The sequence below is a fragment of the Balearica regulorum genome, chromosome 6 (genome assembly GCF_011004875.1).
Source record: "Balearica regulorum gibbericeps isolate bBalReg1 chromosome 6, bBalReg1.pri, whole genome shotgun sequence".
Lineage (NCBI taxonomy): Eukaryota > Metazoa > Chordata > Aves > Gruiformes > Gruidae > Balearica > Balearica regulorum.
The window spans coordinates 18,298,551-18,370,639 of record NC_046189.1 but is presented as its reverse complement, the minus strand read 5'-3'; the positions used below and the strand labels follow the sequence as shown (position 1 = coordinate 18,370,639).

The following is a 72,089-nucleotide window of genomic DNA, read 5'->3' as shown; positions in this document are numbered from 1 at the left end:
TTTTATTCATACTGTGGATGAATCACTGGCTGATGTTTGTGGCGGTTATTCATGACATGTCTGGTGGTGTTATGACCTTCCCTCTTTTATTGGTTTATTTGATGTTTGTGGTATTTTATATAATTGATTTATGCCTGGTGATATGTTTGGGAGCTTTCTAGTAATATACAATAGTGATTGTATGTCTGTAAGTGATGTTACATATTGCTGTTTGTGAGCTTTCTTGGCCAGGTCACCATTGTAAATAAAACTTGTTCTCAATAGATTTTTATGTGGTTAAAGATTTTGACTACTTGAGTGACTGACGGATTGACCGGAAAACGCTAGCTAGCAGGACATCAAGGTATAGAAAAATGTGTCATTCGTACTTCTGATTCAAAACCCCCACCATTTTCAATCTTTTGAAGTGAAATAGGTATCGTAGCAGTAAATGGTCACCTACCTTTCTTCTTAGTTGTTCTGATGTGTGTAGGTGCCCACAGCATTTCATAGCCTTCTTCCTCTGGCTTACGGTAATGTTGCAGCATTTGGCTTGTTCCTAAGTAATTATCCTCCGCATGCTTCCTCTGGTACTCTAATGAGTTTTTTACTGAAAACTCTACCAGAAAGTATACTGGAATTGTCTTTTCCCCTTCCTTCCTTCCTTCCTTCCTTCCTTCCTTCCTTCCTTCCTTCCTTCCTTCCTTCCTTCCTTCCTTCCTTCCTTCCTTCCTTCCTTCCTTCCTTCCTTCCTTCCTTCCTTCCTTTCTTTCTTTCTTTCTTTCTTTCTTTCTTTCTTTCTTTCTTTCTTTCTTTCTTGTCTGTCTGTTGTTCTTGTCGTTGTTCTGTCTTGTTCTGTCTGCTATCTTGTTCTGTCATGTTTCTAAGACAGAAATAACACATGAGAATGAATAGTCCAACTACTACAGTGATGACTTTTCAAAGAGAAAGTTTGAATTCCCTCTATAATATACAGACTGCACAAATTAATCAACAACATTTTTATAATATGGGCCATGCTTTCAGTTTCTGTAACAAAACCTCTAGAAATTCCAATTAATAGCACATATAAACTATTTTGCACTGTCCAGACAGAGAAAAGACTGTCAGTTTTTAGTTCATTACTATCCATGAACTTGTGCTAATGAACACATGCAACTTCTATCCAGATGTAGAAGAGTTCAGAGAAGATGACAAATTACACAGATCTCTCTTGGTTACGCAGCAACCTGTTAGCAGTACCTCTGCTGTAAACTCTCATCTCATTAGCATTTCCTGAGTCTGATTAACAGATGTTTGACAGTCTTGGTCCAGACATAGTTTGATTCTATTTAAAAAGACCCTGGCTTGATATCTCATCCAAAAGTAACGCTCACTGTTGCACATTCATTGCCTCTCTGACTGAATGGAAGCTCAGCACACGGTGCAGGTACAAATTAGATTACTAGCTTTAGCTTTTCAAGGGAAAAGAGGAAAGGGAAGTGAGGGATCTCATCTGACCAGCTGTGACCTTCTTTGCCTTAAGAAACCTGATGAGATCAAAGCACATCATAATCTTAAAAGTAATGCCATTTAACAGTAGCTGCTTTTCTCCATTTCCAGACATCTTGGGTCATGCCAAACACCATGGCTGAAATGATGACACTTACTGTCAACAAAAGAGACAACCCCGCTAATTTCTCCCAGTTCCGTCCCCCACCCCACCTTATTCTGTAACCTCGTTCAGTTCACAAATGGAATAGAAATGATCCAATTTTTCTTGCCAAGTTAGTTTTCTGCTAGTTCAGTGTTTTGAATGGGCTTACAGGGTGGTCAGAAACTGTCAGAGGCAGCACTAGAAGGGGACTACGGCTTCCCCTATGGCTCTCTGCAGCAACGATGAGCTAGAAAAGCTCAGGCATAACCTTGGGTGCACTGACTGTAAAATATGGGAGGAGAAAAGAAAGTCAAAACTCAGAGACTTTCCAAAACTTGATTTCAACCTGTATGTCAAAGAATATACACAGAGGAAAGATCAGCACAAGTTCTTATCCAATTTCTGTCTAGTTGTAGCTTCCAAGATAGCATTTTTAAACTTTCTATATTGCAATCATTTGATAGGAATTTGGGGAACTAGTCTTGCTTCTGCTTTTTCTGCCAGAAATGGGAAGTGGCTTGAATTTAGGATTTCACGGATCCTAACAGATTTGATTAGATTTTACTTTGGTTCTGAAACAGCAAAGCAACAAAAGAGTGAAGACTAGTGGGTTAGTTAGTTTCTTTATACATGATTAAGGCATAGAATAACAAATTAACTGAATTCAGAAGCTTTCTTAATGTCTGTGTGAATTGAAAAGATTATAACCAGTTGGGATTGTAACAGAAGAAAACCCACAAGGAAATCAACTTTAGAAACTTTGCCTTTCACATGATCTATCTGAAAGTTAACAGGGAAAATGAAATATCTGGAGAAACTTTATCATGACATTTTTTTTTTTTTTTCTTCCCTCAAGCTCTGATATAAAGCTTCAAGCAAAGATAAATCAATTCATTTCCCACCCAACTTTGGAAAACCTCTAACAACTCATGCTGGTGCTGGCCGTTTCCATTCCTGGCATACACAAGCTTCCCTCTTCCTCCACACAAATGCAAGATTCTAGCCAGAGCCTGCATTTTTGCTAAAATTCTGATGTGCAAAATGACGCCGGTCTACCTTTACACACTGTTCCATCTCACCTCTGAAGGTGTGTTTTCTTTGCTTACGGTATATGTATGACCATTTCAGATGCTGTGAAGCAGAAGTATCACAGGGGATTGTTCCTGCAAAGGCAGGAGCTGGGCTAAGCTCACTGTACTTTGCTTTTGTTTATCTTCCTTTCCCCTTCATGAATAATGTTATGTTTGCGTTTGCCTTTTTAAGAAAGTGTCCCTGAAAGCAGCATTCCAGCACTTAAGGGATGCTATGGTAGTGGGAGGGCAAGCTGGCAAGAAGGATTGAACCATACAAGCATGCCTGAACATTTGACAACCCGAGTTAGGAAAACTGGCATATACAGCATCCTTAATAATAGTGACCTGCAAGCACTATTTCTCTGTACTATACAGCCTTAGAGGTAGTCACAGCACTGGACAATTCTAACTAGTAAATATGCCAACACAAGCTCCAGAAGGACCACTTTCTGAAAGAACTCATGTAATGTATACCTCTGGCATGCTTGTAAGCAGAAAGCAACATGAAAAACTCAAAAATGCCCCATCTTTGATCTGAAGTATATATATTTTAATAGTAGACAAGTAAACAAAGAGTTACCAAGCCAGATTGGATCAATTATCCTTCAAGCTCAGAATTCTGCCTTCACCAGTGGCCTGTGTTAGGTGCTTCAAAGAAAACAGCTGGCTAATTACGCAATGTCCTCCATGGCAAAAAGGGATGAGAGGACTGTTTCTTATCCCTGTGATCAGCTAACACCCTGGAGTATGAATTTGATGGCCCCTCCTAGTACATAAAATTACAAATGATATTATTGGTCATAAAATTAAGAAGTCCCTTTAAAAATCCCATTACAGTATTTAACTCTTTGACCTCTGTAGGTTAACTGCTATTCATGCTGTGAAAAGAACTATTTAATGTTTATTTTTTAAATAATACACTAAGTTTCTTAAAGCCATTAAGGCTAACGATGGAAATACATTCTATGTAACACCTATCAATGATACTCTTAAGTTCCTGATGCCTTGAAGTCTTGAAAAATATTTAGTGTTATTAAAAAAAACTTTAAATGAGAAGTTACATAAACAAGCTACTTACAGAACTAAGCACTACAGCAAAGATGAAGTTAATGTGTTGGGGCAAATCACGAGTTGATAAGTTTTGGTCTAATTCATGATAGCTTACCTTTAAAGTGTGCTTACTCCCACATAAGTCAAATTTCTTTTCCTTTTTGCCTTTATTTTTAGTGCATGTATTTTAGGCATTGAAAGCAGGCAGATGAGAGAGCTCTCTAGGGCTGGAAAGAGCACACAGAACATCTTGTACAGCTCAGCTTAGCTCTGCTAAGCCACTGTGCCTACATGCCATCCTACCCTGCAGTACCCAGGTACGCTTATTAGCAAGTCTATCTATCTAGTTCAAACAATAATAATTATACAAACACTAGTGATGATTTTGGAATACAAACAAATGCCCATTGAATACTGCACTGAGACAGTCAAACTACCACTGACACTAGGGGTTTTTTGCTAAAGCTTTAACTCTTTGAATCACAAAGCTTTCCTGAAAATTGTTTAATAAGCTTCTTTTACCAAAAGAGAAAACATGAGGAGAGAAGGAATAACACATCTTTAATTAGAAAAATTCAAATCAGCTCTTAATTTAATTCACCATACCAGCAGCCATGATTAGATCTGCATCATGATATATCTCCAATACTATCAATTTTCATAAATGCAAACTTTCCTGAATATGGTTCTGATGTATCCTGACATTTTAAAATATGTCCTATTGTCCTTTTCTGTGCAGCAGACCAAGCACAGAGTGTTCAGTCCTATATCACTGTCACAGTGGTATTAGACCAGATGGCTGCTTCCTCGCAGAATCAAGAATTAGAGATAATTTATGCTGTTCACTGTTATTAGAATGTAAAAATATAAAGAGCTTGCAGCACGCATACATGAAAAGCTGCTCAGATCCATCAGTGACACCCTGGTGAAAAGGCATTCACACTGTTACTGCACTCTTAAAGGTAAAGTCTTGGTGAAGCTATGGACTTCTGCAAAGCCTATTGACTGCTCCACATAGGACACAGCACAGGGGACTATCTGAGCTAGGTTACAGTGCTGCTTTGGTGAGGAAAGAATATTCTGAGTTGGGAAAAAAGTCCAAAAGCTCCTTTCTTTCTTCTTTTTTTTTGTAAAATAATAATACCACATGATCATTCCCATTAATATGTGACAGTTATTTTTGTGTCATGAAGAATGAAGTTAAAAATGGAAGCATTCTTCATTCAGTCTGTTAATGAGTAGAGGAGAATATTTCTCAGTAAGACCTCATACCAAAGGGCATGAGAGTTACAGAAATTTGCTCCCGTGCCAGTCAGGGCAGCGAGTTTCGCTTATCAGGGCATCATTGCAATCTGTAAATGTACTTGCTCTACCTGTATGTATATATGCACTGCAGTGTGTGTCAAAATACTGAAGAGAAAGGATGTCAGCCTACCCATTTATTGATTCTGAGCTCATTATAGGTAAGAATCTTGTCTGTATTTCAAACAGCTGAATCATTTGATAAAATAAATATTATTAATGCAGCTGAATCATTTTGCCAGACTTATCAACCTATTCAAGAATTAAGATGTCTCAGGTTCCTACAACAAGGGAGAGAAACGAAGGGGAAGAGAACTTAGCCAGCTTGTCTGTGTTGCTGCAATAAATTGTATAAAAACAGAAGTAAAAAGGATGTTAGGACAACCAAATGCCAAACATTGTATGTGGGCAGCAGTAGTTTGTTGCCTTATCTTTTCGGTTCAGGAAGTTTAACACAGTATTCCCTATGGATGATGTCAGAGTTGTAGTCAGATTAAGGACAAACACACTCTCAGCAGTATTTAAGAATATTACAAGAGGAGAAATTTTACTGGCATTCACTGAAATGACATGCTTATTCTATGTGATCTTGGAAAAAGTGTATCACTGAGAGAATAATTTGGTTTACTTTAAGTTAATCTTTAAATTATACTAAGAAACATTACTAGGGACAGATTTGCTTTCATCTCTCTGTGAGCATATAATTTGTATTTATGGCATACAATGAAAGTATTGTGACTTTGAATGACTGACTAGCACCTTATGAAAGTCATTACTTTTGTATCAAGAACAATATCTGTAACATAACGTGCTCTTAAACTGATCAGGACAGCAGGTAGCAGCTAAGTGGATCACTTATCTTTATTTTGCAATTTAACCTATGTTGTGACAGGGAACAAAAAAATTAGATAATTTATAAGTTTCTGTCAGTGTTACATACTTTGGGGTAAGCTTATAACTAGTTGGTATAACTGAAAAGTAAGGAGATCTGGCTGCCAAATGAAACAGAAGAAGAAAGATTACTTTAGAGCATAATGAATTACTAGCTGACTGTTAGAACCAGATCACAAAGATTTCTTGCATTTTTGCTTCCTGACCAGTGTTGTCGATGACTGGATTTTTCTTCTGTAAAAATCCTAGTACTAGTTTTATTAGAATAAAGTCTACCAGAATAGAAGATAGTTGTTATGCAGGAGCAGTAACTCGCATAATATGAGATGGCATTTCTTTCCAGCTCTTGCTGCTCCGCTGGTTCTAATAGCAACCTGGAGCTCAATTTCCTCCTCAAGAACATTGCATTTCATGTGGAATGTCAATTATTAAAATGCAGTGTCCCGTGTCTTACTTTTCACTAGATGAATTCATTTGCAAATTTTCTAATTTATGTAAATGATCCTTAACCTGTAACTGCCTGGTATGTATTTCTCAGTGCCTCTTTTCAATTCAGAATTATATACAAAGAATATGGCACCAACAGCATGTATGTTAATTACCTTGTGCCACTATTCCAAAACCCAAAGATTTAATTTCAATGTAACCCAGAAAGAGTATCCAATGCTTCTTCCCACTGTTGCATTTTCAATAACATTAGACCACTCAAGATAGGTAAATGATCTTTAAAAGATGACCTAAAATACCTCTAGTCATTATCATTGGTGGTAAGTATAGTTTTAGTACAATATTTTTGTGAGAAGACATGAGGTGAAATTCCCTGGCTTTTTAATTTGATTTTCAGATTTCAATTTTTTCAGGTGGTCAGTGTGACAATGGGCCAAATCACAGCTCCAGGGAATTTCCTTCAGGTAGTCAGTGGTCCAGCCGCAACTCATTCTTTTACTGGCGATCTATGCATGGTTGCCACTCTGGATTTGTCACTCTGTGTCTGGTTCCATCATGAGCACAACCACCGTGCACCCACAAATGTTTGTTTCACTCTCCCAATGATCTCAGGAAGTTCAAACTTCTCCTGTCTGTTTGCAGTTCTTATGAATGAAGAAACATTCAGAAAAACTGAGCCGAAGATACTAATTTTTTGCCTGACTGCTTCAATGATCTCAGGCACTGCTGATGCTTTAGAACCTGTTGATTAACCTGGTCCAAGTTGGGGATTTTAACAAAACCTAAAATGAGGCAATTTTCCTCTGTGTTGTTACTGTTCAGTAACTTCCCGCAGTCCAAGTAAAATGATCCAGAGTCCCTGTGGTGTAATTTCAGGCACAACTCCATTGATTTCATTGACCTGTGAATGGCAGAGAGGACTGTTGCCCAAGGTCTCATCTTGACAAACCAGCTATAGCTTGCTTTCTCTTGATTATTATCTGATTTACATGTCCTTGTTTTAGATGCCCCCCACAAGGGGTAGGTGAACAAAGCTCTGTTTCACAGCCAGCTACAGAGATCATTCCTGGCCAGCATGGAGGTCCCTTGACCAGGGTTCGGCTTTGTGCCTGGGCTGCCCAGCACGTGTCCTTTGCAGTGCTCCTGCCCAACAGGCCACCCCTGGTGCCCTTGCAGGAAACTGTTGTTCTCTTCAACTTAGCCCAGGTTTTGCTTCCCCAGGGTGCAAGGGAGGGGAAGAGGGATGAGGTGCTGCCAGCTGAGAGGCCAACATGCTGTCAGGCCAACCCCAGCATGCTCTTCCAGAGCTGGAGCGGTCTTGTGTCTCAGTGTTTAGATTGGCTTTAGAAAGTGCAAAGCCGAGAAATGTTTGGCTGCTTTATCCCTGTTTCAGCATTCAGATTGCTAAGAGAAAATCTCAAACGGCTACTTGCTGTGTGTTCTGCAGACATTTTAGCACACAATCATCATCTCCAGTATCACCCACTCACACTACCCTGAGCTCTCAGGTATTTGATTTCATTTCTGCTAGGATAGCAGCAGGGAAGACTAACCAATACAGTTGTAATTTTGGAATTAAAAAGTCTTTCACTGTATTTTGTTGCACTGGTTACCTGCAAAAATTCAAATATCTGAGATTCAAAGTAGTCTTTAAGCGACTGCTTAGTTTTCTCCACAAAGGACATACTTTACAGGACAATGTCTCTTTAAATCTACCCTGAAGATATTCCTCCTGGCCCAGAAGATGCCAAAATGACTTGATGATTTATTTATGTGGAGCTTGGCAGACCATAGTCCAGATTGTGGCTGAGGCTGAATTTTATGAGCATTCCCCCTAGTGAGTACATTTAAAAATTTAAAAAAAAACGGAAAAAAAAAAAAGGTTCTGTATAGAGCTTGGCATGAGATTCAAGAAAATATTATCAGGAAGAAGAATGACTAGGAAAAGAGTTTTAGGACAGAATGTAAATATTAATTTATTAATATTTTGTGTTTAGATAATTATAATTGTCTCTTGATCTTCAGAAAATTAGAAAAGTGAAGGAGGCATTTCTCATCTCAGCAGAGCTAATGTTTGGTCTGGAATTTTTTTAGCCATATACAACTTGGCATTTTGTGCTGTGAACTGGCATTTTTGTCCGCAGAAAGATAGATGTCTCATTGTCATTCCAGACCATACAAACAGCATGTTGGTGCAATGATGTAAGAAAGCAATTTTCTGCCCTATTTTATTGATTTATAGTATTTTAGTAAAGTGATAAAAACTTAATGCTAGGGATAAAAAGGAGACCCATCTGATGTAGAGGCAGTAGAAAAGAATAGAGAATGAGGAGGATCCAGCATTAATACTTATTTGCCATGTTTTCTCAGGCCTCTCCTGTACTAGACCATTAACTAAGTTATAAAACCGTGTCTAAACTCTTTGACTAAGGTATTTTCTAGGCATTAATCCCTTGTTTCAAGGCACAGCTTGGTGCAGGGCTCTGGCTTTTTGAAGCACATACACATACAAGCACAGGCAAATCCTAAAGGCCACAGCAACAAGGACAAACGTCAATAGTCCTGGCTCCTTCAGGCTGGGGGATCAGCGCTGGGGAGACAGATTCAGGGGCACTTTTGCAGAGTAGGAATCAGGAAGCCACAAGCAAGAATGTGACTCTACAGCATTTCATCTGCTTCACAGCAGTTCCTCAGGTGGCCTCTCCAAGGGGTGTTACACTACCCTGTGCTAAGTTCACGTTCGTGCTTGCTGCAGGGGAGTTCCTGAAGCAGAAAAGTCCTGAGGCAGAAACTCCTACATCCTTTGGGGAACCTCTTGTTGGGAACTCCCTCATGCTTTTGGCTCAGCATAGGGGGCTCTTGCTACAACTATGCAAGGAGCATAGCTTTGATCCCTTTCGCCTTTCCTAACACCAGCAAACAGGCTCCCTCAAGTCCAGATCTGTAAAAACTGAGCTTATTTCAATTTATAGGCAGGCCAAATTGTGTTGGAAATCAATTCAGCTGAAACTATATTACACACTGTTCTTGGATGTTGTATACAAGTGAATGTATGTGGGATGTCAGTAAATGAAAACTGGAACATGCTATGAAGCAACATTTTCACTTACAATGGCATCCTCTGCTTTTCTCCAGGCAATATAGGGAATATTCCTGAAGTTCCCCTCAAAGGGAGCTTCAAAGGAAATTCAAAGGCATTTGGGACATTCCTTATGCTGTTGATAAATCAAGGTCAACAGGAAAAATATTCAGAGTGGCTACACCCATGCTTTTTTGGTTTTGTTTGGGCTTTGTAGTTATATTGGAGGATTCCTCACACTGCAAACATAACGAGAGAACAGTATTTTACAGCCAAGCACCAAACTAACCTTATGAAGTCAGAACTATTCTAATTCACCAAGTGAAGTATTTATTTGCCCTAGGAAAGAGCCTGGGCATGAACTAAGCTCTGTACAGTATGGGTATCTTCAGGACCAGCAGTCCCGTGTGAAAGAAAGGGAATGTCAGTATGACAGCCTAGTGCAGCCCCATCGCACAGTATTATAGCTCCTACAAGGAAAATGCTTCCTACATCTTAGTCCTGCTTGGAAACCCTAACCTGATGCACCAAAACCACCGCTCCACTTCTAAAGAAAGGTATTTCTAAAGGATACACTTGGAGTGCTGAGAGTATATGTCTATTGCTGAAATAATTTCAGAGGATTGAAAATTACGTCAGAACTTGTGGTCAAAAAGTCACTGCATGGAGCACGCACAGCTGGTAATGCTGCCAGGGGAGCAGATTTAAAAGCCAGAAGGAAGTGGGAAATGGCATCTTTGACTTTATGTAGTAAACTGCCCAGGCCTTTACCTTTGGAGAACTGCATTGTGTAAATTCAGCCACTGACACCCGGTGAGGAACAATGGAAACAAACCCAGCGTTAATTTAACTTCAGCCTGACCATTTTATTTCATTCTGTTATATATTGAAACTAGTCCTTGTACTTGACTCAATTTTGTGTTTTTAATGACCTGTCAAAAGCTCAGTCAGGGCTTATTGTATTTATATTTTTAATTAGTTTAGTAAGGAGCTGGACTGCTTATATTTGATTTTTTTAATTAACTGTGAAAATTTCTGCACCAGGATGATATTGTTCACATTGATATGTGTGCTTATGTTATGTTGGGTTTGCTGTGTGATATATTGGAGACAGAAGAAGTGTCACAGGAAAGGCATGCCTACATAGTGCTTCACAGACTGCTGGAGCACTGATGGGAGCTGGTTATGTATCATGCAATTAATTCTTTATATTCTAACATGCAACTCGGGCCAGAATTAAATAAAATCATGTCAGGTCAGGTCATGTCCCTAGCATTTTTTACCTCTGTGCTACACTGTAGATGTGTAGAGTTTATTGCTTATGCAAAAAAGTCACACCTTGTCATCTTTGCTGACTCGCGTTCTCTGGTGACAGAACAAATACTAGATTGACTGTGGCTTCTGGCTGTCTTTTGATTGCTATGGGATGCCTCAGCCATGGCCTTCTTGAAATCCTGCTCTAGATCTTTCACTATTTCACCAAACTTGTGTCTGTCTTGCTCAAAATTCATAACTCCTAAGAGTGGGAGTGAATTGAGGGTGGTTAATTCATTTCACAAGTCCCTAAACAGCAAGTGGGTGGGAATGAAGTCTATTCAATGTAATATTATGCTCAATTTCAATTTCAGTGAGGGTGCTAAAAACAGAGGTACAGCTGTTCATACAGGCAAATTTAACCTCTGTCCCTGTAATCAGTTTTCTTCTGATAACATTAAAATAGGAGTTGCTTATAGAAAGCAATGCATTGCATGGGCAGGTTTGGATCCACATTCCCTGCTGAGATACCATCAATGTTCTAACTCACTTGCAATTGTTACAAGAAGGGAGAAGAGAAAAATTACCACACAACTTTGATTTGCACAGGTGACCCGAGCTAATTACACAGTTACCAAACAATAGCACAGGAGGATTAACACAACTTACTCTGTAATTACCATTGCTTCCAGTGAAGTTACTGTGTGGTTAACCATGTAATAACATGCATTATTTCACAGTAACTATGCAAGGACTCAAGACAACAGAGTATGCTGCACAAACAGAGCAAATCATTGGTAAGCTAAAGAGGTCTGAGTGTTTCAAGAAGTGACATGAGTTTTATTAGATGGATGATTTTCAGGTTTTTATTAATAGCCTCAGAGGTTTGGAGCAGAGCCATAACACTGCTGGAGGAGCTAAAGAAGAAGCTCTCGAGTCTATGCAAGGAGCTCCCAAGTGCAGAGGCATCGGCTCTCATGGGTACATTTATATCCCTTTTAACTAGTCCCACTGCACGAGGCGATGCAGAAAGCAGATTGTCTTTGTGTTCCCTCAGAGCAAGCATTAAATTTTCTTTGGCCTGTAAACAGCCAGACACTAGAGGAAGATTTTTAAACCCTTGTCTTGTGTGTGCAGCTAGTAGGACCAGCTTCAGATCTACTTTAAATATGCCATCTTGCCTACAAAATACAGACCTTGTACTCTGCTTAAAAACCCACTGACTCGTGCCCCAGACACCAAGGACATGAACACAAAGTGCCAAAGAAAATGAGAGAGATTACTCAGCCAATCAAGCATAGACCATGGAAGACTTGTAGTCCAGCACACTGATGCTGTGTTTTTAAACTGACTTGGACAAAGAAACCATTAAGAAATACAAAATAAGGAGATATTGCTCTATAGTTAATGTAACAGAGAACAATGTTTTGATTAATGCCTTCCCATTAGTGTATGGACAAGCTAGATTGTGTTACAGGATTATGGGCTGAGTTGGTAAAGCAGAAGAAAAACCATGCTCAAAACTGCAGTAACAACAATTATGGTTCATGGGTGACACCACTAGAGACAGCTGAGAGGCAATATTATGAACTAGAGCTTTCTAAACAATTATTAATACCTTATTGTTCATATATATATTTGAAATTAATCTCTTCTCATGCTTCTATTTGTGTTGAATTTCCACACTGAAGAAATGGCATGTTTACTTGTTAAAACATTCATAGAAATAACCCACATGAAGAAACTGAGTTTCGGATACTGAGTGTTCAGAACCAGCTCCTCACAGGCTGTGGGGCAGGAAGGTACTCCAGTAATTGGACAGAATTTCAGTTAGCAATTAAATTTGTGAAAATCTCAAGAAATTTGGCAACAACCTGCATACTGCAAAATACGGCATTTTAACAAAAGAAGTGTAGAGAGAAGATTTTTGGAGGTGTTCAACTACCACCAAACATGACCCAACATAATGACCCAGGAGGTCCCTGAGTATCATATGTCCCAATTGTCCTGAATTATAAGCTCTGTAACAGCACACAACGCTGTATTTTAAAATACTTCTGTTAATCTTCTGTGAGGGAAGCGTCTGCCAGAGCATCTAAATCAAATGATTCTAAATCTTGCCTGATTAGACCTAAATGCACCTACAACCTACCTCCCCCTATGTTTCTCTGTTGCTGTTTAAATCTGTATACATTTTTCTTGTTGCTGAAAAGATACAGTAACGCTTCATGATGCTCTCTTTCTGTTCTAATGCTGCATGGCAGTTGCTTTCTTTAGGCCCCAGCTCTTACCTACATCTGTGCTTACTGAAGTGAGACTTTAATTTGCTACACCATGCCAAGGTATTAATAGACAATTATTTATTGCAAATCTAAACCATTTATACTGTTTACTGGCTGACACAATGTAAAATTTTGATCCAAATGTTAATGTGTCCATGACATTGCATAATTCTGTTCCACGCCAAGGTTTTTTCTTTTCTAAATGAATCGAACTTGCAAATTGAGGAAATAGAGTTTTTAATGGATGAATGATTTACAGTCTCAAACTTATAAGACTGCTTACTTGTACAAATATGGGAAAATTGACTAATTAAAATAGCACAGCAAATTAGAAAAATTTAGGATTTTACTGGAGGCAAAATTAGAGGGAGAAAAATGGAAATAAGTTGCAAACTACTGAAAAGGTAACTGAATAAATCTTATGTTAGTCATTTTAGGGTAATTATATTTTTTTAGTGGGCATCTTTGAAACCAGACAGTCTTATAACTATCTAGTTGAGTAGAACACAGATGAAAATTACCTATTCATAAAGAACTGTATGGATAGAAAAGCACTTCAAAGTCTCCAAATGTTTGGTGAAATTACCTTTACAAATATTTTTTGCAGTAGAAAAAGGAGCTTTATAGGTAGGCAATTTTCATTATATAGAACATAATTTCAAGTGTTTACCTCCTCAGGTTTAGATATCATGCCTTTAATGCAATCTAGACATGGAGTCTTCTTTGATACCTGTAGGAATCTTCAAAATACAGATGTCTGAATTAAAGCAGTATTTTTCTAGAGCTCATTCCTTGGCTTTTTCTACTGAACTGTGCTATTAAGTTACTCTTTTTCCAGCTTTGCAAGCAGAGATACTTGATAAAGAGTTATGATAAAGAGTTATAAGGCAGTTCTAATTAAGTCTCACATAACTATATTCAAGTAGTAATACCCAGAACCTGTGGTCAACCTACAAAAGACATTTAAAGCCTTCTTAATATTTCAGCTTATATGGGCAAGATTACACTGGAAACAACTCTAGCAGACAGACTAAGCCTAATTTAGTACCAGAATACATTTGACAAAGAAAAAAAAAAAAAACAAAACATTTCATTCACCTTGGAAAGGTGCACGTATTAAAGACTTAATTGGGAACTGCAGAACAGCTCCACTTTCCCCCTTTGTTTTTGTTTCTTTGAGAAAAGCACATAAAAGGCCCCAGATATCATTCTGGGATATTAGAAACACCAATAATGACGCTACATGAGTACTGGTTTTATTAACATGGCACAGATTTGTGGCTAACAAGCTGTGACCCCATGGAAGCAATGGTAACAGGTAGAGGTAGGGACATGCATTTCTGTACATAACAGCAGAATAAAACTAGTCAGTGTGACTTTGCACGCTGGAAAATGGGCACTCTGCACAGATCTGAGATCCCTGAAATAAGTGGAAACAGGAACATACCTGTCAGTCATAGGCCAGCATTGATACAGATTTTTTTGAGGAACATTGATAGTGATTTTTTTTGCATCTAAAGTGCAAAAATCATGCTGAAGTGGAAAAGCTGCTAAATTACTTCCCTTTTTATTACTAATTTAAGAAGAAATAATATATAATTGCGATTCGACGCCTGAATGGCGTCATGACATTGCATGTGGTGATGTCAATAGGTTAGCTTTCTAGGCAAGGCATTGCAGTAGCAGCTAGGTTGCTCAGATACCAGTTGCTTCTTTGGAGTTTTTTAGAAAACACATATAAGAACAGTTATTTTGAGGCCTCTTTTACAGTATTTTGTAAAATATGACTGTGATACACAGGAACTAATGTGCAGCCAATGATTCCAGTGACAAAGATAATGTCATTGTGAAACTGAAAGAAATGAACAAGCAGGATTTTGATTGCCATCCCTCCCTCCAAGTGCAAGAAACAGAGCTGTCCCAAACAGTTCCTGTTCCTGCTATGATTTAGGCAACATTTTGTTTAACCTGCATTCACATTGAGATGCCTTTCAGAGCTACCAGGATACACGTTGTAGACGCATATTAATGACAGGATGCAGTTTTTATTATTATTGTTCTGTAATGCAGAATATGTCTAACTACTGTTTTGTTTATTAGTCATAATACACAATGAGAGAAGACACCAGAATGGCTCTTCTGGAGACTTCACATGCTAGGCTGCAAATGTGTATTAACACTAGTACACATTTCTGTGTTATGGTTTCATAAAATGTATTTGCATAATATGAAATCATAATCCCAAATGTGCAGTAAAAAGCCTATGAAAAATAGTTACTTCTCATATACTACACAATGGTTGATTTTAATCTTCACTGTCTCAGATGTGGGACTGGTTATTAGGGTTTTTTTTATAATGGGAAAAAAGCCTAGCCTATCCTACAGAATTAAGTCCTGCAAAATGAACCAATCAAACAAGAACCTTCTGCAAAATGGAAAAGGCGGGTTGTGGGTAATTTGCATGCACACTTCATTTAATATACTTCCAGGCTGAGATGTTACTTCCAATATCATACCAGAGACTGAAATAAACAGGAAATGCCGGCAGGTCTGGCTGCACGGCACTCCAGGGGCCTATGCATGCAAAAATGTGCAATGGGAGTGGAGCAGAAATGAGCCCAGAGTAGAAGTCACTAGTGCTAGGAAGCCATCCTTCAGGCTCAGAGGGAACCTTTGCAAGAATGTGATACTTTCAAATTCCACTGTCCAATGAATCCCACGACAATTTTCTCCCACTTTGATTGCAGAGATGGGTAAGTCTGTTTTAGTGTTGCTTCCATTTAACTGCAGCCACTTGCAGGAAAAGATCGACTAGCTCGTCGTGACTCTCAGGTGTCGTAACAAAGGCTGTACATATGCCACAGCTACAGTTTCTGTGAGGGGAAACAATGATTTCTACTCTTTTTCTTTATAAAGAAGCATAGTATTTTTAACCTTGACTGGCTACTGTGCTATTTATTTAGACAATTTTACTTTTGAGCTGCTTTTGCTACATATACATTATCAAATGATTAATGGTTAATTAGCATTTTGCTAATGGAAAATAAATTTAATAGGAATGAATGTGTGCCATTACATTTCCCCTTTTAGCTCAAATGATCACATTTGCATTTTTATCAATAAAAATCTATGAGTTTTCTTTTTGCTATGCCAAATGAACAGTCTTAATTATATTTAAGGCTCCAGTCCTTCAACAGATATTGTTTGGTACCCTGCTGCCCCCACACCTGTCCATTGCACCTTGCCAGCTCTGAAGTTCTCTTCCTTTCCTTACAGCATTTTTTCTTGGTATAAGGAGAATCTCAATACTTGGTTATTTACCAGAATTTCTGAGCTCTGACTCCTCTAAGGCCTATGGTGGCTTGTTCATACACTTAGCTCTTTACAGATGAATGTATTTGGAAATATCAGGATGTTCTGTTTGACAGGGTGAAGGGGAGGAATGAGTTTTGATACTAAAACTATCATTAACATTTTTACAGAATAAAGTGGCTTGAAAGCTAAAGGAGGTGGAAGTCTCCAGGAAAATAAATATGAACCTATTTTTTCACTGGAGACTTCCACTGATTTACAAACCATTGGAAAAATGTACTTTGTATTGCTGCTAAGAATCACAGCTTGTCTAGTCACAATCCAGTACTCCCGATTTCAGCTGAGACTGAAAACAGTAAAATAAACTCTTCCTACAACAAAGAATGATAGAGTTATTATTTTCATTTACCTGCCCTTTATATCAATGCAGACAGCTAATCCAGGTGAATCTACCCACATTTGTCATTGCTAGTGAATGCAAAACATGCAGAATTCACACAAAGGAACATAATTACACCTTTTTTAAGTTTCATTGTGTTATAATTTATTTATCCGGAAGGTGGCATTTTCAGACATGGCTATTATTGTCATGTTGTGGCTATTAGTAAACAATGAATGAGAAAGTCAGGAGAAAGGAGAGAATGCCTTCTAACAGTGATTGGGTTTTTTTGATGAGTTTGTTTGCGCTGCTCACCAGTGCTGTGCCAAGCTATTTTCTGAGAAGGTCCACTGTCACCTTCTTGTCATATGCAGCAGATTACAGAAAAAGAGTAATTTCCAGCCCTGGAAATGGCAGGTGAGTAACTTAAATGCTTTTCTGAAATAAACACTTTCAAAGCTCCTTCCTGTCCCCCCAAGTTTCTTTCATCAGTTGCCTTGTTTGGGGATGGATCAAGAGAGACACTGCCCAGCTACTGGGAGCATTCAGTCACATCAATATTTCATCCAGATTTTCACAGCTGAGAAGAGTTACACTTGAACTGAGTGGCACCGGGGAAATGGCATCAGCCAGAGTTTGCAGAAAGCCTGGAACCATACTTGAAAGAAGTGGGACATTTCTGCCTTTCAATAGAAGGGAACCTCTGCTATTGCCCAGCGTGCGAAAGGACAGATACCACTCCTAGCTGTGATCACTGCGTGAATCCACATTGCCTGAGCTCTGTCTGGAAGCATTGCCTAATGTAACTATTGCTCCCAAGACACACTTGCACATACTTCTCAAAAGGATGATACCCTTCCCAACTCCTGCTCCAAAGAGGAGACAGAGCTATAGCAGTGGAAGGAGGAGGGAAGGTGGTATGCTGCATCTAAATAACTTAATCTGGTCCTGACATTGCCTAGGGAGAAGGCAGTAGGGGAAAGGGGATGCAATGAAAATGTGATTTAAAGAGTTTAAAAAAAGCCTGGGGGAGAAATGCAGTTCATTTTTTTCATTCATGCTGCCGTTGACATCGGGAACAGGATCTGTTGCATACATCTAAGAAACACTGAAACTTGTGTGTTTTGTTGTAGGACATCTGACTTGATGCCAAATGTGTTTCACACAATGTTTCCACGCGATTTAGCAAAGGTGTTTTTTTTCCTCCCCAACAGTGGCAGAGCTGCAGCCATGTGGGTAATTCTGGTCTGCCTTACTGGTATTCAACCATTCCGAAGTCAGCGGAGTTTACAGGAAAGTAGAATTTGGCTCTACAGCAGACAAGAGCATTGCACTTTCAAACCTGATGTGCTTCAAATGTAATGCCAGTAAAATTTAGAGTTTGAAAACCCAGGCTCCCTTTTTGCACATGAAAACTGTGGGAGCAATTAATGGCACTTAGACTTCCAACTCCCTCGTTTGTAGGCACAAGCAGGTAGTTAGACATCTAAGTAGCAATAACCAAGAGCACAAAATTGCTGGCACAAAACGGAGTTAAAAAAAAATCAGGCCATTAAAATATGTGACAAAGACTCAAAGGGAAGGAGATGATTAAAAATGGCAGACAATGAAGAACCTAGAAATGGATGAAGTTTTCTATAATCTCTATTTCAAGTTCTGTTTTTTAATGGCAATAATTTACAAGAATAAACAAGAGAATAACAGTAGGAATGTGATGTACAGAACTAAATGTGAGCCTAAAATAGCAAATGAACTTTGTAACAGAGTACAGTTGAGAGGTATATTGCTACCTTTAAATATTAAGCTATTCCTGTAAGGTGCCTTTTTAAGGTGTGATATAATATTTTTTTTCTCATTTTAATAGAAATAATAAAAATGAGATACTAAAAAGACATCATTACTCGGAGGAGTAAGAAGAATTTAGATCTCCTACTCTTAACAGAAGAGAACCCTATCCCAGCACTACTGCTGTACCTGAACATCAGCAGGTCACCATTTATTTATTTATTTATTTTAAACCACGTGGGGCAAAGAGCAGTGACCTGTGTTTCAGGTGAGGCTGATATACATGTGAACTCTGCATGTGCATAGTTAAAAACTACTTTATTTCTGGCAAAAATAAATAGCTGGCAGTAACTGAACTCTCTCTTCATTGAAAGAATGCTATAGGGCTGGATATAGCCACTGCAATAGTGCAATAAAATGAGATGAGCTTAACACTACCAGATGGTACCCTGTACAGTGCCTGAAATAAAATGGAGAATTAGGGTGCCCTAAGGTGTGCACAGGGAAGGCAATTACATGAAATAAATGGGCCTCAGGCCTAGATGATGCTCAAGTATGCTACACAGGAGACAGATAGTACATCTGGTGAACAGATTTTATCACACACTGGAAAGCTATAAAGCATGCCGTTGAATTTCAGATCTGGGTTTCACAATGACATTTTACCTGTGTTGGTATTCAGTGCTGTTTATTTTTAAAGGTGCTGTAATCTCAATGATGTGTTTTAAAAGCCTTCTTAACATTGTTTTCTGATGTGTCCCATTTTTTGGACAGATTGATGTAACACAATGCTTTTTCATGGACAAAATACAAACTACTTTGGCTGTAGACGATCATGTTTTTATTTAATATATCACGTTGCTGATGTGATTTTAGTAATATGGTTATACTTGTCAGCACTCACTGCTTGGGAGAAAGCCAGTATGTTTTTAAAGTTAACTCCCACTTCTCCATTTCATTGCAAGGTCTCACCACCTATAAACCAGCACAAATTCCTTGAGGTTTAAAACAGACATATTAGATTATGTGAAGAAATCTACTAGAGTGAATCAAAGTAATATTTTACTCTTATCTCTAGAAGAAATTTCACTTGTTTTTGTAAAACTCCTGCTCCATTTGACATTAAGATGTTTTCAAGTTTACATTTATCATAGCAGTATTCAAACTGTTAAAGGCGCTGATGAGAGCAACATTCAATCTGTAGTGCTGTGACTTTTTTTTTTAAACAAGGAAATCATTTAGAGCTTTCATCAGACTTCACTTTTTTTTGGTATCTCTCTCTTTAATTCCTCCCCTTTCACCTCTCTCATATAAAGCTATCCAAGGGAGTTAAAAATGCTACCAAACTTGCGTAAAAGGAAAAATTTGAGAGACTCTAAGGTGAATATTCCTGACAGAAAGATCTATGGGCTGTGAAATAGTGTCTCTATGGAAATGGTGAAAGCTCCATCCCCTTGAGACATTTAAAATTAGAAGAAACAAAGCACTAATACACTCTGAGGATATAATCCTGTTCTGGCTCTCTGTGGACAGACTAAATATTTCTAATATCTGAAACTCTGTATACTATTATTGTTCATAATGTAAAACTACAATTTAATAATGTTAAGAGTTTGACTTGAGGCTTGCTTAAACAAGAAAATTTACTCATATTACTGTACTGGTATAATTATATCACTGTAGTTGTATCAGTATAATCGATGTATCTCAGTGCTACCTCTCTAATAAGTGCCTTATTTGGGTTATTGTATACCAATTCTAAAAGCTATAGAAGTACAATAACACAGGTAAATTTTCTACACTAAACTCACCTTCGCAGCTTCTGGGAAGCTGGGGATATTGTAATTATTAAGTTCTAGTTGGAGAAGTAATGCATAAATGCAGGCATGACCTACCAAATTCCCACTGAAGTTTATTGTCAGCTGTATATACCATAGAAGATGGATATTGATGGCAAAAGCAAAGTGTCACTTAAAACTCAAAATGGTAGCCTCACTTATAAAATGCAAGCAGAACTATTTTGTGTTCAAGGCATGGACAAACTCACTCTGAGTTTTTGCTTATGTCTAAACAGTCTCAGAACAGGGCTGTTTCTAACCCTGCCCCTCCACACTTTTGAATTTTCTTGCTATTATTGCAAATTAGTATCAAAAGACAGGAAAATGATGGGAAAGTTTTATAGGATTTTCTCTGAAGTGAACTAGTTATTTCACCAGAGCCCTTCCCCTGAGAGTACATCTACTGCATAAAATCATGCAAAACTTCTGGTCCATAATTTGGAGCAATTGCAGCAGCATTTTGAGAAAATCACTTGGGAGTTTTCTTAATTGCAGAGAATTTACCACAGTCACTATTGAGAGGAAGCAGGGGTTTGGAATATTTTCATACTTCAATTAAAATTGTGGCACCAACTTTGAGTTTTGGGTATCAGCCTAAGCAAATTTTCAAGGCTAACAAAGGGTTATAAAATATACACAATGACAAGTCATTAAATAGAGCGGTGCAGTTGGGCAATGCTCTGTGTGCAATTAGCACTGCCAAACAGTGCCTTTCAACCATCAGTTATTCAAAAGCTCTGCTTGTCCTGCTATGTCTGCAGTTCTGTATTTCACTAAGCGACAGTCCTGAACGGATCTCGAATAGGCTGCTGAATAGGAACAGTTCTTTAACCAAGCAAGAAAGGGAGAGATGAAGAAAATAAATACGGGGAAGGGAGAAGTAAAAAGAAGGGAAGAGAGATCCTTAGATTGCACAGATATTCTCCCTGGCCAGCTGCATAGCTTTGCAAATCCCTCCTCCCCCAACACAGTTCCCAGCCAGGAGAGGAGCCTCATCAGCCAGAATTTCTGTTGTGTAGCTTCAGTCTAAAAAACTAACTTATTTTCTGAGTGGCAGTGACCTCTATTCTGCATTGGTACAGCTACAGAAATCATGAAAGAACAAGAGTAAGACCTCCCAGAGAGAGAACATGGGTGAATATGGCTCCTCCATAATGAGCTGCCTCTAATACTCGCTGCTTGCTGATTTGACTACAGAAGACTCCAACTAAAGACAGAGGGCCAGTTCCTCTTGTAGTGTAAGTTATGGGAGCTTCAATACCCTCAGTGGTACTGTGCCAATTTACAACTATTAAGGATCTTGTCCTCAGGGCTTTTCCCATAGAAACAACGCTCCAACTGACTGGGGACTAAGGATGGGATTCAGGTGGATATAGGATCCAGTTGCCATTGTAGGCATCCAAACTCAAAATTTTGATCCTCAGTTGCCCACACCCACACACAACCTCCCAGACATCAAGACCTCAGGGTGCCTAAGCTTTCTGGCTTACCTGTGCCTAAAGTTCTGGCCATACTCAGCAGACTTTAGCGTTGACCGCGCTTAGCACATTAAAACCAATCCCGTGCAAAATGCTGCAGCATCTCCAGCACCAGCATTACCCCGTGCTTCTGCAGCTTTATCCAACACCCGGGTGATGCTACGGTGCATGCGGCAGACACTGTACAAGCAGGAGGAACAGGTGATGGGAATATCTCTGTTTTACCCACCCAGTGGTTGGCATACACATCCAGCACTGAAAGCCTTTGTGTCTGCCTGACAATGCTCCCTCAGTGACACACAGCATTTTCTTTGTCCGATTTTCATTTTTTCATCTGTTTAGGTAACACAAGCTGCTCAGCATCTGAGGGCTGAGCTGCACTACCTAGACGTGACTGAGCCTGTTTTACACTTTTTCTGCTTCTTGAACAGCCAACCCTAGGCAGCTGTGCATAGCAGTGCCAAATTGAGCCTACAACAGAAGCCTGTGCAGGTCAATTTACATTTATCTGTGGGCCTGTGAGAGTCAACTGATTAGTGGCTGTTGATGACAGTGAGCACAAAAGGAATATGATAACTGCAATTATTTCCTGTAGAAATTAATGCAACTATTCAAAGAATTTTTTCAGTCATTTTTCATTCACACCTTCTTGGCTGTTACAGCTCTGCCATGAATACACTTTTTTCATTTATGTGATTCATATTTGTATGATTTAAACACAGCACAAAGGTTGGTGGTCTGAAAATGTTCTTTGCCAAAAGAATAAGCTCTAAAATGAATTTACTGCTAAATAGACACCCCAAGTTGCCATAAGCAGAATATTAACAAACTTGCAGATTAGTTGTTTTGCAGGTGGTGGGTTTTAAACACCAATACCAATCATTTATGTGCATTCAAGAGAGCACTAATGATTATTACAAAGAATGGACTAGCTTTCAACAATGTTATGGAAAATTGGAATCACTTCACTGTGGTACCGATGTTTAAAATGTATCCTCTAAGGAACAGCAGGTCTATCAGTTTGGTATCCACAACATGCAAGATAATAGAAATACCTGGAAGCAAAGCAGAGGTGAATGGACATTGCATTGCCCTGGTCTCTGAATAGGAGATGGAACTGAACATATTCTTGTTTATTTGGACTCACAGTGAATTAAAGGAAAGTACTTCTTTGAAAATATGTTTACATATTACTTACAAATCATGATTAACCTATAGAAATACAATGTGACAATATGGCAAAAAGAAATAAATGTGTATTGGTTGCTTTCTGCATGATTAATGCTTCTATCCATCAGACACATATATTTCATTTTATTAAAGATCACATTTCTGATTGCAAGAACTTGATCATAAATAAAGCATGCAAGTGGAAGTTGGAAATCTTCTAATATTAATGACAAGAAAAATGGATTTATTGAATAGTCACCTGCAGTTCATACATACATAAGCACATAAAATGATAACCCAACAGAAGGTATCATCTCAAACTTGGGAGAAAAGATTCTGTTTTTTAAATAGCTTAATAATAATAGCAGTACATGTAGAAAAAATGATTTCTGTCTTCTGTGACTAAAAAGAGCACAATAACAGCCATTTATCAGCTACTTTCTACCTTGTCCTTCTATCTAGGAATTATAAAGTCTGTCTTAGTCTGTCTTCACTCATTCAAGTCTGAATCCAACACTGACGGACTTCAATGTAATACTTTTGAACCCATTTATTTTTTGCCAGTTTGGATTGGCCAAAAAAAAAAAAAAAAAAAAAAAAAGAGGCTGATGAATGAAGAAAAGACTAAGAGCTAATCAAATGGGGTTCTTTTTCCAAAGAGCTGACACAGGGAAAATCTAGTATATTATTGAAAACATGTATAGTTCTGGAAAAAATAATTAACATGACAATCAACAAACAGAACTGAAACAGGGCTAATAAATTTCACATAAGATAGTACAGTGTTGCTGACACTGTACAGGTAGTGCAAACATGATTAAAGCATCCAGCGAAATTGCCAAGGAAATTTCTAGAGCAGCACAGGGCTGGTTAAGATGAAAAGCAATTAGAAAATTCCTCACTAAGGCCAGTGGGCGGCAGAAACAATGCAGTTGCACTGTAGAAAGCAACTGTGAGAAAAGCTTATTTTGTGAATCCACCAACAGGTTTCACATCACGCATGTGAGGCTGCCTGCCTGTCTAGCCCACATGGAAAGGAACACCTGGGGACAAATAATCTGCAGCTCCATCCCCTGCGCAGCACACCCAGAGCTGGTTCACATATCCTCGAGTAACTGTTGCCTCACCAGAAATTTACTCCATCAAAGCTGCTTACTGTCACCCAATTCTTCTGGCTAACCACTCTTTCACAGTTACCGCCAGCTCAGCAGCTCACGGGAATAGTCCCTTGCTTGGTCAGCATCAAAAAGAACTGAGTTATTGCAGACATTCATTACTCCTGGCACACGTTGGCAAAGTACAGAACAGACAGGGCAGAGCTGGGGGATTCAGAGGGGTTAGAGAAAACCTGAGCAAGCTTTGGGATCACAGTGGGCACGTGACCATTTTGGAGACCAAGCAGCCGTGGAAGATCTGCTGCTTGCATGTCTCCACCAGGCAGGGCAGCTGCCTGGGCCAGCACGGGAGCCAAGCTGAGAAGAGGTGCTTCTCACATCAGCGTTCTTGCAGGATCTAGCCAAGTCTATGACTTGTCAAATAAACTATTTTTTAAATAAATAATAGCACTTGAAAAAATTACAGGTTGGATTTCTGTTCCCTACTATATGAACACAACCTCACGTAGAAATTTAAAGACAAATCTACTGACACTAAAAAAGTGTCCTCCAGACAAAGCTACAGCAGTCACACATGCAGATGTAAGAGGAGGATAGGAGCTACCTCAGAAAACAGACAATAATTTTTGTGCTCAAACTAGAATAATTAAATAGGAGATGATACATGCCTCATAACAATAGCAAATGAACTGAACAGCTCCTTGACAAGCAATTAAATCAACCTCTTACTTTCAAGACTTAGAAAGAAATGAATATAACCTTAAATAAATGACATATAATTAAAACTTTAAGAAGCTGTTCATGTAAAAATCGTATGAGGGTGTCATATGGACCCACAGAAAATAATTATAATCTAAATATTTCCATTTCCAATTTAGAAATCTGGAGTTTGGATCTTCGTGTTTCTGAGCAGCTGCTTGCATTATGAAGACTACTGAAGGAAAGGGGGTTAGCCCACTTTACAAGTTTACATCCCTGTTTAAGACCACTATCTCAAAACATTATACAAATAGAATCAAAGTTGACAGAACTTGTCACAATTCCATTCCCCAAAATGAATATATTTTTCTCAGTTTAATTATCCAGATACATATCTTAAATAAAAACTGCACCCAAGCCCTTGTTTATAGCAGTGTCCTTCTCTGATTGTTGTTGACAGGAGCAGACCCAGCAGCACTTACACGTTAGTAGCCACCTCCACTTCCTGCTTCCAGGCCTTTCTGCTCAGTTCCCATGCCAAGCACCATTACCAGGAGGGAAAAAAGAGGCTCACACATGTGCCTGGTTGCATATGTGTGTTCTCACACACGTGCACCACCAGATAATATATAGAGAATGAAACATTTAATCTCTTCTTTTATGCTGTGCCAAAAGGTGGTGAACAGGTGCACTGATGCAAGCTGTTTGTATCTTACTGTACTTCTAGTGAATTAATCATTGCTCTCTTCTTTTTCTTATCTTTTTAAACCAACTTTCTGGTGCCAAGTCTTTTTTCTGCTTTAGACAGGTATACAACTATAATGTCTAATGATTTTCAGTAGCAATCCCAGTGTAAAGAGCTCCCTATCCTCGTGCTCACAACCCTCATTCCTGCCCTGCCCCATCTTTTCCATTGTGCGGCCTCTACTGTTTGTAGGGACACACAGGAACTGGTTCAAGGAACAGGGTTTCAATTTAAAATAGTAAACAAAAGCAGAGGAATATTTTAATCTGAACCTAACTCCCTCACCTATTTTCCTAAACCTCTTTAAAAAGATTTGTACCAAAATAACTAGAGAGGCAGGTGCAGGTCAGGAAAAAAACACCTGAGGACAGAAACTCTTTAAACATCGTTGCTGAAAAAGAAGAATGTGAAACTGCACAGTTAAACTGTACCAGATATTTATTTAGCTAGTTAAAAAAGAAGTAATATAGAGCTTGGGAGGTAAGGTTAAAGTCCTGTTTGCCATTAACAACAAAGCAACGCAAAGAGAGAGTTCAAGTCAATCTTCGAGTGGGCCACTGATGTTTGAAATGTATTCATTAAACAAAAGAACTGCAGGAACAGTAAGTACATTTCAAGTAATTACTATTTTAACATTATTTTCCTGCAGAATTTTTCATGGTTGTGATGAATTTATTTAAGGGCTGCAGGTGACTATTTTACTCCACAGTTTTATTAATTATATGCTCTTCCTACAGTGCAATAACATGATTTTTTTTCTCTTTTTTTTTTTTTGTTTGAAGGCTTCCCCCCCCCCCCCCCAAAAAAAAACCCTATTGTTGCATGATAGAATTACTCACTTGTAACTCTCCCAGTCACTTTTCTTGGAGAAAAATTGCATTAAATTGTATTTCAAGATGGGAACACAATCTACCCTCTAAAGAAGGGTGAAAATAGTTGTATGGGAAACTTTTGGCAGAGAGCAAAGGTTTTCCTAGAAAATCCTGGTCTGCTAAGGAGATCTTTTGCTGCTTCTTCAGTTCTCCAAGATTAATCATCAGTAAGAAAATACAGTTCAAATGCTGACACACTTTATTTCACAGTTAATTCATTATTTGCTCAAATAAAATTCTCAGGGTTTGGCTCCATCTAGAACAGTGTATTTAGGATTTTTACACAGTACAATTAATCAATAATTACTTAGCTGTTTAGACCTTTTTTTCAAAGTTTAAATCTATATTTTGCCACATTTTAAAATATCTACTGTCCTCCTAGGAAACTTCATAGAAGTGTTAGAATCCAAGGTAGCAACAAAGAGGTCGGTTATGGGTTTGGTGAATATTTTAATTACCTCAGAATACAGAAACATGGAAAACATCATTTTACCAGTTTCTGTATCAACTTCTTTTAATTGGAACACAAAATCACTAACATAAAGTTCTAGTGAAATTTTTAAATTAATGGTGTTCAGACACTGAACCTGGTTGAAATTCTTCCAATGACTAAAACGGTAGCCGAAGTTATCCAACATTTAGAAACCTGTAGGGTCATTTCTGTCAAAGGGAGGAATTGATAATATTCAGAATATATTGTTTCAGACACACACACACACAAATTATGTAAAATCAGCAGAATAAGGACAAATACTCTCTTTGTGCACATTTTCCTAATCTGGCCCTCCGCTCAGTTCTCTACCCCAAGGTGTTCTGCTTCTGAGCTCTTTCTTAGTGTCTGCCTGCATCTTTCCTTGTCTGCTGGTTTTCCTTTCCTAACATATCTTATTATGAAACAATTTCCTAGAATCTGTGTTTGTGATTGGTGTCTATATGGCTTTGTTTTTATTGGGCATTGCCATTTGGCTCAAAGATCAGCTTCTCTCTCTTTTTAAGTATGTCTGTCAATATCCACAGGTTGGGTTTGATGGTGTTAATGTCTTCCAGCTTAACAAGAGGATGGTGAAGGTTCATAAACTTTTCATTTTGACTATTCAGCTAGTTATAGCTCTCATAAAGGGTAGTGCCCTGTCCTTATTCAGACAAGTAAGAAATCAAATTTCCCTTCTCTGCTATTTAAATCTACAAGTATCTGAGATGGGGATCCAAAGCTATCTTAGAGTTTCTTATTGCCGTGTATTGCAGTAGCTTCAAAGCACTTGGGTTTAGAAAGCAGCTTCTGTTCTCATCCAGGGAGGCAATGACTGGAGTCTGAATTATTTTTTCTGCTATTGTCACTTGGAGTTGGGAAACTTATATTACACCTTCTGCTGCAATATGGCTAAGCCTAAAGGCTTAATCTAATATTACATCCCAAGTTGTATTGTAAATATTATTTTACTTGTTATTTTTGGAGATTGTACGATGACAGCATTGGTTTTCATTCCAGATTACATCCAAAATAAGAAAAAGGAAGACAGATTTCCTAACAAGTAATATCTGTTCATCATCAGTTGCAACGAAACTGTACTGTAGCTTAGAGAAATGGAGTGCTTTTTTCTATGGCTCAGGAGTCCAGACCATTGTGGGAACTTATGAAATTGGGAATCCACAGGTTTTGTAAAATTTCTGTCTTGGAGATCAAAATTTGGTTTTAATTTATTTAACACTAAAGGTAACATAGAATAATTTTTTTGACTAAAATCCTCAAAGAGGCATTAATGTAATAAAGTTACCCTTCATGTCCTGAGGGTATTCATATCTCCTCTAATCAAAGGGCTCACTCATTCTGGCTCTTAAGTCAGATTCAGAGTTGCTCCTATTCACTTAGTCTGCTTACCCTTTAACTTACCAACACAGCTTTCATTAACATCAGTAAAAATTACATTGGTTTTACACTGAGAACTCTTTGGACCCCTGAAAATATTCTTATGCTGAACCATAGCTTTATTTGTTCAAAATTTTGCCTCTGGATGCTGTTAAGTTCTGCAATTAAGAACTACAGGATAAAGGCAAAGATCTGTGAGTCAATATTCAAGATTTGGAAGTGGCAAACCTGCTAGTGATATCTTGCAAATCTTTTTTAAAATAATGTTTCATTTACTATATTTATCATTTGTAAAAGAGGATAGCAACCTCTCCCCCAAGATTCATATATGGGGACATTTCAGTGTTTTTCCTGTAGCTGTTTCACAACACTGACCCTACACAGAAGCACAGAAGTCCCCTCTTAGTGAGGAATTCTTTCAGATTGTGTATGCTTAGACCTCCCGCATAACAGGAGATAGGTGAAGCATGTAAAATATCTCAGAAAAGGTAGCTGAAAGCAACACTTCTGTGTGTCCAACACACGCTTGTGGCAATCACAGATGCCATGCACATGCTGCTGATGTTCCCAGACTGCTATCTCTGTTGTCAAGAACCTAGTGAGATATGACACAAGTGATGGATCCCTAGACAGAGTTAACATAACAAATGAAGCAAATATTATATTATCTGATTAAGATTCTGGGGACCAAATTTTCAAGCTTTTCACAAAAACTGTAATTAGGACTAGAATTCCCAAAGCATATGCCAGTTTTTTTTAAAAAAACAAAGTTCTTAGCTTGCCAAGCATACCTGAAAATATGTCCATATATGTCCATGTGTGAGACATAATTAGTCCAAAAAAACTTCCCCTAGTAATAGGCATTTGGAAATTGTTCTATTAGGTATAATAATGGCCTGATGAAGTCATCTCTCAACTGAGGTTCAGAATAAACTCTCCACTTTCCTCATGCAATATGCAATTGCAAACAGATCAGGATATCTCCTGATCTGCCTTTCTGGGAGCCTTCTGAGCCAGAAAATTACTGTCCAACTTGTTTAATAATAACAGACAACAGCTGAGGAACTGCTATCATACAAGAGGTATATTGGTAATTTCAAGCAAATCAACCATCTCTACAAACTTAGAGGAGAAAGCCAAATGGCACATATTCAAACATGAAATTATAATCACAGATAGCAATACAGCATAAATCCTCAGCTAACCAAACTCTTCTAGACTGAAGAGACGTATTTTTCCTCCTTCTTTAATATCTATCATCTTGACATCTGAAGACTACATACAAAAATACAGTCTTTAGACTTTTTTTACCAGCATGTCACTATAGTCTGTTTGCTGCTCTTCTCACAGTATGTGTTTTAAGGGTTTGAGTCCATTGGTTTCACTTCTGAAAGGAATAGAGGAGAGAAAGCCAAACCCACAAGATGGATTTTCACTTTGTTCTGTTTATTTCCAGTAAAATAAAAAACTGGCACAAATAAAATGTGCCAGGCCCAGTTCCTTCAAGGTCTGACAGGAAGCTGATATACGTCCTCACAAACTCTCACATCCCTCACAAAAGAGGGAGAACAAGTGAATAAGCGAAGCTATGGGCTGGGCAGCTTAATATCACATCTGTCCTCAGCTGCTAAAACACCCCCATGAGGCTATAGATGGTCAAGGAGTCCAAAGCTGCTCTGAATTATGCCTGGGACTCGTTCCAGAAAAGGAACTGCAGAAGTGACATAAACTGTCTCTCTCCTTCCCAGCTGTGCCAATGATTTCTCTGTTGCAGACTTATTGGGACTCCCTGAAGAATCCCAGGCACACTATAAAGAAGGAGAGACACTGTTATCCCTTGTAGAAGAATCAGATCACATCAGCTTTGTCTTTAAGATTCCATGTAGACTGTCCCCATTGCTTTCTGGAGTGACATAGAAGGAAGAATACACTTAAGAACACTACTTCTGAAATGAACATTGCCCACTTGCAAGTAAGACCAGTAGAAAATAGAACTAATGAGAGAAAATTCAGCATTTAGCCTAATTTTTATTTGTCAGTGGAAGCTATTGTTGCAAGAATATTCTCAGATTACAAAAACAAAGATGAAAAAGCAGTACTGTTGACACTACCCCTCTGGACACTGAAATTGTGAAGACCAACCTTGAATTAAATTTTACTCAATGGAGTCAGAATAAAGAGTAGAGAACTTCTGCAGAATGCTCCCATCTCTCTTTTCTCCTCAGCAGTCAGCTGTGCTTGAGCTGTTGCTGTACCAATACTGCTGTAGGTTCTAGCAAGAGATTACAGCTATAAAGCAGCTTTGAAGAAAAAAATCTGTAACAGGAAATTCTCCTCCATATTGTCATACTCATTCTTTTAATAGATATATTAGCAGGCTTTTGTCTTACTACTAGTTATTTATCATAGCCCATATCCATGTTGCATAGCTTCTCTCTAATTTCCTCTAATTTCCATCTTAAATTATTAGGAGACATCCTCTCTGCTTCTGTATTGACCACCAAGAATCACAAAGTATTTATTTTCCTTTATATTTTTGTACACTAGTTGCAGCAACGGAAACGAAGCCTGATCAGTATATTTTGTTTAGCAGGTATAAAGTCCTTGATTTAGGCAATATTATTGAAGTGCCTACCATGAACTCTAAAGCAGCTGGGAGTTTAATTGATTCCTAGAAGTGCAATGAAAGTAGAGCAGATAAAAAATGACAGAGTTGTTGCTGATGCAAATGAAAATGTTACAGCAAAGCAGCTGGGGAGAATACTGTAGATGTTTACATTTTCCCAACATGCTTACATTGTTTCTTCCACATTTTCCAGGCAAAGCTCACCTGGTTTTGCTCAAGGCCTGGAATGCAGTGAATTGTGTACAGCACCTAATATTTATTCATGCCATTGTCAAGAACATCTTTGCAGCTCCTGCCAAAGTCTGTCACTGAATATGTTTGTTCAGCTGCATGGCAAAAACATAATACACAGTCATCATTTTTACTTCGTCACCTACTCAATATTTTTCTTCTCTGATTAAATTAACTCATAAATACTGTGTCTTTCATGCCAGAAAAATCTTACTACATCCATTCAACTAACACACATTTGTACATTTTTATATTCTGGAACATTTAGATTCTTCAATAACAAGTTCTGAAACAATGGAAAAGCCAAATGCTCAATTTAGCTGGGACTCTGGAAACTCTAATCACAATTTTAAAAGATTATATATTCAGGCAAAACTTTCTGCTAAGCTAATTTTCATCATTACTCACTATCAACTGTAGAAAGCTGCATATGAATGGAGAAAACACAAGGACAGTAAAGGACTTTTAGTAAAAAAAAAAAGTTTAACACTAATCTGCATTTCCATAGGAGAAGATTGACTGCAGCACAGGTGACAAAGAATAACATTAGTGTGAGTAAAAACAGCATACCAGGGATCCCGGCTAGACACTTCAGCTTCTAACCCAATGGTGTATCACCTTAGCTGCTGCTGCTACCCATGGTAGGCAAAGCATGGATACTCTCTTGTGCTATAAACACATCTCCTACTTTGGATGGCACAGAAACTGCAGCTTACAGACATTTGACTGTGTCTGGGAATCACTGGAAAATAAGACTCCCTTGGGAGGTCTCTGCCCTCTCTCTAGGCAGGTTTAATTTATGAGAGATGTTCCTCTTAAACCCATTCTTAAACATTTTCAGTGGAGACTCCACAGCCCTCTCAAAAAAAAAAACCAAAAACAACCCACCAAAACAAACAAACAAACAAAAAAACCCCCAGTGTTTTGCCGTCTTTAGAGTCAGAAAGCTTTTTCCTAATGCCAAATTTGAATTTGCCAGAGCAAGTTTGTTCTATTTACTAGAGAGAACAAATAATTCCTGTAAAAGGCTGTTGTAAATAAAATTAAAGGCTGTTCTCATGGCGCATCAGTCTTCTTTATTCCAGAGAAAGAAATACAATACACCTCCTCCAATTTTTCATATATGTCATGTTGTTGTGACCCGGTTATTCTCCCTTGGACTCTAATGACTTTGTGTCTTTCTAGGAGTTTGGTGCCCCAAAACCTGACATAATACACCAGATCAGGGCTTAAACAATGCTGAGATGGTTGTTCAAGACAATGTCATGCAACACGGTGTCAAATAGTCAGAATACCTGTGAATATTTTTCCACTTGTGGCCAAACTCTGTTTTAAGAGGGAGTGAAATTGATTTGACATGATCAGTTACTGACAAATTCCTGTTCATCAAGTGGATGAATTTCACAAATTCGTATTGGCTGCTACTTATTTCCTTCTCATCTTTTGGGGCTTAAAAATTCATTATGAATTATGGAAAAAATCCTTGGATAAATATGCATGCGGCTAGGCAGAATTGCTTTGCTCTTCCTCTCCCTTTCTGAAAGAACTGGTATTACATTTGACTTTTTACAATTTTTCTCATTGGCCTTCCCTGTGTCCTCCAAAACAATTGCTAGAAAATCTGAGGTGGCCATGATGAACTTCATTCTGGGATAATTAAGAAGGGTGTCAAAAAAATTAAAAACATTTGTCCTGCCCTTATTTTCTTCTAGGCAGAGGTTTTACCCTTTTTAGCTGGTGTTAATTACACTAGCCAGCTGCTACAGCTGATGCATTTAGTAGAGTCTGATCCAATAAAAGGTACAAAATATGTCAGCTGTCACAGCATCATATAACCTTTTCTCTTGAGCTTACTTCCCAATTGTCCAGCCTCAGAAGAGCTCATCTTCCTGAAGACTATTGTTTTACTTTTGCTGCTTTACCTTCTTCTCTTCCTGTGCATTGTGAGTTCTATCACAATCGCATCACCCAAGTGATGCTGCCCTTGAAGTTCTGCAGTGCAATATTGTCATATTTTATGTACATTCCTGAGACCTCAGTTTCTTACCGTTCACACTGAGGGAAGTATTGAAATGCTCAGGTCCTTTCAGGTCCATGAAAATCAGAAACAAACACTACTTGACTGAATGAAACACGAACTTATAAGCACTCGAAATTAACTGCCTAACAATGAAGTCTCCCTGAGACACTACACCTTTCAGGATTTTAAAGAGTCAAGGCACAGTCACAGTGTACAGCATTTATGAAGGCAGCCTGTAAACGTGAGCAGAAAAAAGGAAGTAATGTGGAATAGGCCTCCAACCAGCAAATTGAGAAAGATGAGTTGTGACTAACTTAGTCCTGGCTGAAAGGTCTAGTTTAGTCATGTGGCTGAAAAGATTTCTGACAAGAATAATTTCTCTGACAAAGGCAAAAGCTAAAAGAAGTCTGGCTCTGGATTCAAAGCCCAAAGAGAAGGACTCTGCGGCTAAACTGAATCTGGATTAAAATGAGCCTGATCTTCACTGAGCTTTAAACATGGTCCCTACATTTTCATTACTTAGTACACCAATGCTAGGGAAGGTGAATTTCCTGCTGTCTTTGCTGTCCTTGCTTCAAACAAAGCACAGATATCATCAGTTCTGAGAGGATGCCGGGGACCTGTTCAGCAAGTCCAAAAGATCCTGAAGTTTACCTTTGCCAAGGGAAAGCCAATAAGTGAATATCTGAGGAAGTCTCTCAAAAACTGGAAAACAGCCTCCAGGAAAAAAACCCTCAGCTCTTTTGGAAGACTGATTCACCTTCAGTACTTCCCTTTTAACTAGCATCAACCAAGAATTTGCTGATCAATGTGTTTCACAGTATGCCTTTACCAACAGTTCAATAGTTAAAGCACATAGAGTACAGGTCCTTAGGAGATTCTGCTACTTAATTATACAAAATATCCTTCACTTGTTCTTCCAGATTTAATGCTTTGTAGTAGACCCTAACTGTGAGATTGCCTATGTCTGTTTCTTCTTTATCATCACGCATATGCTTTGAGCTTCATTTTATAGCATATGATATCCTTCCTTGCTTTTAACCTGCTTCTCCTTTCTGAACAATCTATATCATTTATATTAATATTCCAGACATATGAATTCTCCCACCAAGTCTCTGTTATGCCAGTTCGGCTGTAATCATGATCAGTTGTTAAGATTTTCAGGTTTTCTTGTTTATTCTTTATATTATTTTCATTGGTATGATCCTTAAAGATACTCATCACTGACCTGCTGTTTTGTTTCTTATCCTTGTGACTTTATCATGAACATCTCTCTCTTGTAGTTTTTTGACCCTTGTGCAAGTTGGTGGTTTTTACAAGGGCATGTCGTGATAGGGCAAGGGACGATGGCCTTAAACTGAAAGAGGGTAGATTTAGATTAGATATTAGGAAGAAATTCTTCTCTGTGAGGGTGGTGAGGCACTGGGACAGATTGCTCAGTTCTCTGTTGTGGATGTCCCATCCCTGGAATTGTTCAAGGCCAGGTTGGATGGGGCTTTGGGCAGCCTGGTCTAGTGGAGGGTGTCCCTGCCCATGGCAGGGGGGTTGGAACTAGATGATCTTTAAAGGCCCTTCCAAGGCAAACCATTCTATGATTCTACAATTCTATGGTTTCAGTATATGGGGTTTTGCCAGCTTTCCCCTTAACTCTTAGATTGAAGCCATTCTTTCCAGGTAAGCAAATGATTGTTCAAAGATTTTTTTCTTCTTTTACTGTAGGCTCAATATTTGCTCAGCAATTTATAGAATATCACTGATAGTCAAGGTAAACTAACATCCTACCAGTGTCATAGGCATAGCTACACATTCATCTTCAGGCTGCGGCTTGACTGTCAGATGGAAGGTTTCATAGGACTCGCACCTGAATTTCTGATTTCCGTATCTCTGCCCTCTTTCTGCAGATCTTTTGATCTACCCAGCATCGCTTCCAGCAGTATCTTTGTGACAGAAGAACATGCAGTATAGATCAATAAGGCAGATGCGTTGCAGAAATAGTGATACTTTGACCAGATTTCTGGGAAGCAGTATTTCTCTAGGGAGACTCAAGAGATGTTAACGCTGTCCTGAAGGTGATGGGACTTATTTGCCATCAATGTTTCTCCCCTTTTGGGAAAGTGGCTGCCTGTCCATGAACCTCACAGTTGTCCATGGTTTCGACTTTTCCCTCATTATCACTGAGGTACTCAATCTCACTGTGGTCAGAACAGGTCTATTCTCAATGTTAGCAGGTGGCTGGCATGGGGCAGACGCTTTGCCTACTAAATGCAATAGACTAGACATTCCCCCTTCAATACTGGACATCACCTCATCTGGTTTACATTATCTATTTGTCTATTTTCTTCAGCAGTGATTGTATGTATCCTGTTTTATGATAACAGATGCATCACTGCCTGACCACTTGCAGCTCTCTTCCCTGCTTCATAAGAGATTTTACTAGCAACCACAATCCAAACCAGATGTCCTTTCCTACCCAGCCTTCTTTGGAAGAGAATGTAGGTCACACTCCCTACAAATCTAATGCAGGACCAGAGCCAAGGCATACAGGATCAGGTCCCCATCTGGGCATGGCATTCAGTTTCCTAATTGCTTGCACAAACCAGGATGTTATATGTATAAAGAATTACATTATTTGCTGCACTTCACCAAAGCATAGTAGAAAACCTGTTGTTTCAGAGTGGAAGGGAAAAGGGGGAGGAAGATCAAGACAGAGGCAGCTTTAAACCACAGATGTGCCTCTGGGGGACGCTTGAAGAGCCCAAGTAACTAAGTTATGGTGCACCCTGAGGTGTTAATGGGCTGCCCCAAAGCCAACAGCAACTGAAAATCCACATAATCAGACAATGGAAACACTCCCTCCAGTCTCGACATAGCCCCATGCCAGTCAGAAGCTTTTTCCTCAGTTACTGAGCAGGAGGAATGTTACCCTGCCTAGATCTATTAAACTGCTCCTTAGACTTCTGTAGCTGGAGTACAGGAACCACAGCTCAGGTAAGAACACATCACTTTTTCCTGCAGAAGGCTGACACTCTCTTTGTCAAAGATGGAACAGTCTTTTTTATCAGACCAGAATATGGCTATCACCTTGGCAAAATGTTGGCTAGATGGATATGTACCTACCACCTGAGCAGCATTCTTGACATGTGGCAGCCATCCTTCAGTTACCTCACGGAAGGCAGTTTTCTTGCCATATGAAAACTGGAGGTGACTATTCAGCTGCCAGAGATGGGCAGAAAACTAACAGGGAAGAGCAGGTCCTCAATTGCTTTCTCTTTGAAGTTTTATTACAGCAGAACTTCCTTCTGAATATTCGACTGGCTGCAGCAGGAGTATTGCACTTCAGCAGGCCTCTGTCAAACTCTCTCTGATGAACATTAACATGTAGGCTTGGGAAAAACCTCTGTACTCCAGAACACACTAGGATCTGCTAAATAACCCGAGACTTGCCTCTGCTAAGTGTTGTACATACTGGGAAAGGAAGCCTTTTGTTAAAGGTTTTACAGCTATTATTTGCTTTGGGTTTTGTTTTGTTTTCAAAGAAAGGAAAATAAAATGAATTTTAAAAAGTAGGTTTCAGATTTTTACAAGATAAATTGATAGTTTTTGTGCAGTGATTCTCATGTTTTCACATTATAGCACCCACTTAAATTATCCTGTTAGTCCACAGTGGAGGAAAACCTGGTGAATACATATGGAACCCTTAACTTGCCTTTGCAACTATTTGAAGCATTTAGGAATCCATCAACCAGGAAAGAGAGCAGCATATTGAAAGTACCATATGGGCATTAAATGTGAACTTGTCAAAGGAACAAAGAATAGACAATTTTTTACATTCCTCAAGGCCTGTATTTTTTTCTTTCAGAATATGATTTTTTTATAACCATGTTTTGTTTTTAAATAATCATTACAAGCCAAGGAAATAGCCAGGTTAGTAAAAAACCTTAGCAGGTTTATGGTCTTCTCCAATGATTACCTAATACATTTGTCTCATCTGCTTTCCTTGTTGTGTGAAAACACACTGAGGAAACGTGTAAATGCAGTGAATTGTTCCCAACTCTTTTATTCACCTTTCAGCATGCTAGTTCCTTCCCTTGGCACTGATATCATTATGCATTTGTCAAAGATAGACTGTCACTTTAGAGCTTCTATTATGTGCAAGATTTGGCAGCACATTTTACCTTTGGGATTTGCTTATATCCTTTGCATGTTATTGTACTGCTTTGGCATTCAGTAAATTCAGTACACCCATTTCTTTGATGTTCATTCCAGCCCCTAAATGTGGAAACAATGACTGAAATTTTGGATCAAAGCATCCTATAGATGGCAGGCAACATAATTTTGTGATAATTTACATGAACAGAAAGAAATCCCATAGCTAGAATCTAGGCCTGTAACTGTTCTACAATTTATGTACTCTAACATTCAAGAAAAAGAAAACAAAAAAGAAGAGGAATAAAGAACAGAGGTCCAGTTGAATTCATACCAATGTGCAATTTCTCAATATAATTAAAAGAAAATTCTTTTTTCAGTATCAAAGGCACATTCTCATAGAAGCATAAGAACTCAGAGGCTGAGGACGGAATTGAACAAGGACTGACAATATCTGCCTCATATTTGTTTTAGAATTGAGGAAAAAACCAACCTTCCCATTTTCTATTGTTTCCTAAGATACAGTAGCCAGTACAAATACAGTAGCCAATCAAGTTACATGCAAAATTTCATCTCTGATTTAAAACAAAAGAAGTAAAAAGATTTAAAAGAGCAAATTGTTTTCAAAACTAGCAGTCCCATTTATATTTGTAGTGAAAATGAAATTGATTTGGTCTGGTGGGTTTTAAATTAGGCCCCACTGATAATGAAACAATTTAACATCAACATCCTCACTGCTCATATGGGCAGATAAAGGGGCGTCGAAGAACCAAAGTATTTCGTTTTGTTGGTATTTCATTTTACATAAAAAATAAAATAAAATAAATGAAATTAAATAACCCAAAGTCTATTATAAAACATGCACTCTTTTTTGTAGCGAGGGGACATGCAAGTGCTAGGACAGCTACTAGGGGGTATCACAATATTAATTTTTTAATACACAGGTTTTGACATCTCCTGTCTTGCTATGTGAGTGTAGCATTATGGTACAGTTTGCTTGGCTGGTAATCCCATACCGACAGGTATGTGTAACTGCCCCAAACCTCTTTTCAAACTGTAGGCTTTAGGAGGCAATTTTTTTCATGCCAGCTATATGCAACAGTGCCATCCAGTGGCAGCTCAGCCTACTCGCACTCGTATAACCCCTAGGAATCCAACAAAAGTACTAGTTAACATAAAATAAACACTCCACCCACGCCCCCACCCCCCCCGAAAGGTAGCAAGCTGCGTTCAGATTAAATGTTAACTACAGAGCATCAGAGCAATACATCTTGAGTTGCTATAAAATCCTCTCATTGTATCCACGGGCAGATTTTAACAGTACAAAACAGAGTGTGCTTTTCTGTCTTTGGTGGGGAGCTGTGCAGGGTTTGGGGCAGAGGAGAACACTGAACTCCAGGCTTAGAGGCTTTTACAGCATGCAGAACTGCACAGGGCTGGTACTGGGTCATGTCTCACCTGAAGTGTGAATTCACCTCTGAAGCAAGACTCTGTGACTAATCTTGGCATCAATTGCCATTTAGGGCTGTTGGTTTAGGACTCCAAAATCCCACCCCTCCTTCTGCATGGCACTGAGTTTCCTTGAAGTGATAGCAACAGCTGTACTTTGTAGCAAGGTAATGCTGTTGGTCACCACATTTAAAATTCTTCTGTCTAATATTTACATGCAAATAAACACCCCCCCCAGACCAATATACATGTATGCATTGTGTATAGAACTATACAGAATAAAGTATTGCCATAGTAATTCATTCACAAAGAGCATTAAATATCCCCCATTGCTTTAAAAAAGGAATATGAAGATGCACAAGAGAATTTGCACAACTGATAATTCTCAGCCTTGCACAATTTCCTTGTTTTGACACAACCTGCCAAAGGCCTTTAACTATTTAAGTCCCATGTGATAAATGTTGGCAGATGTGCCTATTATTTTAATCACTTTAAGGATGGATAATCTAAGCCACAGAAAGTTTAAATTACTTGTCCAAGATTATGTCACAAAGCACTGATACAGCCAAGAACAGATCATGCAGGACTGACCTTTAATCTCTAACCAAATCTACCAGTCCATCATAGATAAAGGGGGATGTGGTTGTCTTTTTTAGTCAAAGCAAGAAAAAACCCCTGTTATTTTAAATGTAAGAAAGAGTGCGTTTCAGGAAAAAAAAACCCCAAACAGTTAAAATTTCAAGGCTGAGGGAGCATCTGCTCAGGGAAACAATCACATTCAACTCTTGCCTAAAACATCTATCAAAGAAACAAAACCAATCCCTGTCTTCAGAGACCAGATGCTCTGCAGGGCTTGAGCCAATGATGAGCACAGAAAACTTGCTCATTTAGACCCTGGCCCAGCAAATCCTGTTGCAGGAGTGCTGCCTTAGGCTTGTGAGGAATACTTCAGAAGTACATAGCATGGTTCCTTGCTTAAAGTTATAACCATGTTCAACCGTTCTTTTGAAAAGGAGCCTAATGATAAATGGACATGAATATTTTAGTGCCTTCTCTAGAGAGAAGGGGATATTTCAGAGACCAGAAGCCAGTAACATGCTCTTTGGCACACAAGCCCTCCGCACATCCTGTTCAGCACAGGGGAAGGGCCATCTCTGCCTCCATGGAAGAACCTTTTGGTTACCCTCCGCTATCCCCACCTCGACCTCTGCTGTCCTTCCGTGAGCTCAGGCACTCATGTGCCATCCCTGGGGCAGGGCACGGCTGGGCTGCCCCCCTCCCCGGTCCCCTCCGCCCCCGGCCAGCCGGCGGTGCCGGTGGTTCCCCCCGGGCAGGGCTACTACCAGCACTACCGGGTCCTGCCACCTTGAGGAGCAAGAGACCGGCGCTAGGAATCGGTCCTGTCCTCCTCGTGACATCCCAAAGCCCAGACATCTTTTGGTGACTTACGGTGGGGTTTCCAGTCCGGTAAAGAAGAAGTCCATGGCAGTCCGTGTACGCTTGCTTATAACCTTGGGATAACCGTGTACTTTATTCTATTGCCTAATCTAACATTGCATTAAATTTCTTACGGATACTTTATACTTACAGGCAATGGTTTGATGGGATCATGCACAATAAACCTGTCTGACCAAATCCAGATTTTAGAACATAGGAGGAAAATTTGTTTTACATGGTCAATTGGTAATTTTTTTGTATCTCAGAACATATCAGAGTGTCCATAGGAAAAACATAAATTCTGTACAATGGTAGCAGGGTTTCTGATTTACTGACAGTTGCTGGTTTGAGTTTTCACAAAAATATTTAGCTATAGCACAGTGTATTAGGCGTATTCTTAAAGGTAAATAACTGCAGCCAATAAAAGTTCAGCCTATAAAGGGTCCCATCTTCTAGGAGTTTTCTGCACTGAGAATTACTACCAGCATAATCATGGCTCCCTGCACACTAATATTTCCTCTGATACAGTATGATCAATGTTGTGGAAAAACATTTATTATATTTCTTCTAGCTACTTAAAGGCATTACTGAATTATGAGCATCGCAAAACGAATCCACTGTGCATTTTTTCTTTATGTGACGTTTTTACAATCTTCATTTTCTGCTTTGCAGCCACTGAGCTATAGTGATCGCACTATGCACCCTCTTACAACTGACACGGGGGCCAGGAACTCCTTTCTGCTTTATTACATTTGAAATGCACTTCATATGACAACATTCATTCTCATTCTGCATTGGACCCTTATTTAAAGGGAGAAGCCATTTTTTACTGGACCTGTACTTAAAGGGAGAAGTTATGAAAGAAATTAAAATGAGGGAAGAGGGTTTAAACAGCTGTTTCAAATATGCCTAGTTAACAAAGGTGACAAAGTTTTGACTCAAAAGAGAGAAAAATGGACAAGGAGGTATCATTGCACTGAGCTGTTCTTAAAATGCTCATAATTGTACAGATGCCAGTTTATTTTCTTTTATATTACATGATTTTGAGACATGGTGCATTACTGGGGATATTCTAACTTCAGTGGAACAAGGAATAAATGAGTAACAAAGGAATAAATGAAAGCTGAGTCAGGAGTAAGATTCAGCTACACAGGACACAGACTTGCAGAGGGCACTCCACCTAACGTCTACTACTCACAGCAGCTGTAGACTCATTAAAACCTTGTGGTAGGAAGTTAGTTAAAATAAGACGGAAATAGTAGCAGGTCCATTGAAATCATATTTGCCTTTGGTAGAAGAAAACAGAATTTTACTCTTCTGAAAATAATCTTAATAAGTCATATGTAAAGGTATTCTTCTCTATAGGGATGAAATAATTATTCACTCTTCCTGCCTTCATATTCAGTGAAAATTTTCATCCAAATCAAAGTATTAATAGAAAGAGAGTGTGAGGCAAGAAAGAAATGTATAGTAGTTTGAGCACTTGAACCTGTGATTTATGGCCTAGAGCTACAGCCAACTTTATTACAAAAATGACTTCACCTATTATAACCTTACCCAGGGCTCTCTGGAGATGGTAGGGGACTGAGCAGCATTAGAATATCAGAGGTGTTCGCAAACAATTCCAGTCTCATTCTCACTTCCCTTTCCCCTCTCGCCCTTAATGCATACATATCATCTGTTGCCTCCTTTCCTGCTCCTTGATGTAGGCAGATCATGGTACTTCTCCCTGTCTTCCTGTGGGAACTGGCCATGGCCTCTCATTTGTCATGATCTCTGACTGACAGGTTCCTCATATTTTTCTCTCCCCTTGCCTGAAGGACAGCCCAATTCTGAGCGTGACCCCTTTGGTAACCCTTGAAATTTGCTAAGGATGATTGTCTGCGCACCACAGCTGATGGTGTTGAACATTTAACCACCATCTTTGAAGCACTGCACAACACACCAACTAGCCTTTCATTTGGTGAAACTACTGCACCCATTTCCAGCAACCGTTTTATTAAATATAGATCTGTGCTTGTTTTATGGAGATTGCATGTCCATTTGCATTATTCCAGGACTCTATGTCTTTAAACTGTCTAGCGATAATCCTACTTAAGACAAATTAGCAATCTCTAAATGGCATTAGAAACAGAATTTTGATTCACAAATGCAGCCAAAATACTGGAGCCCACAAGAGATGGTTAGGAAGGGCAGTCACATCACTAGTTATGGCCTATCATACAGGAAACCTGATGTCATCAACAGAGATGACACTTCTTCGGGTGCGCAGAGATGCTGCAAGCATTATTCTAAAGATCTCTGTTAATCATGACAAAGCTTCCTCTGGCATGAATGGGAAGGACACAGAGTGTCCTGGTGGCATCCTAGGGGTCTGTTAATTTTACAGGAGCTGTGTATTTAGCATGGGGTGATCAATGTCACAGTTACAGGACATGGCCTCTTCAAGTAATGTAAGTTGTTTCTCTCCAAAATAATAGTTATTCTGGTGGTATACAAGAGATACAAGACTGGCTGCCAGCCAAATTTCAAAGCATAAATAAGCCACCATCTCATTTACATACAGTCTTTACAGGCGACAGTAATATGTATGAGTGACTGCTATATTTAGGAATGACAAGATGGGCATTATTAATAGCTTAATTGACATTAATGCAATTACCCCTATCCTTATTACAGTTAGTAGAATTACACAGAAAGCACTGGCTGAGGCCTTATTTTCCCTAGAGCTACCCAAGGATACGACATTTTCCACCATGCCAAATCTAGTCTTTGACATTAGATACTTAGCTACAGAATCATTCCAGTAAATCATTATAAATGCATTATAATAAAGATCTTATGTGCTATTGGATATTAACCTGCAGCCCCTGAAGAGAGATAAATGCACTGGTTGCAAGATTTCTGCTTTTGTTTTGCAAGGGAAAAAGGGGTTTGCTTACAAATAAAGAATTATAAAATGTTGTGCTGATAATTACACCACAGACTTCATCCTCTCTGGTCAGATTAAAGCTAAACACACACTCAATATAAAAAAGAATACATCCATAGAACATGAAAACCCAAATTTTTGGTCCGTCACAACCAAGCTTCTCATTTAGAGATGCACATATGTGTGTCTACTGTTTGGAGACACAGCTATTCTATTTGCATACGCAAATATCTCCATTTAAACATCTGATTGCTGTGCCTCATCTCCAGGAAACTTGCTTCCTTTTTTTGTTTTTTTTGGGGTTTTTTTTGTTTGTTCATTTCTTACTCTTAGCGTCTCTTCAATATAGAAACACAAGATTTTCTATAACTCTCTGATAAAGGAGCACATCACCTACATGTTCCAAGCCTGGGAAGTCAAAATAAAGAAAAATTTCAGATTCAGAACTGCCAAAAATTACATTTTCATCATCTTTACAGGAGTCATGGATTAATTCAGTTTCCAGCACAAATAGAAATAGAGAAATAGAAACATCATGACCATACATTAATTATACTGAAGTAATATAGAGTAATACAGGAACTGGACAATGACATAACAAAGCAATGGTGCATTGCTTCTTTCCCAAAGAAACTGCATTGTGATACAAGCAAAGTAAAGACAAAGCACTAATGAGTACATGTTGGTCATTATGAAAACCAAGAAAATAATTATCATAGCACAGCATATAAAAACCCAAGCTGGGATTGCAAAATTAATTTTCAAACCAAATATGAAGTTTTCCCATCAAAACATATGAAGTGAATGCCTATATGGTTTCATGGCTTTGCTGGGTTTTGTTTTCTCTAATTCATTAAACGCAGTTGATTTCAGATTTTGTTTGAGTAGGTCTAAAATCCACTGTAATAAATACTCTAATGTGTAATTATCATTATATACACACACATGAGTTTTTATGTCTGTATTAGCATGTGTACATGTTGGTATGCACATATTAGAGGATGGCTTTGTTGTTTTCTTTTTTCTTATTACCTCCTGACAGTAACCTGTAGGCACATAGATTATAAACTTTTAAAAGTCATATATCATTGTGGTGCAGTCCATTTTTAGCGAGTCTTTCTTGGAGGTGATTGGAAATAAATTCAGCTTGAACTAGTGCCTGAAAGAGATCTGTCTCCAGTATAACTGACTGCTGAGCTATGCTAGTTTGTCAGCTTTCAGAGCAGGGTTCGTGTGTCTTATCTGTCCTGGCTATGCTCCTGTTCACAGCTCAAACTCCCAGACAGAAAAACTCCCATAATAAAGAGTGAATTAAAAATGAAGTTTTAGCACCAAACAGGCACTTATTATCTTGTAAAGCCTTAAGTCAGGTACCTCATTATACTTCAGCTCTTCTAAAACAAATACAGATCTGGCATCTGGTGAAAATACTTCCTGGGAAGGTTTCATCTGTTCTAAAGTAAAACTAGATACAAGGCTATAGGACAGAATTCGGTGTTTTAATCTAACTCTGAGTTTGCAATATCCATTGCGTATTTTTGTGTGTTTAAGTGTGTGCAAAGTCAGTGTATTTTTTTACATAAAACATTTATTTTTGACTACTGAACAGTTAATCACTGAGGCTTATCGGCTATAGGGGCAGAATAGTCAGGACAATGGTGAATCTCTCTAAAGCAAGGCTGGAGTCCTATGGAGAAGATCCCATGGTCCGGTAAAAGGTGTGAGACAATGTCAGGAGAGCCAAAATTTTACAATCTATAGAAATAAACAGATGATCTAATGGGCCTTTACAGCCCTCAAAGCTAACACTGGTTAGATACATAATATGCACAGCGTTTTTAGAGAAGAAAAGATCTAAGTCTGTGTTCTTCATTATTTCACATCATGGATCAAAGAAAAAAAAGACAAAAGTAGTGTTACCTAGGTACTATCCTAATTCTCCGAGATTTATGAATCCCCATCCTTCTCTCAGAGAACAGGAGCTTCTGTAGCATCAGGGGGGCTGATAGCAGTAGCAGCTATGGAGGAGTCCAAACTCCCCTACACTGACTAGTTTGTAAGCTGGATGTCAGAGAATTTTAAATTCTGGCTCAAGTCATTGAATTCAGGTCTGGCTTTGGAAGATAGCTCTTTTTATTTTTTTATTAAAAAGGTGTAACATAGCTCAGAAGACACGGATACATTTCCTGGCTCTGCTTCTGGTTTCCTGTGCAATGGATAGTATATGGAACTATTTCTATAAGTAACTTGGCTTAAGAGAACAGGATTTTGCCCAGATGACCTGTTGGCTCTTCTACACAGCCCCTTTTGGAATAAGCTGCAGCAGCTAAAGAAATTAGTACTCTGAAGAAATTATTGAAACTACAGCCCACCCACTCCCTGACGAATGCGTGGAGGCACAGAGGGGTGGTGTGTAAACTTCCCAGCTGTGCAATTCATGGCCTTACATATGAATATCAATTATTATTTTTTGTAAAGTTAATTGAAGTGAATATATCAGGCTATGAACAATGGCAAATGAAGCTTTAATTCACAACCCTCCTTGGACTTAGCTGCAGCAGTGGAAGAAGTTACTGCCCCTCTTTGGCAGTTACTCAGTCCCTGCAGCTAAAGTGGTGAAAGATGACCAGCCTATAATCCAATTCTGGGTTTCAGGACATAATCTTATACCGATTTTCAGCCAGCCATGGAGCTGTCATTACCAAATGTCTGTGCAGTGAGTGGCTGAACGTTCCAGATAAAAGTGAAAGCTGACAGAGGTAAAAAGAGAAAGAGCAGCCGCAGAATGGATATATTTTAGGAGTAACTTGATGGCACCTTTTCCAGAACAGAGAAAGGAGGGAAATAGCAGCCATAAAGCTTGCCACCTCACCTGAGTATCAGGCACCAACAGCCAAAGACAAGCAATTCCCAGAAATGACATCTGATGGATTTCTGACAACAGCTGTATGGCTATGGTAAAGCATACCCACAAGTCAAAGCCGACAGTGAAGAGCTTATTGGACACTACCTGTAGATTTAGTCAAAATTTTGTCTAAGAAGGTCAAACCTTGCTGTTGTGGAAACCATTCTAACACACTCAGCTTTGAAAACAAGCTGGGAAAGGGCAGAAGAAATGCTACTGTCACACAAATAATGAGCATCCTTTCCTAGGTCCTAGGATGCAGGACAATTCCTGAGTATTACTTTAGGAAACACATTCGTACTTCCGAGGAATGTTCAAGCTCCCTTCACCCACTTGTCTATCTATGCTGTGAATTCCTTCATTGGAGGCTGTGTCTTACTACTACTTTTGTTAATATTCTATAGTCTCAGTCCTGACTCAGGCTTCTCGGTCTTAGCCTAACGTACTGTTTTGTATACTAAAGAATAAAGCTTCCTGTGAGTTTTTATAGGATTTAAAACATATATTTGCATTATCATCAGAATGTACTGAATTGAAATTACAATTTTTTAAAACAAGTTAAATGAGAAGTGGTGCAGAGGGGAGGGTGCTACTTATAACCACTATATTCTGTCGATTACATCAACTTCAGTTTTATCACTGTTCCCTGTTCTGTTTCTTTTGCACGTTAAGGCATTGTTCATACCCAGCCCTTTAGGAAATGACACCCTGATGCTACATCAGGCTTTTCTTGCAAACAAAGTGACTTTCATACAAGCTCCCTTTCAACTTCAAAAGTAAAACATTTTTGTAGTTATTAATGGTCCATTCTTGTGACTATCCATGGGTGAAGGGCATTTGCCTCACTCATCTTTAATAGCAAATAATTAATGAGGTGTTGGAAATTAACAACAATTAACAATGCCTGGGAACAACAGCATAAGGTGTTTGATCCTCTCTAGATGAAGTTGAGAGAATTTGTTTCTCAGGCAAGGGCTTGTGCCTGCAAGGAGGGAGAGATGGAGGGGAATTTCTAATGTGATCTTCCTTTTTCTGCATTACCTTGTTGAAAGTCATTGAAGTGACTTGTCAAGCCAACAAGAGAACAAGAAGGCCTGTGTCTCTGTGATACAGGTACATCAATTCTAACTTCCACAGGGACTTTCAACCTTAAGTTCAGAGCCTTCAAGAAAAAGCAGAAGTTTCTAATGGGATCAAAATTCAGAACTGTATTGTTTGAAAGCCCAGACTTTCTGAAGTAACTAAGTAATTCCTGTAGTAAACACATCATTCTGGTCTTTTATGTGCAATTATTCCTGGTGGCATCATGGTTGCAGAATATTTGCATGTGTTCAGAAAGGATAGATATGCTCATGGAAGATGTTGAGCCCCAGCTCAGGGAATACAGCAAGATTATTCTGGAAATATTCACTGCATGCTTGATTTGTCCTTTTGGTCTTTCCCAGACACAGACAAGATACTGAGCAAAACAGATCCTTGACCTAATGTACTACAGACAGTCCTTTCCCTCTTATGTTATATGCAAATAACTCACACTAATAAATGTGAAAAATAGTCATAAAAATATCCAAGATAGTCATAACCACAGATAGGAAGAACAGGACTTTTTCTCTAAGTGACAGATTTTCCATGTTCCACAGAAATGAAAAGATGATGAAGAAATTCAGTTCTGCTTTTCCCTAGCTGCCCACTCAGTGCAGCATGCAGCATACAGGAGCAAAGGAACTTTAAGATAAGCAGTCAAGTCCCCACTCCAACTCCTCATCATGATCTTGCAGCAAGACCTACTATAATTGACCTGAAGAACATAACTATGTCTGTTTTCTCTTTCGGTTAAGTTGAACAAGCAGCTGTGGGAACAGCTAGGGCTGACCTTGTCCCTTATTGGAGAGCAATGGAACTATAGAAATTTGTCAGGAACCTGTCCAAAACAAGCAAAGTTTCTTCAGCCTTCTAGCTTAGAATCCTTTACTTTTAGCTTGTGGGATGTGTTTTAAAGTGTTGCCCAATGCCCGAGAAAGATCTACAGCATACATCAAGAAAACAGATAAAGGAAAAATACTTTCTTATGAAGAGAAAGGCAATAACATTCTAATATCTTGATTTAAATATGAAATTGGGAATATCTCATTTCTAAGAATGAAATTATACAGTAGAACTGAATGATAACAGTACATCACACTCCTCCCCTCTCCTTGGCCCAGGTGAATAGAAAATATTTGGATAAATAACATTCCAGGTGTAAAACATCAATTTTCTCCTAGCATGAGATCCCACTTAACAAAAGAATGATCTGTGTATTGTCCCTGAATTTCCACATCCTCAGAACATGGTGTTACAATTGGCATTTCTATACACAATGGGGACTTTTAGAAAGTATAAGGAGAAATAATATCTCTTTTTGCAAATGTTTAAGGATAGACATTTAAGACACTGACTTCAGAAGTTATTTTTCTGTTCTCCTTCTGTTCAGTATGATGCAAAGACTAGAGTTGATAACCTGCAAATTCAATATGCAGGAAATTTAATAGAATGCCCATCAATTGTTTTTCATCTTTCGATTCACACTGTGGAGGTGATTTCTTGTGCCTCTGTGTGTATCTCATGATCAGTAGAAGATAATGTGTGTACATATCACTTCTAAGTAGTATTCTCACAACTTTGTATTTCAATCAGGCACTACCAGGTAATACAATTTATTACCTATATTACTCAGATTTGTGCTGGGAAAACTTTAAAGAACTGTAACAACGCAAATACTGTGGCATGATAAAAAAAATGTATAGAATGCATATCCTAAAATACATTAAATTATATTTTAAAAAAAATTAGTTAGTTTGAAGAAGAGAGTAGCACAAACCCAAGCAAAGTATAGGGGATGTTACTGCATCCTTTTTCTCCAGAGCCACATAATGGGAAAAACACAAAATCAAGAAGAGTGTAACAGAATATAAAATTCAAAGAACAGGTCTGCAGCCACAGAGTCCTGGGAGCCTTGCCTGTAATGAATAAGATGGGGAAGGATTGGAGAATGTTTACAGAGATCAAGCAGATGCAAGAAACTTCTGAGGCTTCCATGTAAGGTTAAGCTTCCACTTTCCAGGTCAACTCCTGAGGACAAATTTGTCATTCAGTGCTTTGTGACTAAGTGATAGGAGCTTTATTTCATTTATATCTACAAACAAGGGTCAAACACCGTATGCCCAAACTGATAGCAGACAGTTTCATCTGAGCAACCAGGTAGAGAAGGAATGCACTTCAACTGTTCTTAACATCCTGTTGGCTTTATCTGTACTTCTAGGCATGACAGCATGCATGGTATTTATGGCTTAAAAGAATTTCCGTCTGTAAGTTTATTGTCTTGTAAAAATCAGTGAGAAAACAACTTAAATATACCAAACCCAGCTTATAGCAGGACAGATAGATTTTATTCTCACTTTGTACACCAGAAAACCTATTAGCATGTTGCTATTTAAAGGTTTATTTATTAGAGCTCCACTGTGTTTCAGAACAGCCATACTGCATTAGCTCAGCGGCTCCAACTAGTGTTTTACTCTGCCTCCAAGGTCATAATCAGGTGTCTGTGGAAGAATAAGAGGGCAAACATACTTCCCTCTCATATTCTCCAGCCTCCTTCTATTTTCAGCTTGGGGACTTTCTGAAGCAGAGGTGGTTCTTACATATTTACTAACCATCAATGAATGTCTCTCTCATGAACCTCTCCACATCCTGTTTCAAACAACTTAACAAACTTAAGTTTTGTTAGTTGTGTCATACGAAGTCCGAGTGTGCAGTCCTCCTTCAAGCAGCACTTTCACTGACTCCAAGTACTGCAGGTTTGGGAGCTGAGTTGTTAACCCTGAATATGTCACTAAACCAGCATGCTTCTCTGAGAACTTTTTGTGTAGAAGACCAAGTATATGAAGCTGTTAGTGTAAGCTATGTATTATTGGGCTCAACAGAATGGTCAGAAACAGCTGGCACTTTTGCACCCAGCAGAGCATGGGAAGCTGAAAAGCCCTTGACTTAGTGTAGACACTAAAACTCCTGGCAACAACTAAAAACATCAGTGTGTTATCAACATCATTCTCATACTAAATCCAAAACACAGAGCTATACCAGCTACTAGAAAGAAAATTAACTTTATCTCACCTGAAACCAGAACGATGGTCTTATTTTCAGATCCCCATTTCAGATACCAAAAAAGACATAGCTTGCCATAAGCTTTTATTTTAAGAATAATCACATTCTCATATATGTATTTGGCAAGTGGAGTGTATGAGGACTATACATCTTCTACCGTCTTCAAGAGGTTCAGCAGCCTTTTAACCCTCCAGTTGGGTGTTAATCAGGACTAGCTAAGGAAGAAGGACACTACCGGAGCTTGGGCCTCCATCTTATAGGTTGCATGACTTACTGCAGGTCTGAACATCTGCCAGGGAAAACAAAATTTAAACCAAGGAAAAAAGAAAATCTGCTAGGAACTAGACTGAAACATGACCTAAAAATCAAAATCACTAGGGGCGCTACTTAGGATTCTGATACATACGACATCAATCTGCTATAGCTCCTCAGGGCTGGAATTTTGGCTTCTTTGGCTTCTATTAAAGTGGGGTTTTCCCCCCCCAAATTAATCAACATGTATTTCTCTCAACCAATTTAATTAAATTTGAGAAATGCAGTCATCTGAGTACTGAAAAAAATCTTTCTCTTTTAACTCCAGGTATTTTCTTACTTAGGAGGAGTGTATGCCATTAAATCCAGCAATGTATCAATAAGTTCTCACAAATATATTGGTTTAGTTTTTGTATGATATCAGCAAAAATATACCACACTTCATTCACTGGAATATCTAGAGATTGTAGTAAAGAAAATAATGCAGTATTCTTAAATTGAGTTCACAATGTGTAATTTAAGGATTCTGTACATTTTCTGCTATTCAATGTATACCTAAATTTCCCTTTAAACATTCTACATTCAATCCCCAATCTGGGTTTCTGCCTCCTTTATGTCCACCGCTCCCAGACTATGTACTCTGACCCTCCTTCCAGCATCCCACATATTACCAAGAATTCCTTGGCCAAGAGGATAGTATAGTACTATCAAGTTCACTGTACAAGTGTCGCATTTACAGCCATAACTTGCAGATCCTTGTTAACTAGGCTGATGAATTTGTACCTAGGCTGTTTGTATGTACACAGCCTCCATTCGTTCATCACTTTAGACAACTAGAGGACTCTCCATAACTGTACTTTAAACACAAGAACATCACCATCCTATTTGAGCTACACCAATACCCTGGCAAAGCTGCATAACCTGAAATCACATCACCCTTAGCTGCTTCACCATTAGTGGCCTGGGCAGATTTACAGGGGAGGAAGAAAGGACGTAGAAGGACTATAGCTCACTCTTTAGCACACCATGCAGTGGCACGGTCTTCCTTTTCCCCATTTCCATTGGAACTGCATTCCAAGCAAGAGACATCTTTTCCTTTCTAGGAAATTGAACAGTTAAATGAAAAGTAAATGAACAAGTAAATTCAAAACGTGTTAATTCACTTTCTTCATTAACTAGTTAGCAAAATGTTATCCAAGTTTTGTTTATTGCCTTATGGCCCACTGATAGCTACATAAGATCCTGAGTTAAATGCATTCTTACGCAAGTTCCTCCAGGTAAAACACACTACAGAAAGCAGGTAAATATAACGTGGTATGCTGGGTACCATACTGGAAACGGTACAAAGCCATCTGTTAGTGAACTGTTCTTCCATCTGATAGTATTGACGATGTCATTCACAATAAAAAAGAAATGAGAGGATTGTCAACAAAGCCATAAAATGAAATAGTCCCCTAATGTGAAGCAAAATCTAATTGCACCCATTCCCTGCTTGATCCCCCCCAACCAGCCGTTTGCTTACCTTTACTTGCAGATGTTTCAGATTGTCTTGTCTCCTCCAAGGCCTCTCCTATTCCTACCCACTCTGCATCAGCCCTTTTCATTCCAGAACTTTGGGATAGAGGTACTACCTCACACTGAAGTCTTACACCTACTTGACAAGAGGGATAGCGTAACACCAGGGCTTCAGGACTGAGGCACTCTTATTGCAACCTTCTTTCTCCTTACCAAGCTCAGTGCTGTCATAGGTCAGAAGGTTTATTCAGGGATGCACAGGACAGAAGCCCCAAATACATACACTTCTGTAAACATGGACGAGTCAGTCAATGTTTCATGCGTAACTCCACATGAATGTCAGAAAAGGTCCACAAGTTCAATCAGAAGGGTAGAACAGGGCTCTCTTGCTTTTTCCACACAGAGATATATTATCCGATGAAAAGTTCACAGTAAATTAAATCTCATCTTTGGTATAATATTTAAAACACCAATGATATGTCTCTGGGTTTCCTACTATAAATGCTTTTCTTTTTACTATTAGTTGGAAGATTCTGAAGGAAAAAAAGAGGAGTGACAAGAACAGTAGCTTGCAAATTACCATGCAAATATTTATTCCCCAAAGGCACATTGGTCAAAAAGGAAGGCCTTGATTTAAGCCCTTTGGTACATCATCTTCCCAACTGTTCCATTCGACAAGAGAGTTCTCAGTAATACTCAGTAATAGCTTTCTGAATGTAATCTTGTATTATAAATATTGTCTGAACCCTTCCAAGAGGAACTCATTTTACTACCATTTCATATCAGAATGGAACTGGACAGGTTTGTAAAATGTACAGTTTCTACATAGTAACTTCAAGTTCTACTAAGCAAAGATAAAAACAATCAGTAGCTCAATGAGTCTGACAGTTTTCTCCGCAAGTTTAAGTTCAAAATGCATGTAAATCCAGTCAAAATTGCTATTGAAATTTTGATACTGAAAAGGTCAACCCAAAATGATCGAACCAAAAATCAATAGTAATACGAACCAGATACATAAAATTAGATTGCTGACCAAATTTTGAGCTAGATTTGGTCTCCAATTCATATTGATATTATAGCTTATCCAAATTTACACTGGAATCTGGTGAAAAAATAGGCCACATAGAGCTGTAATGTGGTAAGGCACTTAAGCACCATGTACATTTTTATAGTCCTCTGCTTCTTCATCAGGAAATACTGTATTCATTGTGAAAGATTTAGTAAATACTAGATTTAAGATATCCTAGCAGTGCATTCAGATGCACACCATGTTCTCACGCTAAGGCCACTCTTACCACTACTACTGATTTCTTCCTGTGTTAAGCAAGAGATCGTAACAGCAAAAATTACCTGTGCTCTAAAATATATTGTGGACGCACCACAAGATAAATATTTAAACTCTTGGTCATGATTCCTATACTGGATCAGAAAAAGATTTTCACAACAGTTAGTAGCCTCGTATTTACAGTGGACTGAACACTAGACAAGGGCTTGCATTCTGAGCAAGTTTGAGTTAATTGACTTAACTCTTTAAAAAGGGTGGACAGGAAGGGATCTGTGTGCCGTAACCCTCATAGCATCTATGTCAGGGGTGGTAAAGAAAGCTGAATTATCTTGTATATTCTAAGCAACACAGAGGATGTTCTCAAGTACATTCATTCTCCATGAAAGGGAGTCTTCCATGACTAAGGAACTGATTAGACAACAAACAGAAACGAGACAGCATCCTTGTACCTAACAATCAGAAATCACCAACTTGGTGTCACCTACCTTCCTCCCATTACCTACAAGTAAAGCTGCTTACTGCGACTGCAATGTTGTCTTCCTTCCAAGTTACTTCCACTGCATCCTGCACTATGTGGTTTGGTATATATCACAGAAAAGCAGGTAAGTAGAGGATCAGTCTACACTGGAAAAGATAGCTGGGGGAAATGGTATTTTCCAATCCTCTCTTTTAAGTGGAAAAAGGAGGCAGAGAGACAAGTTAGGAGTTTCTCTTAATTGTAATTTAAAATACTTTCTTATCACTAATATCAATTATAAATGTTTATTCTAATTTATGAACACCTGCCTGACATCAACAGAACTGACACACCCCTCCAATTACTTTTCTTATACGATGGCATATTTATTTCACTCTGATGAGATGAGGCTTTTCTAATTTCCTGTATAATCACCCCCAGCTCTCTGCATATCTCCCATTAAATTGTGAACAGGCTTCACACATATTTTTAGATGTTTGAAAACGGCAGGAAGAGCTTTTTGATGTTTCAGAACATATTCAGTCCCAGTGTCTCAATATTGTTTGCTTGCTAACTCCTCAAGCTTATGTCATCCATATGAATGGCCTGCAGGCTTTTGAGAAAGTTTACCATATCATTAACATCTGCCTAAATTGCTGCAGTCAGAGGTCTGTCCTTCTAATATCAATGCCACTTTGAAAAGAAAGTTGCAGGATTCCTCCATGTCTTAGAACATATTTAGAAGTCAATGTCTTATTTTCTATGATTAGTCTGTAACAATGTCAAGTGTGAAATTTAAATTAATGAGCGCTTCACTTACTGAAATTACTTCAGCACTTTTGCTACTTTCATTGATTTCTATTTACTTTGGCAACCACAAATATGAACATATTTCTAGATGTGACTAAACAGACTAATAATATGCTAGCATAGATGCACCTACAGATCGAACATTACACTTAACTATAAGCTTATTTTGAAAAATTAACATAATAGGAGAAATACATTATTTATAAAGCACTATTCGTTTCCTGCAGTTCAGACAGCGTCACCTTTAAGTTATTTTCTTCCCACTCTCTCCACACTAATGATTGGCCTACACTACTGAAACACAGCAGTAAATATGGTATCAACATTACCTCCATAGAATCAATTTAAATTTGAACTAATATATTCATCATCCACTAAATACCATCTCAGCAGCAGATAGTGCTGTAGCTAACCCTCAGGGTATTTTAGCCTCCTGAGAGAGGCTAATTTGAAGGAAGAAGTGATATTTGATTCATAAGAGGTAGAGACACATGTGAAAATCTCTCCTTCCCCTATGCTCTTTCCCACACATCAAAAAGTCATTTATTTTATTTGTTAAAAATCTTAAACCGCTTGCATTTCTTGCCAATATCTAAGAAAATGCTAATCAGTGGAAAAAGCTAAAGGGGTGCTTGCTCAGAAGAGAAAGCCAAGGCCATGATTCTCTGCCTATAGGTTGGTTTGTTGTTTTTTTCAAAAAAAAAAAAAAAAAGAGAAGAAAAAATAAGTGGAAAAGAGAAAACAAGTCTCCCCAAAAGCTACTCAGTGTGTTTGTAATGCAGCAGATGGCTCTGAGACAGTGTTGCACCTGCTGGAACTCTGCACACCCTCCACGACATAGGGCTACCCTTGCCCTTCTCAAAAACATGTGGTTTTATATAGCACAGCTAAAGCTACACCTATTAAAGCTACATTCTCATGTCAAACAAACAAACAAAAGTAACTAAGGATGGAATCTGGCCTTCAAACAACAGAATATTCACCAAAGCAAATATTTACTCTGTGAAATGGATGTTACATGCAAACATGGATTTAAAGAGAAGAGAAAAGATAAATACAGTAAAAGAACATGGAGGGGTTGAACTTTTTTACTTTTTTTTTTTTTTTTAAAAAGCCAGATTCTGCAACCCCTTAAATTTCCCTAAGCAGCTGTAGCTACACAGATCCTTGCAAAATCAGTTATCCAGTCTCTCGAAACATTTGTCTACCACCAATACAGAAACTCAGATAATGACCAGTGTGGCCATGACCATAAACTTGAAGCCACTTGCTCCTGTAGAATTGCATGTGCAAATCTTGTGGCCATGACTGGCAGATGAGGAGTGCAGCATCACGTATAGTCTAGAAACTTCAACATGGCAGTCTGTTGATGGAGGGGATTTATGAATTCTTTCACATATGAAGATTGTGCTAACATGGTGCTACTTGCTCTATTTTAAGTCTGAAGATTAACTGATGTCTCTTCTTTCTTTCGTTTCTATTTTGCAGCAAAACCTGTTGCCCCTGGAGAATTGTCGCTGGGGATGCTTGACCAAAAAACATGACAGCTGTGGAAATAGAAAGGTCTCAATCTCCATAATTTCTGTATCTCAGCTTCTCTTTTGTGCTTCATTAATTTATATCAATTTAGTAGACCAAGGCCTTCATTTTTGTAAAGGACCAAATCTGAAATATTTCCTATTTAAATTCCCAAATGAGCCTCCTTCCCCAGACCCTACCTGTGATCCAAAAACCTCAGTTATTCTCAGGTAGAGTGCTGCAGCATGATACCAGTGTATGAGGGGCTTTGAAACAGTAAGTTACTTTTTAAAATTACATATATAAGAGCAAAAAGGCCATTTATTACTTCTGAAAAAGATTGTCCATAGAGCTATGACTGCACAGGAAGAAACAATGTGTTCTCAGAATAGGTGACAGTACTTTCCATCTAGAAAAGGCTTCTTAGAGCACGTAACAGGGACACAATCAGAATTTTCTAGCAAGCAGCCTATACATGCACATCTGCAAGTGTTCCCTGCTTCCTTCTCTGCAACCATTACAATACATGACTGTTTCTGCTGAAATTAGAAAAGCATGTAAATCAATTTTGGCTTCATGGTTGCACCTTAGTCTGAGTAAGGAATTACAGATGAAAAGCAGAAGACTCACAGAACCTTTTATATATCCCCAAAATCCAAGTAAATGTGAAACCTTTCTTGATGTTTGGATCCCGATTGGACTTTATTTCTTGGTTTTCACTCATTCACGAAGACACTCTGAGGCTCTACACAAATTCTGAATTAATATGCCTACATAATAGCCTTTTTAATTTAGGGAAGAGAAGGACATGTCTGAGCTGATTAAGAGGGGCAAGAGGCTTGTACACTGAAGCCAGTCATTAAAGCTGAGATTTGAAAATAGAATAATAGAAAAGACAGTTTTGTGAGGGATGACACAAGCTCTTTAATGAGCTTGTAAAGAATTCTGAGATAACTATTTGTAGAACAGTGTGACCAAAACAAAGGTCGGATTCAGGTCCTAATTTTTAATTAATTTCAGCTATAACGGTAACACTATTTTCTGTCCTTGATCTCCTAGGTCATTAGAAAAACAGTTAAAAGAACTCATTCACCTTGATCAAAAAAAGCAAGTAAAAGCAACCATGAGGTTTAATGGGGAGAATGCTTTCTCTCCATGTGATACATACACTCTCATGTGAACAAGCCACATCCTCAGAAATAGGTGGTGTGACAGACTAGAGGCAGTTTCTGCAAATAGCAGAATGCTCAATGGTTTAACTACCAGCATAGCTTTGGGACAAGCACTCATTTTCAAGCAATGGAAAGTTATTTCATTGGTTATTTCACATGTGGGGATGTGGAGAACATAACTGCTGTACAGAAAACAGGCAACTGGCTGCAATGTCATTTCACAGGTTCACAAGGCCAAAATCGTCCTCGGTTACAGTCTGAGAGTAACTAAAAACCATAAAAGATAGCTAGGGTTTTCTGGGTCCTGGATTACATTACAAAAAGTCTGACAAAAGCTGCCAGAAGAGCTGTTACACTTCAGTGAGAGGAGTGAGTGAGACAGAGTTTCCAAATTTGATTCTCCTGTTATATTTGATAATGAAGTTAAGTATGTTGCCCAGCATTCCATGCTGTCACCTTCACCCCCAATGCTCTCTCCAGTGCTCAACTTTGAGTTTTATGACAAAATTGCAGTGAGATTATTGCATAGATGAGAAAAATATCTGGAGGGCAAGGGCTCTTCTGATGAATTATGCAGAAACTCATCTAGCTGCATGCTGAAAACACAGAGAATAAATAAAGCAGGACTGATGCAGGGGCAAAATTAAGCCTATAAGGGGTTGTGCAGGAGTGCTCTACAGGTAGTGCTACAGCTGTACTGGGAGGAACCAGTAGTTCTTGGAAAAGAGCTCTGTTGTGAGGACTAACCTGGCACAATGAAAACATAGCCAAAACAGAAGCCAAGGCTCTTTGGGTCTCAGGACATCTTATTTGCTGGTTTTAATGAGCTGTCCTGTGAATTCAATCCATCAGCATCCAGTGACACAAGACCAGTATTCACTACGTCCTTTCTGTGCTTTCTGACCCTGTCATCCTCATAACACTAAATAGATAAGAGTTTTGAGATCACTAAGACACATAGTATTGAAGTATAGACACTCAGCATTTCCCACCTTACACCATCAAAGATAAGAACCTGCAATTCATAGGAATACAGAGCACAAATATAGCAGCTGCTCAAAGTTTAAGAGGACAATTTGGTACTAAACTGCTATTAGTCCACCATTATTTTTACCTTTTTCACTGTGCTACTTATTTGAAAATATATACATTGATTGCTGTCATTAAATAATTGTTTGCCCCACACAATGCAGTGTTTTGCATACTTGCTGACGTTTCCCCCAAAAGCACGGGGGGGAATGAATCACTACTGAAACAATTTACTTTCAGTTAGTGCATGAATGCCTTCCCATGATGCTTTGATGCTTTGTTTGTCCTCCTATAAAAATTATTTATGACCCAAGTGTGATCTTTTAAATCAGAATACTTATTCAGAAATCAAAGCTCCAGCATGTTAATGCAAGTAGAAGCCCTGACTAATTTTTCAAAGCCACGTTGAATATTCAAAAAGCTAGAACTGAAGGAAAGGAGTTAACATTAATTAATATTGAAGCAGTAAAAATAAAAGCAACAGTGAAGCTAATTTTGCAGGACAATTAATCATGAGTCTTGCTAATTACACATGGGATTTTGCAAACGATTTTTTTCTCAGGTAGCAGAGTAAAAATGATAATCCACTACCCATCAAAATCATTGGCTCTTCACCAATGTCCCCAGCAAGAGCAATTAGTGGGAACAGCAGAGCCCTAGTAATTGCATGTCAAGAGAGGAGAATGTTAGAATTTTAATTGCTCCAAATAAAGACCACTTGCTCATACACACACCTGACTGTCCAAAACTAGTCTGCAAGCTGGAGCAAGTATGTAACCACTTCCAGGTGTCTGCACAAAAATAACTCTGTGGGAGAAGCACTCTCTAAGCAACACATGCAGTTTCTGGAAGAAAATATCAATATGCACTTATATTCTGAACTGCAGTGTCATCACTTGACTATAAGAACTGGGAAAAAAATATATCACCCACTTGGGAAAAATGTGCATATTCTTTATATTTGCCAAATATTTATTGCTGACATTTTTTGAAGAACTTTAACTATCTTCAGGGTGCCAAGGGCTTCAAATTTACTGAATTTTAGGATCACCAATAAAATGTTTTTAACAAGACATCTCAAGAGGGCATAAAATAAAAAATTACCATATTCATGAGAGCAAGCCTGTAAGATTGCAATGCTATAAACTGGATGTCTATAATTTGCTTGTGGCTTTCTTAATTAAAAAAACCCAAATCCCAAACAACTAGTAATTAGAGACTCCAGTTCCATTTTTACACTTTATCCCAATCACTGACATGCTACCATTACTTTTTTGTTTAATATACCTACACATGGATGCACACAATTGCAAATAATCAATAATATTTGAGTATGTGTCCAAGATCTAAATGATGATGGATATATTTAAATATTGCTTTCCAGGAAATTAGTACTTTACCAGTCATGTAGTAACTTTAAAAATGTATAGGTTAAAAGAAATCTCTGCTTTTTCCCTATTTCTCTTTAAGGTATTTACTATTTACTCTCATTTTTAAACTGAATGACTGAATTGCATTCCAAGTACCGCTAGCCCCTATTGTCTTTTGCTCTCTCTTTCTGTTTCTATGAGTACCATATTGAGGTGCTAAACCACTTACTTTCTGCTGTTAGCTTTGTTAAGCATTAAACCAAGAGTACATCCTTAACTTGTCTAAATATATTCTTTGCATGTTCAAAATCACTGTACACTGTTTATTACACCATGACTGTTTGAGAGAAAAAAAGCAGGTCATGCAGAGTGCTGCTTCCTTTCCTGAATTACCAGCAGATCACAGGTGTTTATCAGACTCCCGGAGGTGATTCAGGTAATAAACACCAGGATGGCAGTTTAAATGGTTAGAAGCTTTTCCATCAAATACAGTCCTTGCAGTCCTATCGTTTTGCATATATTGCTCACAAATGGCAAATTATTTATGCAGCCTCCTTAAGTGGTTCCTTATGGTTTTTACTTTATTTTTCCAAAGCAGAAACCTTTTGAAGATGTGTTCTCATGACAAGGCACAATATCATTCCGTCTGTAAGTCTGACTTATTTCTTAAAGCGCACTGTAGATATATAATGTCAGTGACCTTGTTTTGCCCTTCGGTTTAGCTCAAATGTCTTTTCTGAGAAAGCACCAGTGTCATAGCAGAAGCTACTATTCTGTGCTTGTACAAGGAGACCAAGAATAAACCGTATGCAGTCAAAGTTGGCTTTTAAATAGGAAAAGCTTTTTCAAAGATTTTCTTGTGAAAATAGAATGACAATGGGCATTGACTAATGATTGCTACTTCTAAGGCAGGTTTGAGAAAGATTTGCTGTAAATTATAATAGGATGAGTTTTTGGAAACAAAATCTTTAAATGGAGTTTATTTTTTCTAAGCTGAGCAACTTCAGAGATGAACTTACGCAAGTTTATGCTACTACAGAAAGTTACTGACTGAGACATATCTCTAGTGATTGCCCATTACCTATTAATAACTGGAATTTGCTTCATGGTGCTGAATCACCAAGCTCATATTTAATGCCAGAGTTGTCACTTAAACCAACTTACTACTATGCAGATCACCTGCTTCTTCCCTTCTTGACAAACAGCTCTGCAATAATCACTTAGAAATTCCTTATATGCAAAGTAGATTTCAGGAAAGGATTTATGGTTGTTCAATATAATTTAGCACCAGGAAAGAAAGAGGAAAAGCCAGCACAATATGAATCTAAGAATCTGGTCTAAGAATCACCAGATCATAATTGCTACACCAGTGATATAATTTCTGTGGATCTCTCAAAATTTTATCAGTTATATCCTCATCTTGTGAGCTAACACTGATTTCCACAGATGTGATATGGAATTGGAGGTGTTAGGAAACACTCAATCTCTTCTGCTATTTTTCTACAGTTTGAAAGATAACCTCAAGGCATAGACTAAAGATTATGGATGCATCACATGTACAGGTTAAGTAACAGAGTATCACCAGTTTGATCAGGGTGGGTAAGAGTAAAGGGAAAACAAGTATTAGCATTTCTACTTTTCTACAGTATGAAAATTAGCCACACAGAAAATAAGCAACTTGCCTAAGAACACACAGTAAATCTGTAGCAGAACCAAAACCTGAACTGAAGTCTACCACACACTAAAATCCTGCTAACCTCACAACTCACCTTTCTTTTGTGATTGAGTCTCACAAATAAATGCACTATTTTATAATCAGTACTTTCTACAGCTTAATGAAAACTTATTCAGAAGATAATATTAGATTATAATGAGGAATGCCCAAGTACTGTGCTATCCGGTATGAAATTCAGATGGAACTCCACTCCTTCCCTGATGTCTACTGCAGGCAGAGGATGTAAGTTCTCTAGGCTGTCCAGATTTTCATGCCATTTCAGACTGTCACTGCAGTAAACCTGATCTTACCTCACGTAAATCTGATCTTACCTCGCAGGCTGTGAAAAAACTTTATAGGACTTTCACACCAATGCAGGTGAACAAAATGGAGGACAGCAGAAAATGCCAGTAGGTTGAAAGCAGACAAGAAGATTTTCTGTGACCTCAGTTTCAGAATTTCAGACACTTCAGAGGACAGTAATTTTCAGAAAAAAGAGTAAGTGGTTTTACATAATGGCCCTGTTTTAAAGGAAGAGACAATTTCAAATGAACTCATATCACAGGAATGTCCCACATGCATTAACGAGGAAGATTCCAAAAGACTGGCCTGCCTGCATAACTTGTCATTTTTTATTATTTTTGAAAGAAAACCAAGAAGAATTCATTTCACTTCACAAGTCATGGCCTAATCAAAGCCAATGAAGAAATAAGCTAAGAGGTGAAAATATATTTTTGGACCGAAGAATGTGGTGTCGGATTGTTGAAATGAAAAATAGGAAATAAAACCTCTGCAGTCAAGAATTCAGCCCTCATGTAATCTCATGACTTCAAGATACTGATAGCCAAAGTCTTACTACAAGTTTCGCTCTGTTGCATCAAACCTTTCATCTTTGATAAAAACAGAATATCCCAAAATACCTTAAGCAAAGCAACTTAAACAACTGGTACTGGCATATGGTATGCAATTGCAGATGGGTTTAAATAATATACATGCAGTGCAGCTGTTTTTTATCTGGCAAACAGGTGCTAGATTTTGGATTTGCTGACTAGCCACAACTTTAATGACTTTTCATGAGAGGTGAAATTGGGGATCTGGGGAGTCTTCCATTCACGCTTGTCTAGCTATTTTGGTTTTGTTGTTTGCTAAAAAGTTTCAAAAGAACATAATATCAGTATATCACAATACTTTTCCTCAGAATATCTTACTCTGAGTAGAAAACTGGCAATTAATAGCCAGAAACTAATGCACTTAGATACTGGAGAAAAATACAGCAGGTGATGTGGCAGAAGTTCTAAACACTTCAAACTGAAGCATCGAGACATATAAAGTGCTGCACATCAAAGAAGGTACTTTAATCTTCTAGCTAAGAGTCTGGCCCTGCATATTCAAATACATAAGAAGACAGCTAAGCATCAAAGACATGAGGTTCTCTCTCTGTTTGGGTTTGGAGAAATACAGTGCAGTGTAATTTCTGTATCTGCCCACAGGTTCTTCTGATTCTTCTAATAGCTCTACCCTATAAACTCTCCAGCATGTTACAGAGCCATATTTTTTAAACACTTCAGGGTGGGAGGGTTTGAGGGCTTTTTGCCTGCAGAACGTAATGGTTACATAGACCCATAGTGATTGCTGCATGGAGCACTAACACTGCCTCCCTCCCTATAAGTAAGGTAACTGGATATGCTGTTATGCTAAAAGCTGTGGGTTTTTAAAATATTTTGACCTGCAAAACATACAAGTGAAATCTGGGGCACAATTAAAGATACATTAATATAAACTAAAGATTAATATTTGGTTTGAATGCCCAACACTAAGGCACAATCTAAAATAAGACACTGTCTGTAAATTCAGAGCTTAACTATGACCTTCCTTCTTCAGGGGACGTAGAGTGTAGAAGTGAGTCCTATCAAAACCAACGGCCAGAAAGGACTATCAGAGTGGTAATCTAAACTGAATTAAACACCTGAACAGATATTACAGAGCAGGATCATTAGCTAAATGATTAGACAAAGCTCTTGGGCATCCTACTTATCCTCTCAGTTATAAAGAATGATAAAAATACTCAGCACAAAGTAAGAAGACAACATTGTGTTTTGGAACAGGAGAAGAGCTCTGACTGGAAAAGAAACTTGCCTAAGATTAATAAAATTGTCCAGTTTAAGGTACTTTACAGTCCCTCTCCAATATATCACTGCACACTTGCACAAAACACCATCGTATAAACACAGTAATCCTGCCTACCCATTAATTATGCCATCAGTCACCTATCCTAAACACGCTGTAGCTGAAAAGAAACTGCAAGAAGCATTTTCTTTTCCTCAAGGCTCTTTACCTTGGTCCTGTGTCCATTTTAAGTTTCCATCCACATTCCTCCTCTCCTACAGTCTGTGACCTATTTAGCCTGTTATTTGGCATTCTTACAAAAACAGAAATCTAAAAAATGTACAGTGAAGGAGAGAGAAGAGACACAGGGAAATAACCCCAACTCCCAGAATCAACAGGATGTTGGTATAAGAGATTCAGAAGTTCCTTCCCACCAGACAGATCAATGAACAATTATCTATAAAGCATAGGGCTAGGCAGCAGGGTTCAACACTGCTCAGAATTATTTACTTCTCCTGCAATTTTAAAAACTATTCTCCTTGCCCTTCAGTGTGAAATATATGTATGGAGGGGCTCTGAAAGCGGAAAATTCATTAGATGAACTAGGAACGAGCTAATAAAGCAAGCTCCCTGTAACACTAATAAGTTGGGGGGAAAAAACCACTCTTCTACAGACAGAGCACCTGCATATAACTATAATCAATCTGCTATTCATCACAGCAAATATTGTACAGAAAGAATCAGCCAGAAGTCCCATTTCATTAGGGGATAAATACTGCCTGTCTTTTGCAGGAACACAGGGCAACTGTGTGAAGAGTTCACAACCTCTGCATCCACACTGCAAGATGCCCACTCACACAGTCTGGATGACGCTGATTTCAACCCAGCACCTATCCCAGAAAATTTTGCAGCCTAATTGTTCTGCTGTGCCCTCATGCTCTGCGAAGCACTACCTCCAGTCTCCAGTGCTGTTTCAAAGGCAGTACAGCTGAGACTACACAGATGGCCATATTAAGATAAAGGCTACTATAAGTTGCTTGCATTGTACCAGCAGCAGCTATCTTCAGAGTTGCCATCTGGGCCAGGGATGAGGCAATGACCTTCTACTTAGCCAACAACACGTGGGTTTGTGCTTTCAATAATCTGCCCACAGCCATGATTGCTAAGATCCGCTATACTCAGATGTCCCGGCAGAGATACAGGCAGAACTAGGATTGGCACCAGATGATAGTTAAATAGCAAAAGAAGACCTACAACAGTGAAGCCAAACACTGTGGGTAGGGAGGATGATACCTGTAAGCTGCTGCAGGGAAGGAAGATGGCATAATACCCTCCTGAACAATGAATCCAAGGATACAGAGCCCACCTGAGAGAAGCCTGCTTCCTTTGCCCTCAGCTGCCCCCTACACTGACAGGAGTGAGTACAAGTCAAGAACCAGGGAGCATGTTTCTGGACATCTCTGCCTAAGCAAAGAGAAGGGAGATGGACTCATCCCTAGAGAAGACTATACCACATAGTCTTTGGGCACCACCTATGTAAAGAGGTAAAAAGGGAAGAACTGATGTTTGCTCTTACAGAGACAAGTCGGTAAGAGTGCCCTCATCTCTGAATGGCCTACAACACTGAACTCCTAATGCAAGCTATTGAAGCAGCACAGGCAAATGCCATCTGCCAGACATTCACTTCCTGGCAGGCCCTGCACCCTTCCAGTGCTAAACTTGGAAAACAAGGAAAGTCTTACATGATGTTTTCTCAATTGAATTACATCAAGTGAAGGCTGAGACTAGCACAGACCTGGAAATTTCCAACTATCCATTTCAAAGAGAATGACGGTGCAAAAGGCAGGCTTGTGGCTGCTCCAGAAAGGACTCAGAAGGACTTGCAGCAAGCACTGAACATAGCTTCTCTAGAGATTGGACACCATGGCAGAGTGCTACATCAGTAAGTGTCTGTACCCCTTAAGAACACTTGTCCATGCTGGAAGCATAAGCAGCAGGATAATGAGCAGCCCCAGGTGCTCTCATGGAGCTGAGTTTGTGATCCTAGTCACCAGCTACAAAGGAGGGCTCCCAGCATGGTGCTTTTGTTCCTACATCTCCTCCTGCCGTTGGAAGGCAAAACAGCCCGGAGGTGCTCAGCAATCTAGCCAGATGGGAGGCTGGAGGGGGGTAGGAACATCCCAGCTGAAGCAGTTGGCCTGGCATTGGTGGGATGAGGGTGAGACGGGATCAAGTTAGCAGGAAGGCTGGCAACTACAGCCTGCAGGAAGCTAAAATACATGTTTTTAAAAAGTTTATTTTGGACACAGCTTATCCAGTTCATGGGCAGACAGCCCGTAGTCTGGATCCAAGATCTGAATTTCAAGACCTGAGAATCTCAGGCCCCTTTATTTTTGTTTATATTATATTTAAAGACACAGCTGGTTCTACAAAGGCACTGTCCACTTCCTACTTAGTTGTCTGTGCCCAGCTAGAATATGGCCTCTTTTTGTGCTCCTTGTCTTTGTCAGGGTAAGGTAGCCGAGGTTCTTTTGACAAGACTCGGAGGAATTCCATATGGTCTCAGCAAGAGACCTCTGTTCTAGCTTCTTGTAAAAAAAGCTCTGACTCATCTTTATAATTATACATAAATAGCTTGTTTGGAAATACTCAGTGGAAGTTGACATAACTGGACGTAACTAATCACACAGAAAGGCTTGGCCCCATGTATGAAGTCTCTCTGGTATTTTTTCTTCTGTTCATGAGGCAGTCCCTGATGTCTAAACTGTGTATTAACTTTCAGGGTGTTCCCTTGGCCCAACAGCTGCTTTCTGTGAGGACAGCAACAGAATTTCTGATGTTTGACAAGCTTTTACACTTGAAAATATTTTTCTAAAGAATTGTTATCTGTAGCAAGTGTCTTCCTTCTTGACTCTATTCTCATTGTAAGATTCTTAGCTTTGCAGCCTCTGCTTGCTCTTTTCCCACAGTGAATTGCTGAGTTGCAACCTGGGAGGTGTTCAGTACAGTTACCTTCCCAAGAATATTCAGTAGAGTTACCTTCCCAAATTCCCCAAAACCATTTGCTTCTGCTCTGGAGCTACTGTCAATTCATCATACAAAACCATGAAACTAGCCTCCACATCTGGAAATTAGCAACCCCCTTCTCATCTAGGGAACAAAGTAATCCCTCTAATGGGCTATAGTGATGCAAGGCAGATTGGAGTGACACAACAGAGTTCAAAGGCATCAGACTCCAACACCTGTGCCATCCACACAATGTGTTGGAAAGCATTCAACCTGAGCCTGGTGCCAGTGCCAGTTGCACAAGTATGGCACCTGCTCTGAATGTCTCTGCCAGGATGCTTGACCAGGAGCCAATACCTTTTTCCAAAAGAGGTGTTAACTCATGGGTTTTCAGTCTAAACACCTCCCAGAAACAAAGAGTAGATGGAGAAGAAACATGATTTATAAAGTAGATCTACCAAGTGGACCATCTCTCTTAAATCCTGTTTTGCTTGCCTATATAATGTAGAAAGTCTCTGCCAAACTGCTATAGCTCTGTGTGCAGAACTCTGCTAGAAAGAGAGAGAATTTAGTCTTCATCTGTGTAAAGGTGACTGGAGATAATGGAGCAGGTTGTAATAAATTTCTTTCTTTAATTAATGCCTCTGAATCTCAGAAAGGGGAAGTCTGCTCTGTAATTAGGTATGTGTTAAGCTTCACTCTACATCAGTCAGGCTTTCTACTGCAAAGTAGCATATCTCATCCTAGTCTCAGAAAGAACAGGGTTTGTTTTGTACAAATATACCTGTATCTAATGAACATCATTTATTACTGAGTCTGTGATGCAGGTCCGACCATAATCCCTAACACATAACTTTTCCCAAAGCATCAAAAGCTAAACTAGTGTCCTGGCTGTTCTAAAGCCACTCATAGCACCAAACCAGATGGACAGCGCAATATTTTAATGCCAGGAACGCATGGCTGCCCAGTTTCCCCAGCAATGATTAAACAGGAGATTTGTCTGAGTTGCATCTTGAATTGGTGGAAGGGATGAAGATGGAAGTAAGTAAATGACCTCAAGAAAAAAAGTCATCATGTTCTCTGTAGACACTGATCAACAGGAACACAGACCAGCTGAGAAAATGCTTCAACATATCCACAGATCTTCCCTCATCTTGCTAGAACATCTCTTCTACTACCTCCTCACTACCGTCCTTATGACAGGCTTGCTCTTTCCACCACCAATGTAATACTATCATTCTCCTAACTGAAGTCAGTCCTTTTTGAGACAGTTCATACTCAATCCCCTAAGCTCAAAACATGTCTATAATAAGCTACAGACAAGGAAAACTGAATTTAACCCAGATCAACTCTGCCTTCTAACACAGACCTTCACATGTTTACTCTCAAAAGTTCTTTTCCAACAGTGGCAGTAGAACAGTGCATTTTTTTCTTGTAAAATCCATGGTGCCACTCTAGACACCATCAGATTAAATGACAAGCATGGAACCTATTCTAGTCCCCTTCTTTTGGGCTTTTGGAGGTAATTTTTGAACTGCAGTAATAGGCCAGTCTGATTCTTAACAAAAATCAAACTCAAATGCTCAGAATATGGCCTAATGCACTGAGGAAATAAGGCCTAACTCTACCTTTTGGTAATAAATTGCATATGTAAGTGCTAAGTATAATTTGCTATTAATAATTTATTATTATTTATGTTATTTAATAACAGCATAAGCATGGCCAGGAAAGGAGGCAGCATGTCCCACCACTTTCTTAAGCGAGCAAGTTCCTTCCTCTGCATAAGTATTCCGGCCCAGAGGTGCTTTATATCAGATGAACTGTCCAGCCCACCTCTACTTTTTGCAAGGGAAGGAAGCGTCCAGCTAAAGGAAAGAACAGTCTTAAATATGAGATACACAATGGTGGAGACCATAATGGCATCTAAAAGCATTTCCAGTAACACAGAAAAATCTTTATTGCTTTCTGCATGCCTGTTAATTACATTAATCATGATGAACTTTAATACTATTATCTACTAATAATCTTATATTGATACTAAGGTAGATGTAATATATAATACTATAGGAGCTCCACGCTTGTCTGCATGAAGGACAAATGGAGTGCATTTTTTCATTATAGTTTCTGTTGTATTTTCATCCTACACCCTGGGTAAAGTCAATCATGTATTGCCACGAAAAGAAATCCATATCACCACACTGTTTTGAGGTCAGCATTTCCTATTTTGGGAATGGAAAGGTTCACTTAAGTATAGACATAGAGATTGTTATATAGCCCTGGTAAAAGGATAGCATAGCCAGAGATTTACATATTTAAACCAAAAGTATTATGAATGTTAATATTAACTGCATAGAAGGAATTTGAATATAGAGATTAATTTATCATCCATTGGCAAAAAAGAGTTTATATTGGAGTGCTGGAGAAGAAACTTGACTCATGAAATGGCCAGTGCCAATAAAAATGCTTAATACTGCTTTATCTAAGAAGTACTTATATTTGTCATCACCAGCGAAGATTGACTGAAAGCTACCCAAAACTAGAATGTCAGGGAAATTCGTTGGGAAAAAAAAGCACTGCAGAAGAGAAAAGGCATTGAGAGGGATGGGAAACAAAAGACTCCTATAATGCTTTAATAAAGAGATAAAGCCAATGTTGTGATAAGGAACCTTAAAAAACCAAACAACAAAAAACTGTCTGCATTGGGTTTTTTTGCCACTGGATTTGCCACATGGTATAGGACATACCTACACTAAAGATCAAAGAAATTACTTCTGTATTAGACAGCCAATGTGCAAGTAGATGCCAAGCAACCAATTTCCCTCCGTAACTAATGTGTTGTGTTGTGGACAGCTAAGACCCAGCTCTGAAAACATGCCTGCCTTTCACATTGTCCTAGACAGCTAGGCAGCCCCAGGCCTGAAAGATAGTCTGAAACTATTCCCATCATTGCCTCCTCACCTGCCCACCTTATTCTTGTTTCTTCCTAACTTCTTACTCATTCATCATAGCTGTCACAACTTTCTTCTGTAAAAGACCTTGAATGAACATCCACACTCTCTGCCTCTGCTCAGACAGCATGACGTGAGGGCTCAGGAAACAGTACTGACTGAGGGGCGGCACTAGGATATAGATGCTGAGCTATGCCCAGCGGGCAGTGATGGGAACCGGAGTGGACCAAAATGCCTGACTGAGGCCGTAAGGGCCAAGACATCACCTCCGCCCTGCTTGCCCCCATCCTTCTGGTCTCAGCACAGCAGGAATAGATGAGACTCATTACTTGCCTCATAAGAATGAGTGAGAGCACCTAGAGGAGTCAAGGCTCAGCATCCTAGACACAGAAAACACACATGGCTTCCCTACTCTTTAAAAACACAGCCCAGGCAAATGGCACAGACCCAAGAACCCCAACAGAACCTTTTCTCAGCAATATCCAGGCCACCAAAGATTTCTCTTCCTCCAGTGTCCAGTGTATGGTCAGGGGCTGAGAAACACAGCTCTCTTCCAGAAGACTGTACCCCTGGTATGATAAATAGGGGTGCAGGGGAAGACATGCAGCTGCCTTCACTCTCAGGGTCACAGTAATGAAAGATTCACTCATGGAAAAGCATGTGGGCATCTTAGCACACACTAAGACAGCTTAGGACAGTATTAAAATAGATTGTTGTGCTGACAGAGCTTTCTCAGACAGAACAGCACCCTCTCTCAGTTTCCCCTCCTTGAATCCCTCACTATTCCCATGCACAGACATTCTCAAGCCACTGATGGCTGTGGACACCTACCAGTGACAGCCAGTTGGATGGCAGCCTTGCATACCACTGCAGATCTGCCCTTCTAAACATGCATCCATGATACCTGCTAATCCCAAATCTTTGTGAATGAAAAATGAATTCTTAAGAAAACATGGAGGAAGAGGAAGACTTCTTTCTGATTCTGAAGAAATTTCTGTGGTTTCTTTTTCTCATCCCAAAAAGGCAACTGTCTGATTTCTCAAGAGATTTCTACTTGTAAAAATACAAAGAGCTGTCACACAGCTCTGCGTATAACTTCCAGCAGTATTTCTCTTGTGAAAAAATCTTTTGTACTCTCTCATCCCTTTGTGTTCTGTTAACTTTGGGGTACTATCATATGGGAAAGCCTTTTATTTTTTCAGTCCCATTATATCTCAGCTGAGGCCACAGGAGAGGGCATTTAGCAGTCTTACATCTGAGTGGAGAGAGAAAGTAAAAGCCAGTTGCCAGAACATGGAGGAGACATCTCAGCCAAGCCCCAGAGACTCATACTGAGGAGGAAGAAGCTAGAAGTTCAAAGGGAACTCAGCCACATAAAGTCCCTGGCATAGAGGAAGTATCTACTGGAAATACCATAATTAAAGGTGGGACAGATCTCTGTGAGTTCAGGCAATACCACACCCAGTCTGCCAAGGCAGGCAATTGATCAACAGCAAGTCAGTAAAAATGTCCCCTCACATCTGAGATACTGGATCCCCAGAAAATCCCAGTATTAAATCACAGAATAAATCATGACACAATAATTCCTAACCTCAAACCTCCTAGATAGGAGGGTAGATGAATCCCTCACAGTAGGGTTTTACCACCATAGGACTACCAGGAAACTATGTCACTGTGTGTGCTGGAAGTGTGGTCCCAAGTTACACCGACAAAACTGTACTTGTTACTGGTAAAAAACCCCTGCCCCTACAGGCAAAATAAACCAGTCAATAGTTTTGTAGATACACTAAGGATTACTGCTACCACAGTTACACAATTTAAAGATCAAACCTATTCGTACTGCTGAAGCTATGCAAAGAGAAGTCTCTTGCCTAAAACACAACACCATAGCTAATGACAGGTTGGATATAATTAGTCATCTTTAGCCCTCCAGGGGGTAACTAAAAGATTTAGCAGACGTTCAAAGTGTAATATAGAACTTTTTCCAGATTTCTCAAAACCAGTTATTTTTGGGCCAGCTTTTGCCAGCTTATGAAAAACTTTCTGAAATATAATAAAAAAAAAATTCATGTCAATTAAATCTGCATACTTTTGATCAACATTAGGAAAGAAATTTAATGCTGATTGTTTCTCAAAGATATGGACATTTATACAAGATCCTTAACAGAAGGACTTGATCCCTGTAAGTGGCCTTTTTTTTCTCCCTGAGACAAAGTGTTTAGTAGTTTGCGTTGTAACTAAGAGCATAAATATAGTAATACCAGAGCTCTGACTGGCTGCATTTCTGACAAACAAATCAAAATTAAAATGTAACAGCAGTACTAGGAAGGACAAGGTGCCAAAACTGGAAAGGAAAATGCCACTGCAGACAGTGGAGCTGATTCTGACTTAACAGCAATGTCAATCAAGAGTAATTGACGCTGAATTCGGAGAAGTTACTCAAGCAGAAGGAAGGGGATGGAGAAGGAGAGGGAATAGTAGCTTTCAGAATTCCAGGCCATAAAAGATATCCAGGGCCAAAAAAGAATTCCTTACTGACTCTGTTGCATTCACATTTGGGAAACAATTTCATTTCTTTCCATAAGACCTTTGCATTTCCAAAGCTTCTTAAAGACAAAACATTTGGTTGAGTGTGTTACATTTACAGTAGTTAACAGAGCAGCCATTAAGAAACTGTTGTTGCAATGAAGTGTATCCACTGCAAAAAGGGCCACAATAAGGAGAGGAACAAAACTGATCTGCCACGTTCCTGTTCCAAAATGGAG

General features: G+C 38.8%; 1 long non-coding RNA gene across 1 annotated transcript; it reads left to right on the top strand.

Moving 5' to 3' along the window:
* Nucleotides 1-26,035: 26,035 nt before the first annotated feature.
* On the top strand, nt 26,036-61,113 carry LOC142602257 (uncharacterized). The gene is made up of 4 exons (XR_012835924.1): nt 26,036-26,116; nt 55,950-56,024; nt 60,146-60,198; nt 61,057-61,113. It is a non-coding gene; the product is annotated as an uncharacterized LOC142602257 (long non-coding RNA).
* The last annotated feature ends 10,976 nt before the right edge of the window (nt 61,114-72,089 follow it).